Below are 72,089 nucleotides of genomic sequence, written 5' to 3' on the forward strand. Positions count from 1 at the left end.
ATTTTGGAGAGAAGAAGTGAGAAGAGCTCCAATGTATTTCCTTTATTGGTTTATCAAATCATATCATATCCCGTTGATTCTTTCCTCTATTGTTCATGTCTGCTTGTATCATCAATTAATGTGTGCTTTTTAGATTAATGATTCTTCTCTTTGTATTAGAGTATGATTTGAAATCTTTTTTATTTATTTATTTGAGTTATCGGATGAGTTGAATGAGAATATGGCTAAGGTTTCTACATAATTATCTCATTAGAAAACTCAAACTCCAATGAGTAAAACTACTAACATACGGACAAAAACCAATAAAATAATTGAAAAGAAGAGATTTTATAATTGCAATATTATATCAAAGATCTAGAATTTTTTTTACAAATAATGAAATATCAAAAGTAACACCTTAAGAAACTAAGAAAATCACACACAATTGTTTATGTGGCTTGCGAAGTCGAAAACTTATGTTTATACTACAAAAGAGAAACACTAATATAAATGGAAAACTCTAAACAAAATCCAAGCGCCTCCCGATCGGTTATACGTTATGTACCGACCAGCTATCTTTGTCTTCAGCATTTATCGGTTATGAAATATTTACTCCATTCCCACTCCAAAACTCATCTTTTACAACAAGAAGTATATATAAAAATGGAAAAAATGTCATAAAAGTCCCGAACTTTTAAATTTGGGACGATTTAATCCCAAACTTTCAAGAAATCATTTTAATCACCAAATTAATGTTGACTTTCCGTAAAATAGTTAAGTTTTGTTGACTTTGCCGATTTAAGCACGATGTTTTATCTGGCGGAAAATTGTGAAATGGGGTAATTACTATATGTTTGTTGCTTCCTTTTAGCCTAAACGACCATGTATTTCAAACCACGAAACAACGTCCTTTAAAAATTCAAAGAAACACAATCCCAAATCGTTTCACAATTTACAAATGTAAATCCCTAACCTTAGAAAATCTACAAATTCTCTCTACCTTTTGCCGAATTGTTGCCATAGCGAGGACCCATGGAGGAAAAAAGTAACTTCCAACGTCATTTTGTTGTTTAAAAAGCGTGGTTGTTTAGGCTAAACAGAACCACCACACAAATAGTTAACCCCGTCTTCGAGATTTTAACATAGATTAAACGTTGTGTTTAAATCAGCAAAGTCAACAAAACTTAGCTATTTTTTTGACATTTTTCCCATATAAAAATCTACAAAGACTTTTAAGCACTGAAAGCTACATTGTACTTAATTTAAAGAATCGAGATATACTGTGTTAAATCGGCTGTAAAATTAAAATAAAGGAGGTTATATCAGGCTGAATGATAGAAACTCTATGCTGATTTCATTAAAAAGTTTATAGCCACAAGTACTTATCTTGATAAACACGTAGGACAACATAAATGGGTGCGATGTTTTATTCCAAGAGCTAGATACATCATTAATATATACAGGATCAGTGAGCATTGGGATATTCAAGGACAATATATCCAGTTCCTATCATGTCTATGTTGATCGTTCCGAACGATGTGCGTGATTTGGTTGTCTTTCCTAAGTTTTATGTCATAAAACAGGAAGAAAATCAACAAAGAGGATTAAATCAACATGAGAACATGGACAAAGGAAGAAGAAATCTACCATCGCGAGCTGGTTTGAGAGTCAGGGTTCCCAAAGTTGATTGATTGTATTTTTATGTAATATCCTATTTGAACTAGCCCTGGGAGAAAGCTCGTACCCGAAGCCCGTACCCGAACCCGGCCCGTACTGAACCCGAACCCGATTAAAGAGGATACCCGATCGGGTTTTGGTTTTGAAAATTCCGGGTTTGGGTTCGGGTAAACCCGAATACCCGACCATACCCGAAAACACAATTGTAAATCCGATTTCATTAATTTCTTTGTAATTTTTTTGATCGATTAAGATTTCATTGCCCAGAAACTGATATATCGATTTTCAATATTTTCATTTCCAAAAAAAAATCATCATTCCAAACTGATATACTCGAATCGATTTAGCTTCTATACAACAAACAAACTGGATTCACAACATCCCCTAGAAGCTCCTTCTCCTTCTGAGTTTTCAACGAATTATTCCCAGGTGAGTTTTCCATCTATGTCTCTCTCTCTCTCTCGTACGTCTATGTTACTTTTTTTGTAGCTAATAACGATGGGGATTGTTCTCTGTGTAATTGAGAGTAACGATAAATGCTTCTTTTGTTCATCATTAAGCAAGATTACTTTATATACAAAATAAAAATTGAAATGTTTTATATATATGTTTTTTCTTTTTCTCGGAGGTAAGGTGCAAGTCACACGTTTGTATTGCAGACCACAACAACTCTTTTTTACAAAAAGTCAAAAACAATAAAAAATTCTCTTCTTCCGGCGTTTCTTTTTTTTTTTTTGGTTTTAGAGACAGATGATTACAACATCTACTACTACAAGGAGCTTCGATGATGCCTTTTTGAAGCTCATCGAGTTCCAAATTAGTCTTAGTTTGTTTCTTTTGTGTTTGAAGTTAGTCTTAGTTTATTTATTTTGAGCGTGAACTGAAATCAGTCTTCGTTGTTTATTTAATGGAATCATGTGTTTAGATTCTTAGTTTTATAGCTTTTGGTAACTAGTTTGAAGTGTGTGTTTTATAGCGTTTAGATTCTTTGAATTCAGTGTAAATATTGAAGTGTGTGTTTTTATATAATGGAATCATGTTTTCTTATATAATAGAATTGTGTGTTCTTAGTATTAAAGCGTGTGTTCTTAGTTGGATTTATAAAGTTCATGTTAAAGCTTTGCGATCCACAAAGCTACAAAGAAGCGTGTGTTCTTATATAATAATTTGAACCTACAAAAAAGTATGTGTTCTTTAGAAGCGTCTGTTCTTATATAACTGAAGCGTGTGTTCTTTACAAGCGTGTGTATTTAACAATGGGTCCTTTCTCTGTTTCAGATGGATTCATCATCATTTCCAAATGGTGAGGGTCTCAACAACGAAGCAACAAATGACTCAAGTGGAGCTACTTCTCAACCAAAAACAAAAAAGGAGCAAGGCGAGAGGGCTGAAGTATGGGAGCATTTCTCAAAACATAAAGACAATCGTGATATGTGTGACTGTCTCTATTGCCAACATAGTTTATCATGCCCTACAAAATCAGGGACTTCACATCTGAAAAGGCATTTGAGAACGTGTAAGGCTTACTTGGCATGGCTGGATGGTAATCAAGACAATACACAACAACAAAAACAAATTAATCAAGAAGGAGGTCTGAAGGATGCAAGAGTTTCTAAATCTGTTTTTGATGAAGCTCGTGATATGATGCTTGTGATTGGAGAGTGACAATTGTTTTTCATTGAAAGTGAGGCTTTTAAGAACTTATGTAGTATGGTTAGCTCTTTATCTCTTCTTTGCTTTTTCATAAGAAAAATATAGTTCTTTCTTTATGTTTATGGCATTTTTTATCTTTCATACCAGTGTAACTTGTACCAGCCTCATTCAAGAAGGACAGCAATGATAACCCTATATTTTTATACTCTTAAGCATATGTTTTGTGCATTATTTGCATGTCTAAGATCTCTACTTCTTAGGATTTCTAGTCTCTTTTCATTATATTTCACATCTAGGATCTTTAGCATAGGGATTTGCATATCATCTGCATTTAAGAGTAAAAACAAGCACACTCGGACACTACAAAGCATGTACCCGATAGAGTGTATCCAACCCGACCAAGGCGAGCACGATCAAGCACCCGGACTCAGAGGAGGAAGCTGGACTCGGACGAGCCGAGAGAGGACCCGAACGAGCCCGACATGAACCCGACCGAGCTCTCTTCAAACCGACTTTGTAATTTGTCTTTTTGTGTTTTAGGGCTTTCTGCCTTTAGTATAAATAGACCCCTTGGATCATTAAGCAAAAATCGAGTTCTAATTAGGGTTTTTCTCTGTAGCCACCACACATTTCCAGAAACTTGTAATCTTTATATCTTTTGATCTATTGAGTATTTGAAGTTGCTTCTATATAATATTTTGCTCCTTAGATCATTATCTATCTAGTTATGCAAGATTCAAGGATTTGTGGGTTTATGTACTTCATGATGAACTCCAGATCTGAGTAGTTTTTCTGGGTTTAGAGGATGGGTTAGGTGATGAGGAATCTTAGTTTCTTGGGTTGCTTAAGTATAGATTTAGGTAGATACCTTATGGATTAGGAGATCTTAATGCTAATCTTAGCATTAACCATGTGGGATTAGATCTTAGACATTCCAGCACTCAAAAAGTGTTCAAATGGAATGTCTGATCAACTAATGCCAGAGATCTGTTTGCTTGCCCAAGAGATTGCCTGTAAAGAGTAGATTGACATTAATGAGCTTGTTCTTTATGCCTATTTATAGTATGTTTCATCAATGAAAGTTGAGATTAGGAAGTGCTATAGATCTGATAATCTTTGCCAAGAGATTGGACTGATTAGGTTAAGTGGTTCATTGTCTAGGATTAGATCTATCTGAGCATGTTAAGCATCCCAAAGAGATTAAGAGGATTCATCAGCCCATCCTTAAGACCCTTGTTTATCTGATTGTTTACTTGCTTTTATTTCTGCTTTCAATATTGCTTCTGTAGTTTACTTTTATGCATTAGAGTTTTTTAAACCAAACTTTCAACTGCTTGGCTTGACTTGATTAGTTCTGCTATATCTTGATTGTTTACAATACATCCATTTGGATCGATAACCTCTTATGCTACATCGCATTGGGGAATTGAACTCCAAGATACACAAAATACTTGTTTCAAGCAACAAGAAACATAGTTGAGATGTATGTGCAGAAAAAAGCAGATTTAAAGAAATTGTTCTTGAGTAACAAGCAAAGAGTCTCACTCACAACAGACATTTGGGTGGCTTCCCCAACAGGTAAGAATGAGAAACTGCTAGTTTAACATTGCTAAAAATGGTTGTGTAATGATGTTATTTGCAGGTGCTAGTTATATGGTAATCACAGCACATTACATTGATACACACTGGCGGTTGAAGAAGCTTATCATTGGGTTTAAATCCGTAACAGATCACAAAAGGGTAAATTTCAACCTGAACAATTTCAAAAGTGTATTTTTATACCTCAACTTTGATAACGTGTGAATTTCAACCTGAACTAAATATTTTTTTCGAATAAATAACATTAATTATCAAATTTGTGCAAAAATCAACATTGACCGGGATTATGTTGGTCAACTACGATGAGTCAGCAGCCATGTATGCAGATTTCTCAGATATCTCAGTGCAATCAAGAGCAGTCAACTGAAAGATGGGATGACGATCTCGACCTGGTTTCTAGTCGTAAAACAAGAAAGGTGGAATCTAGATTTACAGAGATGCAGAATGAGAAAGGACTTAAAGTATCGAAGGATAAGCTCAATGTGTATCTAAAGGAAAGTTGTGAGACTCCAGATGTGATGCATGGAATGGAGTATGATGTACTGTCTTGGTAGAAGGTCAAATCCCACAAATATCCAGTTTTAGCAGAGATAGCTCGTGACGTACTTGCAGTCCAAGTGTCATCGGTTGCATCTGAGAGTGCATTCATCACGAGTGGAAGACTTATATCGCCAACAAGGAGTTTTCTAACTCATTATATGGTGGAGGTTTTGATGTGTTTAGAGCAGTGGATGAAACAAGATATTTCATTGTCATAAAAAATGCTTACAATTTCACAAATTATTGATTTAAATTATGATGATGCGTTTTGAAGGTACATTTGATTTAAGTTATGATGATGCGTTTGAAGTTTCTTTTATACATGTTTATTCACATTTTTCTTGTTTCACCACTTTACAGAGTTTGAAATTCCTTTCATAATAGGCGATTAAACTCCAATGCAACAATGTATGAAGGTAATATAAGTTCAATTATTGCTCATGGACTGTTAGTTGTTACATTTCTAACTTTTGGTTATGATTTATTAAACATCTCGAAAAACAGGAACTTGAACTTGAGGATGGAGGCATGGAGAAAAGAGCCAAAGAGGATTGAATTTGGACATGTGCTTGTTCTGATTTGAAGTCTTTTTAAATAAAAAAAACGTTCATGGACATATTGTCATTTGTTGCTTTTTCTTTTCTCTTTTGTTTTTTCTCTTTAACGTTCCTAAACTTCAATGCTACTTATCTACTATTTTCTTTCTATTTGGATGATGATTTTGGTGAGATTACAAAAAATTTCTGTTTTTGTTTAAGGTTTTATTGGTTACTACGGTTATTAAGAACCCGAAACAAATACAGAACCCGAACCCGAAAAACCCGGCCCGACTCCGAACCCGCCCGAAAATATATATATACCCGAATGGGCTTTAGAAGTCCAAATCCGAAAACCTGAAAAACCCGGCCCGAACCCGAACAATTATGCACAATTTATTTTCATTATGGTACAACTTGAATAATTTGAATTTGATTTTCGGACTTTCTTAAGTCAACTTGTTTTTTATAAACATGAACTGGAAAAAAATAGAGAAAACTAAATAAATATAAACATGAATTGAAATAAAATTTCATCATGGTATCCACTATATACATAATAAGGAATAATGATTTTTATTATTATAATTCACTATAGATATCATCATGTTCTAGGTTTATCATGAAATACCTTACACATTAAGGGTCACTTTCTCATTCCAAACAACATATAATTAGAAAAGCTAAGAAACGAATTTTTTCAAAAATATTTAGGCATGTACATGTGGTATATGTACCTCAATTAATTAAAATCATGTGTACAGCTAAAAATATAACTAATTACAAAAAAAAAAAAATGAAAATGTGTAACTTGCCAAATTAGTATAACTTGTAAACTTGGTACAAGTAGTGCATTTTGGCGGCTACACGTGTCTAATGTGGATCACGTGTTTGTTTTTTGGTCCTTTTTATTTTTTTATTTTTATTTTTCCTATACTTCAGAATTTTCAAAAATTGAAAGACGGAATCGGGTGAATCTTGTGCATAGCTAGGGCTTAGGGTTTACTGTCCTGTTTTACTCTCTTCACTTCCTCACTTCTTCTCCTTCTTTCTGGGTTTGTTTGCGATTCTTACTTTCCTTTTTTTTTTTGGGTTTGCGATTTCTGAGAATGACCTGCGAATTTGGAGCATTGGGAATCTTAGGTGGGAATTCTTCCAACCGAGAAAGGTTCCCTGGAATTCCGAAAAAGTGTCAACAATCTTCCTAGGATTCAACACTCTTAAGTTGAGCAAGGATAGATTTGGCTGGAAAGCCGTGGAGCGGAATAGAAGTTGAATGGTCGATGGATATCACAAGAAGCTTGCGGAATAGCTTCACGATACCGATCTTAGATCCTTTGGATATACGCACCAAAGAGGCTAAGGGTTTTGCTGGATATACACACCAACAAGAAGATCTCCTTAGAGAAACAAAAGGTTTTTGATAAAAAGAAAGGTTGAGTTTCAAAGAGATTATAAGGGAGTTTATAAAGAAGAGAAAGAATAGGCCTTGGAACAAGTTACAAGGCTGTTCTCGAAAATACAAAGCAATAATTTAAAAACTTGAAATTTAAAAGATAGATAGACCCTCTTCCTCTTCTTGGTCGTGGCTCCTTAGGTGCATTAAAGGCCTTGGGCTTTTGATTCAACAAATGGGCAATGGTGAAGTGAAACAACTGCCTCATTAAAAACGTTGTCAAAAAAACCCAGTGGGACAAAACTTGACAAGGGAAAAAGAGTACAACTTTGACACTTTTCCCATTGTTGAATCACTTAGCTTGGATCAAAACCAAAGTGGTTTGACAAGCTTTTCCTTCATACTTGATGTCTTGATCGTATTGGCTCCAAATCTAATTAAGTAATCCTCCAACAGCTTCGTTAATCATTTTAGCTCTTGAACGAGTCATTGGACCAGTTGGTGTGACAAGAGCATCATCGGCTACAAGCTTATCCTCCTCTCCTAGTTGCTTATCCTCCTCTCCAAGCTGCTTCTCCTCAGCTACGAGCTTAGCTTCTTCAAGTTCCAGCTCTGGTTCATGCTCCAATTCCTTAGTGCTATCCATGATCATATCATCCCCTCCCTCTTGAAAAGGATTTGACCTCAAATCCGTTTCATCTGCAATAAATGGTACTAAGTCAGCAATATTGAAACTAGAACTCACATTGTACTTACCTTGCAAGTCGAGTTGGTAGGCATTGTCACTAATCCGTTTGACTATCTTGAATGGACCATCGATTCTGGGCATGAGTTTGGATTTCCTTTCATTGGAAACCGCTCCTTTCTTAAGTGAACCCAAACTCGGTCTCCGGCTTGAAAAATCAGTTCACGTCTCCCTTTGTTAGCTTGCTTAGCATATAGTTTCGTCTTTTCTTCTATGTTCTTCTTAGCACTTTCATGAATCTGTTGCACAAGCTCGGCCTTCTTTTTCCCATCAATATTAACTCTTTCACTCAAAGGCAAAGGGATTAGATTAAAAGGTGAGATGGGATTGAACCCATAAACAATTTGAAAAGGACAATACTTAGAAGCAGAATGCACAGCATGATTATATGCAAATTCAACATGAGGCAAGCATTCTTCCCAAGTTCTCAAATTCTTCTTAATTAATGCACGTAAGAGAGTCCCCAAAGTTCTATTAACTACTTCAGTTTGACCATCAGTTTGCGGATGACATGTAGTAGAAAACATGAGCTTAGTCCCCAATTTAGACCACAAAGTTTTCCAAAAATAACTAAGTTTAGTGTCTCTATCCCAAACTATGGACTTAGGCATCCCATGCAAACGAACAATCTCCTTAAAGAACAAATCAGCAACATGCAATGCATCATCAGTTTTATGACAAGCGATGAAATGAGCCATTTTCGAAAACCTATCAACCACAACAAATATTGAATCCTTTCCAGTTCTAGTCCTAGGCAATCCCATCACAAAATCCATTGAAATATCAGTCCAAGGGTGAGTAGGAATTGGCAAAGGAGTATACAAACCGTTGGGTTGAACCGTAGATTTGGCTTTCTTACAAGTAGGACATCTTCCACAGATTCTTTCAACATCACGTTTCGTGTGTGGCCAGTGGAAGTGGTCTTTCATGACTTCCAAAGTCTGAGCGATACCAAACTGTCCCATTAGTCCTCCTCCATGAGCTTCCCTGACAAACAAGTCTCGAAGAGAGCAGTTAGGAACACACAAACGGTTCTCATAAAAGAGAAACCCGTCTTGTCTAAAATAATGACCTGAGGAAAACTTCTCACAAGCTTTATAAATTTTTTGATAATCAAGGTCAGTCGCATAAAGTTTTTTTATTTGTTCAAATCCAAGAAGCTTAACATCAAGAGTAGAGAGTAGGGTGTACCTTCGAGATAATGCATAAGCAACTACATTATCTTTACCTTTTTTGTACTTGATGACATATGGAAATGTCTCAATGAACTTGACCCACCTAGCATGTCTTTTGTTAAGTTTCTGTTGGCCTTTCAAGTGCTTAAGCGACTCATGATCAATATGAATGACGAATTCTTTAGGCCACAAATAGTGTTGCCATGTTTGGAGAGCTCGGACCAAGGCGTACAGCTCGTCATACGTTGGATAGTTCAGCGTCGCTCCTCCAAGTTTCTCGCTGAAATAGGCAATAGGCTTTTTATCTTGCATAAGGACAGCTCCAATACCTATACCTGAGGCATCACACTCAATTTTAAATGTTTTAAGAAAATCAGGTAATATCAAAACATGTGCGTTAGTGAGCTTTTCTTTAAGGGACTGAAAAGCGTTTTCTTGAGCTTGCTCCCATTTGAATCCCACATCCTTCTTGACAAACTCCGTGAGTGGTGCAGCAATAGTACTGAAGTCCTTAACAAATCTTCTATAAAACCCAGCAAGGCCATGAAAGCTTCTCACTTCTCCCACATTCTTAGGACTTGGCCAATCTTTAATCGCCTTAACTTTATCCTCGTCAAGCTTAACTCCATCTGCACTCACAACAAAGCCTAGAAACACAAGATTATCCGTGCAAAAGGTGCACTTCTTTAGGTTGGCATAGAGATTTTCCTTTCTAAGGACATTCAAAAACAGATTTTAGATGTTCTATATGCTCAATTAAGTTTTTGCTATAGACTAAGATGTCATCAAAGTAAACTACAACAAATATTCCAATATAAGCTCTTAGAACATGATTTATTAACCTCATGAATGTAATAGGTGCATTTGTCAACCCAAATGGCATAACTAACCACTCATATAACCCATGCTTAGTTTTAAATGCAGTTTTCCATTCACCCCCTTCTTTCATCCTAATTTGATGATATCCACTTTTAAGATCAATTTTAGAAAATATGCTAGAACCATGCAATTCATCAAGCATATCATCTAATCTAGGGATAGGGTGTCGCTACTTCACCGTTATGTTGTTGATGGCTCGACAATCAACACACATGCGCCAACTACCATCTTTCTTAGGCACAAGCAAGACCGGAACAGCACAGGGACTCATGCTCTCTCTAATGTGTCCTTTCTCCATGAGCACGTCCACTTGTCTTTGTAGCTCTTTTGTCTCCATCGGATTGGTTCTATAGGTTGGTCGGTTTGGAAGTGAAGCTCCGGGTACAAAATCGATTTGGTGCTCAATTCCACGGATTGGTGGTAAACCTTTCGGATTATCCTCCGGAAATACATCTTCAAATTCCTGCAAAAGGTTAGTCATCTCACTCGGCAACACCGGTGCAAGGTTAGCTAAATTCGTAAGAGCTTCTTTAAAAATAAATAAAAGCATTGGTTGATCAGAACTCAAAGCTTGCTTAACCTCACTAGCCTTTGCAAAGAAACTTTGTTGCTTGGTAGTTCGTTCTTCTTTTTGTTTTAGATGCATCTGGTCGAGATAAACCTCATGTGGAGTCATCGGGACCAAAACAGTTTTTCTGCCTTTGTGCTCAAAGGAATAGGGATTGGAGTAACCATTATGCATCACCCTCCGATCAGATTGCCATGGTCTCCGGAGAAGAATATGCCCAGCTTCCATTGGTAACACATCACAAAAAATCTCATCCTCATATTTACTAATGACAATGGAGACAACCACTTGATTTTTAACCTTCATTTCTCCACTATCGTTAAGCCATTGAATATCATACGGCCTTGGATGCTTCTTTACACTCAATCCCAGCTTCTTGACCATAGTATCACTCGCTACATTGGTACAGCTTCTGCCATCAATGATGAGGCTGCAAATTTTTCCTTGAACATGACAACGCGTGTGAAACAAATTATCTCTTTGGTCTTGCTCCTCGGTCTTAGATTGGATGCTCAAAGATCTCCTAGAAACCAATGAATCTCCTTTAGGCGGCATCTCTACATTTTCTTCCAAAGGTGAATCTGGATTCTCTTCCTCGGATTCTATATCTCCATTCTCTAGAAGAATCATGATTCTTTTGTTGGTGCATTCATTCGCATAATGTCCATTTCCTTGACATTTGTAACACCTCACATCATGAGTTCTAGACGTGGAAGCTCACTGCTTTACCTTTGTAATCTTGAGTTGTTGCATAAGGTTTGGCTTCTACTTTTGGGCTGGTTGATGACATGATTTCTTTTGGGTAGCTCAGTCTGTCTACTTCGGGGTAGCTCGGTCTGTCTACTTCGGGGTAACTTGGCTTAGTGGTACACAATCCTTGACCGTAGCTAGAACGTGAAGAATTTTTTCTCTTAACTTGCTGCTCAAATAGAATAGCTTTATGCAACATCTCCTCTAGCTCCACATAATGTTGCGTCTCCAATCTGTCTTGAATTTCTCTATTCAAACCCCCAAGATACCTTGACATTGTCGCTTTTCTATCTTCTGAAATATCAGCCTGCAACATTAAGGTCTCCATCTTTTTGTAATATTCCTCAACAGATTGGGTTCCTTGTGTGAGTCTCCTTAGCTTGAGGTGAAGCTCACGGTGGTAATGAGTAAGAACAAAACGTTTCCTCATGATAGCTTTCATTTCTGACCAAGACTCCATAGGATATTCTCCATTGCGCCTTCTTGAAGTCACTAGTTGATCCCACCAGCTAAGAGCGTAGTCATAAAATTTAGTAGCAACAACTCTCACTCTATTGATCTCCGTGTAGTGTTGAACATTGAAAACCAACTCTATTTTCTTCTCCCATTCCAAATATGCATCTAGATCATTTTTCCCATGGAATGGTGGAATTTTAAGCTTTAGACCTCCAAAATTTTCTTGTTGAAGATTTCTGCCTTCTCTCCCACGCCTTTGCATCCTTTGGCTACTTTGAGAAGAACTACTATGATGTCCATAGTATTCATTGGCTGCTTCATCTCTAGCATGTTCTCGTGGTTCTTCATTCCTTCTTGGGGATCTTCTTTGTTCCCTTCTTCTCGTCGAATTTCGACCGTGATCTGAACTTGGTTGTAACTCTTGACGAAAACCATTCAATTCGTTTTCTAACATTTTCTTCAGATGAGAGGTTATTGCTTCATCAACATCTTATTGTTGCGATTGCAAATAGCTTCTTCTTCATCACTTTCAACCATTTTTCCTGAAAGAATAAGCATAAAAATCACCAGTAACAAGTTCTTTTTGAATTGAAAATGATTGAATACAACAATAACAAAATGACCCTTCAAACGACACCAAACTTTCCTGAAACCCTATTTGCCACAGTATCAATTGATCGGGACAATTAAATTATCAAACGATGCTGAAAAATTCCGGAAATAATTTTTAAAAAACCTAGACTCGTTCTACATTCATATGCAATTGATTTCGTAATTTTCTAACGAGCCAAACAATTATTAAAATTAAAACAATATGACAGGGCGACAGAGAATGTGAACAGACAAAGATGAACAAAAATGAAAGGATAGAGTACTCAACTTCAGAGCGTGGTCTGATACCACATGATGAGAATCTCCCTACGATTCGACACTATTAAGTTGAGCAAGGATAGATTTGGCTGGAAAGCCGTGGAGCGGAATAGAAGTTGAATGGTCGATGGATATCACAAGAAGCTTGCGGAATAGCTTCACGATACCGAACTTAGATCCTTTGGATATACGCACTAAAGAGGCTAAGGGTTTTGCTGGATATACACATCAACAAGAAGATCTACTTAGAGAAACAAAAGGTTTTTGATAAAAAGAAAGGTTGAGTTTCAAAGAGATTAGAAGGGAGTTGATAAAGAAGAGAAAGAACAGGCCTTGGAACAAGTTAGAAGGTTGTTCTCGAAAATACAAAGCAATAAATTAAAAACTTGAAATTTAAAAGATAGATTGACCCTCTTCCTCTTCTTGGTCGTGGCTCCTAAAGTGCTGAAAGGCTTTGGGCTTTTCATTCAACAAATGGGAAGTAGTGAAGTGAAACAACTGCCTCATTAAAAACCTTGTCAAGAAAACCCAGTGGGACAAAACTTGACAAGGGAAAAAGTACAACCATGACACTTTTCCCATTGTTGAATCACTTAGCTTGGATCTAAACCAAAGTGTTTTGACAAGCTTTTCCTTCATACTTGATGTCTTGATCGTATTGGCTCCGAATCTGATTAAGTAATCCTCCAACAGCTTCGTTAATCATTTTAGCTCTTGAACGAGTCATTGGACCAGTTGGTGTGACGAGAGCATCCTCGGCTACAAGCTTATCCTTCTCTCCTAGTTGCTTATCTTCCTCTCCAAGCTGCTTCTCCTCAGCTACGAGCTTAGCTTCTTCAAGTTCCAGCTCCGGTTCATGCTCCAATTCCTTAGTGCTATCCATGATCATATCATCCCCTCCCTCTTGAAAAGGATTTGACCTCAAGCTGCTTCTCCTCAGCTACGAGCACTGTAGCTACAGTGTTTTTCTGGTTCAAATTTGGGTTGACCCGGTTTTCTTATACTCTTTCTATAAAAACCTTATAAACCTCATTTTTGAGGATCTATGCTATGTTTTGTGCTTGTTTTCAATTTCTTTTACATATTTGGAATTCTTGTATGAACTTGAGTACTTTTATACAATTTAATCTTATTCTCTTTTAGTTTTATCTTCTACTTTTCTCTAATTATGTTTCTTCAAAGATCAATTTCATTGCTTTGTGGTTACATGATCATGAGTGAGTAGTCTTTTAGAGTTCTTGGGTTTTGGTAGATTAGGATGATTTAGTAGTTGGGTTATGGAGTTTAGGACTAGATTGTTTAGGATCCTTGCTTATTGGTTGTTAATAAGGCTAAATCAACCCAAATTATGTTGATTTAGAACTTAGGAATTTCACGCCCGGAAGGTGTTCGATAAAATTCCCGAACCAAAACTGTTGAGTGCTTTTCATTCCTAGCCTTTGGAAATTGTTGATTAGGGTGATAGTGGTTAGATAAAATTATTTATAATGCTTATTGATCATTTGATTACCGTTGAAAGAAGTTGATGACTGATTTATTAGTAAAGAGATTAATCTCATGGAAATGTGTTAGTCTTGCTTAGTGTTCTATGGCCTAAGGATCATTTTTTGTTAGAAGTTGTTTGAGCCTCCATAACCCATCTCTTTTTCATTTTAGTTAATTGTCTTAACCCGAGAATTCGTCTTTTAATTATTGCTTAGTAATTGTCTTTTTCTGCTTTGTTTCAATTCGAATCTTGTTAGTCTTTTGATTATTGCTTTCTTTCATCTTGTTTTGCATTGCTTGATTTAAATTGCATTGTTAGTTACATTTAGAAATCAAAACACATCTCTTATTAAGCTTAGATTAAGCAAATTTGTGTATTTATGGTTTGTTAATTAATTTCTCCTTGAGGTTCGATAATTTAATTGATTGGGTAAAATTCACTACATCAATTTGGCGCCGCTGCCGGGGAGCAATATCAATTAGCCATTAGGATTTCATTTTTGCTTGAGACTAAGCCATTTACTTTTCGCTCATATGATTAGATTCACACATCTAGTTGAGATGATGAGCTCTCTTTTTTTTATTACTAACTTGTCTTCTTTGATTCTCTTGTGCTTTCGAAGGTACTCAAATCAAAATAAGAAGAATGAAAAGACAAAGTCATTTAAGGTGTTGGATGTGGACATTCACACTAACACTATTCAAGATCCACAACCTCAAGATTTGAGAGTAAATCCAACTTATGCTAGAGAGGAAACAACCACAATAGGAAGCTTTGATGTTCCTCATTGTCATGAGTCAAGATATGGAATCCGACCTCCTCCAATAGAAGCCAATGCTTATGAAATTAAGCCAAGTTTGATTCGATTGATCCAAGTCTCTAAATTCTTGGGACTGGCTATGGAGAATCTATATGATCATTTGGACTCCTTTGAGAGGTTGTGTAACACATTTAGGATTGGAGGTGTGCCCGATGATAGTATCAAGCTCATTTTGTTTCCATTTTCTCTTGGAGAAAAAGCAAGGCGATGGGAGAGAGCTATACTATCACATTGGTCAACTCTTGGGATGATTATAAGAGGATATTCCCTGTCAAGTTCTACTCAAAAAAACAAACGGCCAAAGTGAGGAAGGACATAATGGGCTTTGAGCAAAGAATCAATGAAAGTTTGTATGAAACATGGGGAAGACTTAAGGAATATACTCGAGATTGCCCTCATCATGGATTCAACAAGGAAGCTATCCTTAGTATTTTATATAGAGGAGTTAGTAAGGAGCTAAAATGGAGATTGGACGTGGCTAGCAAAGGAAGTTTTGTAAATCTCACTATCGAACAAGGAGAGTTACTTGTTGAGAATTTGGCCGAAAGTGATCAAAGGTGTAATGAGATATGTGATAAATCGTCTCTAGAGTTGGGGATGAGTTGTACCTAGTTTATCATATAATATGGGGAACTTAGAAACTTAACAAACAACATTAAACTTAACAAGAATAGTTCAAAACACATCCAAAAACATACCAATCCAAAAACACAACAATCCATAAACCAATCCAAAGAGTTAATATATAAAATGACTCAAAAACACAACGTTAAACAAACCAATCTGAAGGGTTTACAACTTTACCCAAATAGATCATCAATTACCCTTCTTCTCATTCTGTCTTGTTTGAATAGGACTCCTTATTACCACACTAGATCCCTTCTCTTGCTTATGATCTTCACCCTTTTACCTTGGTGAGCATCAACAACTTCTTCTCTTTCCCTCTTTTCTCCTTTCTCTTTCCCTCTTTTCTCCTTTCTCCTTAGCTTGTTCTTTCTCGCCATGTTCCATCTCAACATCTTCCTTTTGACCTTCTTCAGTTGTCCCTAGTTGTTTTTTCTATTCTTCAATTGTACCAAATTGTTATGTCTATACATCAGTTGTACCAACTTGTTATTTCACTTGACATCTCGTGGCTAAAATCACAATAGCCATACAAAAATAAACGTGAATATATCGTGGCTTAATCTAGCTACGGATTTTCTAAGTGGATGTTTCGTGGCTTAAATCTAGTCACGAATGTCCAATGTGGTTTTTTTTTTTTGAACAAACTAATAATTTTTCATTAAGCTTAAGTCTCAAAAGAACTCCAAAGGGGAGAAAGTACAGCCATCCCAAAAGGGAGGTACAAGATCAAAGCAAGTAGTGCCTGAAAAATACCAACGAAAGGTAAAATAAGGATAGATTTAAGATACACTTCAACAAATGAAACTAAATAAGATCGAAAAGCAACGATCCCAAGAGCTTCATGTGAAACCGCATCCCTTGCAACCCGAAGGGCTCCAAATTCTGCATAAAGGGCAGAGGAAACAATCGATCGGGAGGAAGCTCCTTGCAATACCGACGATGTTTGATCATCCAAACCGCTCAAATAAAGAGGGAATTTTGGGAAGAAAAGCTGGCAATGGGGGCCAACATGAGGAAGCTCAGCCCTAAACAGAGACTGTACTTCCCATTTTGCATCTACAAGAACATAGACACTACTGCTAATGATCGGGACAAAGCCCGTAGCAACAAACCATATTAGAACATGTCTAACAAGGACCTCAATACAAGGTAAATCGGACTCACTATTCAAGTGACCCGAGAGATTTAATTTTCCATCGAAGATAAAGCCAAAATCAATGACTAAATTCCAAGTGAAAGAATTACATGCCTCAACCTTCCATCGAGCATAGGTAGTTAAGCCTTTTACTAGATCCGTTCTAAAAGTCCAACTAGGCTTAGTGAATGGAGGGCATGGGAGCAACAAGGAGTCAGGATCGAACCTTAAAGAGATGCACTCAAATCGGATCTGACAACAAAACCTGCACACAGCAGTAATCAACCGCAACACCACACGAACAGAATCCCTAGCCAAGGACTCAGAGGATGGATGGAGGGCACACCACAAAGGGGCTGGAGATCTTAGATCGACCATCTGAGGAAGAGCCGTGGTGGTGAAATCAGAGAGAGAATCGAGAAAGAGAGGCCTAAAATTACCAATGATATTCAACAAAGGTCTAACAAGCGTTGAATCCCAATTCTTTGCCATCGAAGAGTCAGGTGGATCTGGAGGTTGGGGTGGATCTGGTGGTGGAGGAGGCTCCGGAGGAAGCATAAGGCCACGGGAGACGAGCATCGTCATCAGAGGAGAAGGAAAGGAAGAGCTCCGAGCAACCACCGATTTCGAACTAAACCCTTCAATAACGGGAGGAGAAGACATAGATGCTGAAACGAGAAAGCCGAAGTAAAAGTCGCCGGAAGTGACCCGGTAAATGACGAAGGTAGTCGCTGCTTAGGAGGAGAACACGCTGAAAAGAAGCCGCCGGAGGAAAAACACCAGCTTGAAGAAGCAGGGAAGATGCCTCGTTAAACGTGCCTGGGAGAGTTAGGGCGAACTCACTGTGTTGTCCAATGTGGTTAATACGTGTAAATCTAGCTACGAATTTACAATGTAGATAAAGAGTAGTTGTATTTAGCACTGAACAACATTCGTGGCTATATAATAGCCACAATAATCAAACATGGTTGTATCGTAGCTGTTCCACTGATTTAAACATCTTGTTATGGAGTGTCAGACACCAAAAATCTTAACCTCCTTTTAGTCACCTCAGCCAAGTTGTCCACCGAGCACTGTCGGCAATGATTTAAAATATTAGCCACAATTTTGGCTGTCGCAATAACGTGGCTAAATTTTCTATAAAAGCAGCAAATGCGATTCATTCTCCATCACTGAAACCACATAAGAGAAGTAAAAAAAAAGAAAAAATCTCATCTTTCTCGTTTTTTCCGAATGTCAGCTCTTAGATGTCTTATTATTTTCAATCTCGAGAATGGATGGATCATCGTGTTTCAGAGATCTTTTCTGAGGGGGTTAACATTTTTATTCAATTTGCTTGTAATCAAATTTCTTTCGAAGAGACCAACACTATTTTGTGTCCTTGTGCACGTTGTAAAAATGGAAAGCAGCGTGATGCAAAAACAGTCATCAAACATTTTTTGCGATTGGGGTTTATGGAACTGGTGTATTTCCTAAACTGGTGGATTTGTTTAATTAAATCAAAGAAGGTTTAATTAATGTTGGTTTTAGTGAGTTATATGCAGTTTGGTGAGACACTTTTTCTCAGTTGCGAACTACGATCAGCGAAGTTTGTAAGTGCGATCGTGATTTTATCGTTTCTCTGATCGGCACCAAATTGTGTGGGAATCTTGGTGACATCTATGCCTTGCTTTCCACCGAAGGGATTAAGAAGTTAACGGTTGGTTTATGTTTTAGGATTTTGTTACTGCGGCTGTAGTTTTTCTGCTATTTCTGTCCTTTTGGTTCTTAGAGATTTTTGTTTGTGTGGTTTGTTGTAGGGCGTTGTTTGGCTGTTGCAGTTGCGAGGAGAGTCTTTCTTGGTTGTTTTTGTTATTCAAATCACCTTGTTAAGGTGAGTGCGTGACCATGAGCTTATCTAAGCGATTGGGATTGAGTGACTTGTTTGTGATGATTTGTAGGTGAATTGGACGTGTTATTGGATGTTTAGCTTGCTGGATGGTTTGTTTATGTTATATATGTGGGTGTTATCTCATTTCTTGTGTGTATAGCTTGTAGATGGAAGGACCGCTCTCACTAAGTATTTATGAAATACTTATGCATCTCTTTTTGTGATGCAGGTAAAGGAAAAGTGTGAACCGTGGAATCATGGCGAGGAGAGGGGGATGATCTAGGGGTTTGTTGGTGTTTTTGAATTATTGTTGGAATTGTTAGGTTGGATTGGAATTTAGAAGCATGATAGGGTGATTATGTTTCTGAAATAATTGTTGATTGGTTTGGTTTAATAGAATTGTTTGGTTTAATACATTTTAATTAATTAGGGCCGGTTTAGCTGGTTTGAATTAATTGGGTAAATCCGGTTTGCATGTTAAAAGAAAAAAAACGGGATGGGTTCTTTACCGATCGGTTGAAGCGTTTATAGTCAGAGACTACTGCAAAGGCTATCCGATGGCATGCTGAACATACGTCTCCCAAATGAGAAATGCACCACCCGTCCGATGAAGCAGCATGTAAACTTTTCAATGAGGTATATCCTTATTTTGCTGCTGAAAGTCGCAATAAATATCTAGACTAATCAACATATGGATTTAATCCTGTTGGTATGAATGGTGAGAATTTACCCTCTAGTATGTGCATGAAAAGAAAATATTTATTTTTATCGATACTTTTCTTGGCCAAAACATCCCAAAAAAACTTAGATATTTATCTTCAACCTTTAATAGAAAAATTACAGAGTCTATGGATTGATGGTGCGGAAGCGTACGACATATCACAGAAACAAAGATTCACGATGAGAGCAGCATTGATGTGGACAATCAGCGATATTCCGGCGTATGGCATGCTGTCTGGTTGGATGACTCATGGCCGTCTGGTGTGTCCATATTGTCAAGATGACATAATCGTTTTGGTTAGCAAATGGAAGGAAGCATAGTTGGTTTGATTACCACAAAATGTTTTTTGCTTAAGATCATGTTTACAGGTGATATGTTCAAGCATTTCTCCGAAGACAAGAGAAGACCGATGATCCTCCGCCGTGGTTGACTGGAGAAGAGATTCTTCACGAAAGAATAAACAACCTTCCTAGGTTGTTTAAAACGGTGGATTGTGGAGGGAACATACATGAGAAGCCTGCCCGAACTATCAATGGTTATGGGGTTGAACATAACTGGGTGAAAAGAGTATATTTTGGGAGTTGCCATACTGGTAACATCTACTTCTTCGCCATAACCTTGACTTCATGCATATTGAGAAGAATTTCTTCGATAATCTCATCAACACAGTTTTGAATATTCTGGGGAAAACCAAAGATAACATTAAATCAAGGATGGATCTTGCCGCATTATGTAGAAGAAATGAATTACATCTTACCCGGGATGGAAAAATCCCGGTGCTAATCTTTAGGTTGTCAAATGAAAAAAAAAAAGAATATTTCTGTTGTAGATGAAAAATGAGATACGCTTTACAGATGAATATGCATCAAAGTTTAGTCGTTGTGTGGATGAAAACCATTGGAAATTATATGGGCTGAAAAGCCATGACTGCCACATAATCATGGAACGACTACTTCCGTTTGCATTTGCGAAACTTTTTCCAAAAAGTGTTCACACAGCCATTTCAGGTAATTTATTTTTTCTGTACACTGCACATTTTTAAAACTTATATCAATAATTTAATTTTATCTTGTATATCTATAGATATTTCACTATTCTTTCAGGATATATCAGTGAAGATTTTACAGAAAGATAATGTTGCTTTGTTGAAAGCAAATATTGCAGTTAAACTTTGCAATTTAGAGAAGATATTTCCGCCATCATTCTTTGATGTTATGGAACGTTGTCCCGTTTATTTACCAGATGAATCTGCTTTAGGAGGTCCAGTGCAATATCGGTGGATGTATCCGTTCGAGTGATACATGTACCATTTAAAGAAGGAAGTTCAGAACAAGGCACATATCGCAGGTTCGATTGTTGCACAATGCGTGATCTACTAGTTATTTTGGACATCCAGAAGTTAAAGATGATGTTGGTCCTGCTCAAGGAGAAATACAATTTACATACTTTTATCCCGATGTGCCAAGCTTGTTCTACCATGAGAATCGTGTTAGTGGAAAAAGCACAAATGCCTAATTAAATGATCATGACTATACAGTGCTCCAAACTTTTTTAATGCTTAACTGTGACAAGTTTGAACCTTATGGACGGTAAGTAGGATGAATTTTCCAGTATTTTCATAAGTATAAATTTAAATATAAATATACATATATATATATTTATCATTTTTATACCCATTCTATAATTACAGGATGTTCGAAGAGTATATGACGGAGGGTAACCCACGAATGACAAGGAAATAAATGGAAAAAGCGAAAGACGAACACTTTGTAGAATGGTGTAAAGACTCTGTAAGTATAATTAGGAAATGATTATTTTTAGTTAATTAATATAAATAAACGAGATAGAAGATCGAGTAAAGAACTTTCTGTCTATTGCTCTTGACCTAAAGGTCGACTATATATACATATTACAATACTTGGAGAACAAGATCGTATCTTCACAAAGATACGATATACACAAAGCTAATATATACGACTAATGCAAATATGGATAGTTGACGTATCTAATACCCCCCTCAAGCTGGAGCGTGTAGATCAAGAACGCCCAGCTTGTCACGAAATGCATCAAACTCTGGTTGTCCCAATGCCTTTGTAAAAATGTCTGCAAGCTGTGCCTTCATATTAATATGAGCTGTAGCAATAGTGCCCTTCTTTTCATCTCGAACAAAGTGATAGTCCTTATCTATATCTTTTGTTCGTTCATGAAAAACAGGATTTGCACTAACGTGTAGAGCTGCCGTGTTGTCACAATGAAGCCGCATAAGTTGAGTCAAGGTAACGCCCATATCAAGAAGAAGAGCTTTAAACCATTTAAGCTCTTTAGCTGTCCATGCCATCGCTCTATACTCCGCCTCAGCTGATGACAAGCTAACAACATCTTGCCTCTTCTTCTTCAAAGAAATGGGAGATTGTCCTAGTTGAATAAACCAACCAGTTGTAGATCGTCGAGTAAGAGGACATCCAGCATAGTCAAAATCACACCAACCGTAAATATGGAGATCACAGTTTGCTCGAAGTAGAATAACCTGCCCCGGACTGCTTTTAAGATAGTGAAGAACCCGAATAGCAGCACCACAATGCTCTTCGCGAGGAGCATTCATGAATTGTGACAAAATGTTAACCGAATAGGCAAGATCCGGTCGTATAACTCCAAGATAAACCATCGTGCCAACCAATCTTTGATAAGACTCTGGATTGGGTAGTAGAGGACCTGTCGCTAAACCGAGTCGATGGTGTTGTTTAAGAGGAAACGAAACTCGTTTCGAGTCGAGCAAACCAGTCTCAGCCAAAATATCAAGTACATACTTTCGTTGACTCAAATAGATGCCTGTTCGATTTCGGGAGACTTCAATACCCAAAAAATACTTCAATAAACAAAGAGTTTTCATTTGAAACAATGAACTGAGATAGTCTTTAAACTCGGTGATCGCTTGTATTTGTTTTCCTGTTATGACCAAATCATCAACATAAATGGGAACTCGCACTTTGATTTCATCTTTTCCGTAAACAAAGAGAGAGTAATCAGCATATGATTGTGCAAACCCATACTCGCACTTTAAAGAGGCTTGCTTTAAACCTTATAAAGATTTACGCAAACGACAAACCTTGCCGTCGTGCCGCGAAGGAAATCCCGTTGGTAACTTCATGTACAACTCTTCTTCGAAGTCACCGTGAAGAAATGCATTATGGACATCCATTTGATGGACTTCCCAATTCCGAACTGCAACAACGGTAAGAAAAGACCGAACGGTAGTCATCTTGACAACAGGATCAAACGTCTCACCATAATCAACCCCTTCTACTTGTCTATTTCCAAGTACAACCAAACGAGCCTTGGACCTTTCAATGGAACCATCCGAGCGATGCTTTATGAGAAACACCCATTGGCATACAATTTCGTTCTTTCTAGGAGGTAATTCCTCAAGAGTCCAAGTCTTGTTCGATTCCAGCGAACCAATTTCATTTCCCACTGCATTTTTCCAGCGATCATCCTTCAATGCTCCGACAAATTTTTTTGATTCGTGAGCACTTGTAATAGCAGCAAGGAACACTTTGTGAGCTGCAGAGAAACGATTACAAGACACCACATCCTCAATAGGATATCTAGAAGACGAGTTAGCACACACAAAACTTGTGTCGTAATCAATTAAATACCCTGGTGGTCGTCATTCTCGTTCACTAACACGCAAAGGAACCGTAGAAACATTGATCTCGGGATCAACAACGTTGGCTTCCACGTTGGGATAAGTTGTAGCTATAACGTTTTTCGGAGTAATTTCATCGTCCTCTAAACTCGTTTCTACCCCAGTCGGGTTACTCTCATTGACTTGAACGGGTGTAGAGACTATCGTGATCGGAGACAATGTAGCATTGGGTGATAAATCGTTCGGTGCCAAAGACTCATTATTGGCAAATGGATCTTCGAAGGTAGTGTGCTGAGGAGACTCGAAATGAAAGGTATCTACACGAAAAACCACATCACGTGACACCAAGAAGACCTCTTTCTCAAGATCGAATACACGCCATCCTTTCTTTCCATGAGGATAGCCTACTAACACACACATTTTACTTCGAGAAGCAAACTTATCACCCTTACGGTCTTGGTTATGAACATAACAAACACACCTCACAACGCGAAGATGTGCATACGAAGGTCGTTTTCCAAAGAGCACCTCATAAGGTGTTTTTCCGTGTAACAGCGATGACAGAGTACGATTGATGAGATATGCTGCTGTTAATGAACATTCTCCCCAAAATTCAACTGGCAAATGTCCCTCAAATATCACCGCTCGAGCAACATTAACCAAGTGACGGTGTTTTCGCTCTACCCGTCCGTTTTACTATGGTGTACCAACACAAGACATCTCGTGGTGTATACCGTTTTTGAGAAAATATGTCGATAGTGATAAACATTCACTCCCATTGTCACTTTGAATAATCTTGAGTTGCTTCCCAAACTGACGAGTAACTAATGCAAGAAAATAACAAAGTTTCGTTGCCGTTTCACCTTTCGTATTCATAAGATATATTCAAATTCCTCTAGAATAATCATCGACGATAGTAAGAAAATATCTTGCTCCATAATAAGATGGTGTTTTATAAGGACCTCAAATGTCACAATGAATCATTTCAAAATGTCACACGCTTTATTCGAAAGACCATTACTAAAGTTAAAACCATATAACAACTCCACTACTTTCAAAGATGGATGTCCCATAGATTAATTTGTAACAGTTCCATAGATTGATTTGTAACTCCTTTTGCCGCTGCGACTATCTCCATATTCTTAAAGTACACCAAACCCCCAGCTGGTCTACCCAATCCAATCACCGTCCTCGTAGTGCGGTCCGGAAGAATAGAAAACAGGATAGACAACTGCTTTACACAATCATTCTCTTCCATCAATTGTAAAACCGATATCGAATCAAAGCCTATGTTCTCAATATAGTAAACTTCAACCAATCGCAAATGAGAATTCAACACAATAGTCCCAACCATACTTCCCACAATAATTCGTCCGCCAGCTAGCATAATACTCGTTGGTGTTGATGCTCTCAAATTCTCAAGAATTTCTTTCTTACAAGTTAAATGATGAGTCGCCCCTGTATCTAATATCCAAGAGGGAGAAACATACTTACCCGAAGTTTGTTCGTCAACTCCAATAGAAGCAGCGTTTATCACCCGCTTCACACTCAGTCACTGCTCGTCCGTAAGATTACACACGGCTTGTCTATTCGCATTCGTGACACCCACGTTTGCGATCCCAACAGTTGGTTATCCCACCACTTAAGCTACTTTCGCACGAGCAGCACCACGTCCGCGAGAGAGTCCAGCTGGTGATCAACTTCCTCTTCCATTTCCACGACCGGTTCGATTTCGTGGTCTATCTGCCCACCATTCCGGAAATCCCAAAATCTGAAAACGAATTTCAGCATGATGTCCCGTGCACCTACAGTTGGAACATACAATACCCGTGTCATCTCCTTTGTATCGGTTACGTTGGGTTTGAGCTAAAAAGGCCATGTTCTCCGGTATCTCTTTGGGAATCTTCTTGGTTAGGCGAGCATCTTCATCTTGAGTTACTTTCAAGTCAGCATGTTCAAGTGTAGGCAATGGTTCCTGAGAAAGAAGATTAGACTTCACCATTCCATGAATTTCTTCATCAAGTCCCATTACAAAATCGTGAAACCTATCTTGCTGTCTTCGATTTTCATCCTCTTCATCCAACTGGCAACTGCAAACACCACACGTGCATTGCAACGGTGGACGATAACAGCTAAGGCTGTCCCAAATCTTGGTCATCTTCCCGTAGTAAGATTCCACGTTCATTCGAGCTTGCTGAAAATTTGCTAACGCCTTTCAAAGTTGTTGGACCCGGGGGACCATTAGTCACACGATATCGCTTCTGGATATGCTCCCAAAGATCTCGCGCATTTGGTTTGTGAGAGATGTTGGACAGCAATTCCGGTTCAATCGTCATCTTGATCCATGAAACAATCAAGGCATTGATCGGTTTCAAGTCATCGTATTCTGGTGAGTCTTCGGTCGGGGGTTTGATGGAGCCATCGAGGAAACCAAACTTTTTGCGAGAATACAAAGCAGTCTCGCGATTGGTCGCCCATTCGTCATAGTTGTTCCTCTCAGTAGAGGTGGCGAGATGATGCTTCCAGGATTGTCGTTCACGGTGAGGTCGTATGGAGAGATCGTTTAACGTTGAGTCTCCATCGTTTTCGGTTTCGATTCTTCTTCAGACTTCGACATAGAAAGAACAGAGAGTAATCAAAACGAGAATACCAGAATCAAATTAAAATATTGATTCTTGCTCTGATACCATGATAAACGAGATAGAAGATCGAGTAAAGAACTTTCTGTCTATTGCTCTTGACGTAAAATTCGACTATATATACATGTTACAAGACTTGGAGACTTCACAAAGATACGATATATACAAAGCTAATATATACGACTAATGCAAATATGGATAGTTGACATATCTAATAAATATTATATCGATTGTACTTTATTATTTATATATATAATGTGGTTTTCAGATAAATGACGCCACAAAATCTTATCAATTTCCATTATGGATGTTGGATTTCGTCCAAGGTCCTAACTGTAATTAAACATCTTGGCTTATATACCACTCACAGGAATATTGTTTCCCCGAGGTGTTCTTGAGACAGCGGAAGATGCATTAATTGCTCTTTAAGACGATACAACCAATCATTTTGTCGCACCAAGTACGATTTTTCGAATTGAATCACATATTGTGGAAGATGATGCTGATTATGATATTTTACCCGTTTGTCCTCCTAATGACGATTCTGATTCTTCTCTTGATCAACACTCGCTTCCGATTCTTCTCTTGTTCAACACCGGTTCCGAGTCTTCTCTTCGTCAACTCGTATCTTCTCTTGCTCAATGCTATCTCTCCGTGCTCAAATCGTCATGGCTCTCTCTAGTCAACCTCAAGACCGGCGTCGTCCACGAGAATTCGATTCTAATTCAGCAGGTTTGTCTCTTCTACTCTATACTTTTGTTTTGTGTTTATTTTATTGCTGCTAAAGATTATGGGTGACAATGAGAGAAGGCAAAAAAATGATGAGAGAATAAGCGGTCAAGCTTGAATCAGAACTTTGTGTCACTGGATCCTCTGGGTAGTTGTGTACGGGGAGGTTCATGGACCCAACAATTATATTCCATCAACTTATCTCACTATTCTACCTTTTCAGATTAATTTTTGTTACAAAATGTATCTATAATGATTAACTAGTGTTAATGTCTAAACTAATACTAGTACTACTATCCGATCAAAATGTTATTCTTTTGGGTCATATAATCACCTATTTCAAGGTTTTTTTTTGTCTTTTCTTCTCTAGGGTTGTCTCTTCTTCTCTATATTGTCTCTTCCCAATTATGTTTTCTTCGCTGGTTTAACATTAATTGACATTACAGTTGCTTGTATAAAGTTGTTTGAGTTTGATTCCCTGTTAATGTTGTTTGAGTTTGCTTCCCTGCTAAGAGCAGAGTTAATCTTAGCTTTACATGTTTTACATTGATTTTGTCTGATTTTTAAACTGCAGAAGTGATTACATGTTTGGTTAGAGATTCATGTCTTGTGTCATATGGGTTCACATGATTGGTTTTGTGTCGTATGGGTTCACCTTTTTGGTTTTGTGTCGTACGGGTTCACATGTTTGGTTTTGTGTTGCAGATTGGATAGGTCGTTTTCTAAGTTATGTGTCTTAACTTTTATTTGAGATGAGGATTTAAACTGATTCTAACTTTCTTTTGCTTTCTGTCTTAAGAGTTGCTTCTAAGAAGGATAAGGACACCTCCTGGAGCCATCCCAAATCAAGCTGCAACACCCACAATTTCTCCTACAAGCGCTGCTTCTTCACATGCAAACAGTTACAGTCAAAGAACGCTTGATGCACTACTTTCAGTTCCTGTAAGAGAGTCTCAGCCACACCTCCACCCAAGAAAGATCAATGGAGCTTTATGGTAAGTTCATAATAACTTAAAATATGCTTTTTTGGTTGTATAATCTGTGAAGGTTCTCTTCACTATCTGTTTCATTTTATTTTCTCAGGTTTGCTGTTAATCCTTCTATATACAAATCAGTTCGCACAATATGGCAAAGCAATTTCATGGGACCATAGGAGAACTAGTCAGATGTTCCTGAGGATAGGCAAAAAATATGGTTGCATACTTTTGTTGTAATAATTTTTTATTTTCTCTAAGTTAAGCGTTTTCTTTACTTTCCTTCAACTACTAATCTCTGTTTCTACGATGAAGTCTACTTACACTGGAAGAAAGATACAATGAAATCAATTGGTGACCGCATCAGCAAGACGAAGAGGATGAACAAGAAATCCAAATACTTTACTGAAGCTCATTGGGACCTCCTAATGGAGTATTGGGATTTAGAACCAGCTCAAAAGAAGAGCAAGTCCGGAGCTGGGAGCTGCATGTCTGATCCTCTTAATCGAGGTATGCACAAGCATTGTGCTAGCCCGAGCATTTGCAAGTATTGAGTATAAGCTCGTAAGCTTTTCTCTTCTGGTTTTGTTTGTTATTATTATTACTTCTCTCAGGTTTAGACTAACATTCATCATTCTTTTTGTAGATGGTTGAGTCTGGTTTTGACCAACCACCTTCCTTCACAGATCTTGTGAGAGCGACTCACACACGTAAAGATGGTACTTTCATTGATCCCAAAGCTGAATCACTTGTACTTGGAACAGAAGAAGCAGCGAAACATGCTACGAAAGAAGATGGTTCTAACGATGCTTTCATCCCCTCTCGATTTGTGCTGAATAAAGAGTATCTTAAGGTACTCATTTATCTGACTTTGAATTGGTGCAGTTTTGTTTTCTCATTTTGATTTTGAATTGGTGAGTTTGGTTTATCTTATTTTTCTTGATTTGTTTGTTACTTGTCTTGATTTGGAATAGGTGCAGTTTGGTAGAGTTCTCATTTCTCTGTTTTGGAATTGGTGCAGTACGCTTTATTTTCATTTTGATTGTGAATTGGTTCAGTTTAGTTATTCTTATTTGTTTGATTTGGAATTGGTGTAGTATTGTTTAGTATTAACTTTGATAGATTTGGAATTGGTTCACCTATTTGATTGGTTCAGTTTTGATATCCATTAAGTTGTGTTTGATTTTGAATGTTTCTTGAGTCTTATTTATTCTTTTTATTTCACAGATAAGCAAGTCTAAAAATGGGTACATCTACGGATTAGGCAGCGTACAATACCGGGATATCATTCCAGCTGAATCGCAACCTTGACAATGAGATGCACATCATTGGTATGGAGAAGATCAACGAGGCGCTCAAGGAACATAATGAGGAGCTCAAGGGTGACATTAACGTGTTGAAGACTGGCATGGACAAGGTAGTGGACGAGTTGCCTGCACAACGACAAATTTTCTCTCCCGTTCTGAAGTCTTTGGTATTCCCTCTACCTTCTACTGCTCCTCCTAACTCGGCTGGTTCGTCTACCGTTGTTGGTTCTCCTACCATGGATGTCTCCCCACCTCCAGTTGTCTCTCAACCCACTGTTGTTTCCAGTTCTGTCGCTGCCGCCGCTGCTTGTGGTTCTTATCAATTATGGTGTACTTCATTAGGGTTATAAGCAGTTGTATGTTTTAGGCCTGTTGAAACTTTTTTGGTAATATTGTAAACTACTTAACTTAATTTGCTAATCTAATATTAGGATTTAATTTGAAAATTGTTTTATTTTTGTTTTCAAATTCAGGTTTTAATTCTAATATTCATTTAGATTTTATAAAAAAGAAATTTTTAAAGATATTTTTAGCCACTTTTAGTTGACAAATTCGGAAATAGAGACAACCAATATAGCCACGATTGCTTAAAAGCATTTGTGGCTACAACATGCCACGATAATGCTACTATTTAAATTTGTAGCTTACTAATAATGCCACGGTGATGCCACTAGTTTTATTCGTGGCTTAAATGTATCACGAATATAGTGTAGCTAATTCGTGGCAAAACCAGTCACTAATATTACATGGTTAATACGTGACTAATCTTTGTCACGGAACACCTGTGAAACATTTGTGGCTACACAGCCAGGAAAAGCCACGAATTCAAATAAGGTACGAGGCTATAGCCACGGTTTATTTTCGTGAATATTCGTGGTTATATTGGCTAATAGCTACGAATTTTAAAGCCCAGCCACGAATATCCAAGTGGCTATATGGTTCTACCTTAATTTTGTTGAGAAGTTGATGCACGATAGATGTTCAGACGCAAAGCTCTTACCAGTGACTGAATACAGTGTGTCTGGAGTTGATGGTAGTAGTTATGTGGTTGATTTGGAAAAAAAACTTGGTATTGCAAGCAATTTGATATTGATAGATATCCGTGTGTGCACGCTATTGCTGCGGCCATGGAAGCAGCCAAAAAAGCTGGTAATGAAATCAAATTGCATGAGATGTGCAGTAAGTATTATTGGATGGAGCAGTGAGCATTGGGATATTCAAGGACGATATATCCAGTTCCTATCATGTCTATGTGGATCGTTCCGGACGATATGCGTGATTTGGTTGTCTTTCCTAAGTTTTATGTTATAAAAGAGGAAGAAAACTAACAAAGATGATTAAATCAACATGAGAACATGGAAAAAGGAAGACGAAACCTACCATCATGAGCTGGTTTGAGAGTCAGGGTTCCCCAAGTTGATTGATTGTATTTTTATGTAATATCCTATTTGAACAATTAGGTACTACTTATTTTTGTTATGGTATAACTTGAATAATTTGAATTTGATTTCAGACTTTCTTAAGTCAGCTTGTTTTTTATAAACATGAATTGAAAAAAAATTGAGAAAACTAAATAAATATAAACATGAATTGAATTAAATTCTCATCATGGTATCCGATATATATAATAAGGAATAATCTTTTTTATTATTATACTTCACTATAAATATCATCATGTTCTAGAATTATCATGAAATAGCTTACACATTAAGGGTCACTTTCTCATTGCAAACAACATATTATTAGAAAACGTAAGAAACGAATGTTTTCAAAATTATTTAGGCATGTACATGTGGTATATGTTCCTCAATTAATTAAAATCATGTGTACAAAAAATGAAAATGTACAACTTGCCAAACTAGTACAACTTGTAAACTTGGTACAACTAGTGCATTTTGGTGGCTACACGTGTCTAATGTGGATCACGTGTTTGTGGTTTGGTCATTTTTTTTTTATTTTTTTTTTCCTATACTTTAGAATTTTCAAAAAATTGATCATCTACTTGGATCAACAAGAGTGGTGAAAAGGGGAAGAAGATCCAAATATGTATATGGTGAGAATGAGTATTCAAGCAAAACACAACCAGATAATTGCAAGTCAAGATTAAGTTCTTATAAGGTAAGGAATGAGATCAGATCACAACATGTTTCAACCCAGTTCAAGAATGCTCTTCATGAATTCAAAGTTTGTTTCAGGCTTACTTAAAGTTCAATCATCATGCATCAAAAACTAATAACCAGGACATTGATCTTAACTAGTGAATCATGGCAAGTCAACAATCTGTAAATCATCATCGCCCCCTATGCTAATGCAACAGTCATACATGAAAAAAATCTAGACTCAATCCTAATATGCAAATGCAAGCTACATGATCGCTCTGTTTTTAAAGTTTTTTCTGAAACTTTTTCAAATTTCTAGGGGTTTTCTATGCACATATATGAATGAAGATTATATGCTAAAAATTCGAAATAAGAAAAGAGAACACAACATCAAATGTTATCCTAAACCCTCTCCCAAACTTAAATTACACAGTCCCTTGTGTAATAAAAATTTGAGAGGTGGTTTGAGAATCAAACAAACAAAAATATGACAATGCAATGGTATATACAGATGAAGGTTTGGAGTGGTACCTTACTGAAATTAGCAGTCAATGTATGCAGTCATGGACTCGCTTGTATAAGCGCCTGGTGCAGGCTGTGCAAGAGGAGCCTCTTCTTTTTCCCTTTCTCTTTCTTCTTGCTGTCCCTAAGCTTATGGGAAGACTGTCTCGGAGGAGAGGGAGAAACATTGTCCCCTATAGTCATAAGCGGAATGTTTTCATGGAGAAGGAGTTCTGTTGTGTGCTAATACATCACTCATGGAGGAACATCTCTGAACATATCTGACGTCCTGACAAACATAAAACCAAAACAAAAAATCAAAATAACAAGAAATCCTAAGCAGTATTTACATAAATACCTTTGGGACTTCCTCCCAGGTGAGCTTGTTTAAAGTCACTAAGCTTGACTGTTTATGCATTTTACGCTTTAGGAGGCTCATAGAGTGGTGTTGAAGCACCCTCTATTTTAAGAGATCACTATGCTTCTCTTTTTCCTTGGTCAATGTCACAGGATCTGCTGCTCATCTTTTCACTCACACTCTGTCTCCTAGGAAAGGGACCATTGATTTTTCTTTTGAGTTTCTTGATTTGCCCACCCACTTCCTTGACCATAGTTGTTAACCCTCTCACTGAATCTTTCAGAACATTGATAATTCAAAGTTCTAATTCGATTCTTTGACACCTTGCTGGAGTGTGTGCTTAGTTGACTCATCTTCAGTGGAGAAGGTGTGCCCATCAACTGTTGGCTTACTCAAGACGTCCTTGATATCAAACTTCATCTTGAAGTTCTTACTCGGATTGAGATCAATCATCCATTTCTAGACATCAATAATTGCTCCTGCTGTAGCTAAGAATGGTCTTCCCAGGAGTAGTGGATCTTGAGGCTCATCATCTATCTCCAAAACAATGAACTCAGTTGGTACTTCTGCTTCAACAATCTTTACCGAGAGATCTTCCAATAAGCCATGTGGAACCCTAACCGTTCTGTCTGCCAAGATGAGGGATAGGTTGCAAGATTTGTATTGTGTAAAACCTAACCTTCTTGCCACAGAGAGAGGCATGAGACTTACTGAACAATTTGTCATAAGAGAGGGAGACCCACACTTCTCTACCATCGTCTGTCACCACATTTTTTTTTGAATTTCAGGGGTTTAGTGACATCGATAGCCACCAACACCCTTCCATCTGTGACATCCACCTCCGAGACATTCCCAAGAGCGGATCCAATGCCATACAATGCTGCTTCAACCCAACACCAGAGGGGAAGATCCCTAATTTTCACCCTGAAAGTTACAAAGCTCATGAGTTCCTCCTAGAAATTCAGCTCACACCTCTCAAGTGAAAAGGTCCATTTATTGAAGTGACAAGGTCTTTTCTGAGGACTTTGTTGAGGTCATCTTCGGATTAAAAGTTGAAATGGAATCTTCCATTTCCAAGATCAAATCCTCGGACTCTGCCTTCAACATCCCAGATTCCCGCGCTTGGCATAACAGCCAGAAATGCTTCCATGGTTTGCCTGCCAGTATGGAAAACACGACCTATCAAGGCTAGCCACGGGCGGGAATCTGGGATGTTGAAGGCAGAGTCCAATGATTTGAAAAACAGCTCAACTTTTATAAAGATTCAAAGTTCAAAATGTTAACAAAATAATAAATCAATCATAAATCTTTGTTTCAGTCCTATGCTCTAGATATCTATTCTTGTCTTCTTCACTAGAAAATGCTAAAAACCCCCGTCGGTTTGCTTCATTCGCTAATAGATGATCAACTGCTGTCACATGAAATGGGTACCACATAGTCACTCCATGTAGACCATTTAGAACCTCAACTACATTTTCCACGTTGTATTTTCTTTCTAACTGAACCTGCTCCAACATCTGTTTCGCCAATGTATTTTTCTCTGCAAGAATCGCATTTCGTGTAGATTGAGTCTCTATAACCGGATCTACCTCCTTAGGCCTTTTTCTTTTGGATCTTGAACTTCCATCTCCAAATTCTGTACTACTAGATCTAATTTATGTTTCCTCTGCCTGAATCACCTTCATCCTCTTCTACACCCACTCTAGAATCTAAACTTGCTTCTGCAGTTTGTGCGCTCCATCCTTCTGCTCCACTGATAGAAATAGCACCAAACTCAGCGTGATACATGTCCATGTTTGGGAGCATCTTGTTTTTATAATTTCTCGCACCTGACCATTCCTATAACAAAAATGTAGAAGAAACTTATAACTTGAATTGAAACCGAAGCTAAAGCAAACTGAAACTAAAGCAAACTGAAGTTGAAACTGAAGCTAAGTGAAGTTAAAAGAAAACTGACTGAAGTTAAAAGCAAATTGAAACTTACTGCTATGCGATCTTTCCAAAATCATCATAGATAATTCCAGTGAAGCTAGTTAATTTCTTATACCAGAGATCTTTTCTTCTACAAGTATCATACTTGTTTTTGAATGTTTGCCATGTGTGTCTTTCACCATATTGCTATTCAAACTTTTTTACTATAAATTCTTTTCCAGTTTGATTCATTCCAGCTTTTTGTTTTGTTTCCTTTATTTTTCTCTTCCGCATATAGATGAAAAAAGTATCTACATTGCTCAGCGGTCCAATTCTAAAGTGTAACTACACATCAGCCACTAAACTAGCTAGCAAAAAACAGTTACAAAATCAATAAAAAATCAGAGATAAAAGAGAACTTACCTGTGATCCTTGATATAACCTGACAAATCAAAAGAAGAATATGAACTTATTGCACAGTTTACACTAATCAATGAGCTAACGTTTCTTAGATAGTGTGATAGATACTTGAATAGTATCGACAAGAGCAAACCAGTTTTCATCTAATTATATTTGTTTTGGGTAATTTACAAACCAGTTCTAGCCGAGTTCCAAAACCAGTCCAAAACCAATTGCAAACGTAGACTTCTATTGTTAGACTAACAACAATAACAATACATAACACCATAAAACTTAGTCTAGCACAAATAAAACAACAACAACAACACAAACTACTAATTAAATACAAATACAAACTTAGACCTATTGTTAGCCTAGCAAAAATAAAACTTTACACTCCCCCTACACTATACACACATCTGAACGCTTCTCTTCTCTATTCTCTCTCTCTCCCACCATTACTTATTGAGATTCACACACAGTCACACCCACGTTTTCTAGATAGTGTAATAGCTAGTTTTCATCTAACCTAGTTCTAAATGCAGTCAAAAACCAATTGCAAATATAGTTACAAATACAGTTCCAAACCAGTGCTAAATGCAGTTCCAAACCAGTCCAAAACCAATTGCAAATATAATTCTAAATACAGTCCAAATACATTTTCAAACCAGTGCTAAATACAAACGTAGATTCTATTGGTAGACTAGTACAAAGAAAACTTAGTCTTTTATTTAAGTTGCCATCTACACTATACACATCTCAACGCTTCTCTTCTCTCTTCTCTCTCTCTCTCCCACCATTACTTATTGAGATTCACACACAAATATCATTTTCTTTTATCATGCCTTCTCTCTCTCCCTATTCGTTTGCTCTTTCCCTCTACATAGTCACTGACTTCACACATCACCTCAAAAGGTAGCTCCCAATATTGTGGTTGCACAATGGGAGCACTCACCAGATTCTTTAATCGTTTAGAATGCCTGCAAACAGCTCTCATTGAACTCAAACTTCTGTTTCTTGCACAACAACTGCATGAGAGGTCTAGCAATCTTGGAAAAGTCTTTGATGAACCTCCTGTAGAACCCAGTATTTCCCAGAAAGCTCATGAACTCATCATGACTTCAATCTTAGCTATGTCAACCTCAATACCTTTTCGGAAATCTTTTCTCCAAGTAAAATGCCATCCTCCACCATGAAATGACACTTCTCCCAATTTAAGACCAAGTGTTTGTCCTCGCAACGCTGAAGCACCTTGCAAAGATTACACAAACAAGCAGCAAAAGACGTACCATGCACAGAAAAATTATCCATAAAAACCTCCATAAAATCCTCAATCATATCACTAAAGATAGATATCACTAAGGATTTCAACAACACCAATCCTTATTGGTAAGTCTTCCAAGAGTCCATGCGGGAGCCTTACTGATCTGTCAGCTAGTATGAGAGATATGTTGCATGCGTTGTATCTTGCGAATCCTAAACGATTAGCCACAGACAATGGCATTAGACTCACTGAAGCTCCAAGATCACATAGGCATCTGCTAAATGATTGGGGGCCTAGTGAGCATGCTAGAGTGAAGGATCCAGGATCCTTAAGCTTCAAGGGAGTGATCTTCTTCTGGATAATGGCACTGCATTCATGACTCAATATCACCATGCCTTGGACTTCTTTTGCTCTCTCCATAACCAAATATTTGAGGAACTTCTGATAAGGAGGGACAAGTGCGAATGCAACCAGCAATGGCATTCTCAACTCAATCTCTTTCACTAGCTTTTCAAAAAAGTCTTATACTTCTCAGCTTGCTGCTTTTTGAACCGTCCTGGAAATGGTAGAGGTGGTTTGTATGGTGGGGGAACGTATCTCGCAAGCTTATCCTTGGAGGCTGTAGGTGTTTCAGCATGTTTCTCAGCAGATTGAGGAACTTCTTCAGGTACGGCTTCTTATTCTTTCAGATGAACAATCAGATCTTCATTATCACATACATCCTCCCCTTCCAAGTCTCCACTGTCCTCAGTGACATCAACAGATCCTTGTCTGGGAGGCAAGTTGTTACCGCTCCTCAGTGTGATGGCATGAGCAAACTTCTTAGCATTATGAACAGCTTTTCCTATGAGTTGGCCAGGCTTTGGGGCAGAAGTAAAAGCAGTTTTGCCCTCCATATTCATGATCTTGGAATTAAGAGTCTCAATCTTCATATTCAGATCATTGTATGAGCAGTCCAATCTCTGAGTCAGCTCAGCAAACTTCTTAGCATTGTCCATGGAGCCACTTGCTTGTCCTTGAAGGAGTTGTTGAAGCATGTTTTTCATGTCATGGTCTGTGCTTGAGGAGGCGGAGCGTGTTGAGGTTGGAATCCTGGTGGTGGTCCTGCTAGAGGTTGGTAACCTTGCTGAAATTATTGTTTGGACACATAATCTTGGTAGTAGGGCACAGATGGTTTGTTATGCCCCTACTGCTGCTGTTGTGGAGGTGGATAAATTTGATCCTGGGGATTTGCAACATTGGTTCTCCTATAAGACAGATTGGGATTCTACTTACAAAGATTGTATCCCTTATTGTATCCACCTTGGTTCTGGACATAGCTTATCTCCTCAGATTGTTCGCCCTCCCCATCCAGAATCTGGAAAGGGTCTTCTTTAGAGACAAAATGGATGTTCCTCTGCTGGCTCATCAAGAGTTTATCCAACTTATCATTCACAGCTTTCATCTACTTCTTGTACTTCTCATCAAGATATGTGCTTGCCCTGATGGTTCTATCATAGTCTTCATTGTAGTTGCCATTAGATTTGGATAGGTTCTCAACAAGCTCCCAACCATCGTCGACGTCCTTGTTCAGAAAGTTGTCATTGTTGGCAGTGTCAAGTTACATCCGGATCTTTGAGAGAACTCCCTGGTAAAGAGTACTGAGGAGAGACTCCTTGGTGAAGCCGTAGTGGGGGCACTGAGACTGATAACTTTTGAAGCGCTCCCAGAGTTCACAAAGCGTTTCTCCATTCTTCTGAGTGAACCCAGAGATCTCGTTCCGCATACGTGCAGTTCTGAAGTTGGAGAAAAACTTCGCAAGAAACGACTGCTTGCATTGATCCAGGAAGTGATAGATCCTTGAGGAAGAATTTTCTCCCATTGATGAGCTTTGTCACCCAGAGAGAATGGAAAGAGACGTAGTTTGAAACCGTCCTCACTGACCCCATTGATCTTGGTGAGACTGTAGAGACGATCAAACTCATCGAGGTGATCCAGGGGTCTTCCATAGGCAGCCCATGAAATTTATTCTGCTGGACCATGGAGATCAGACCACTTTTGATCTTGAAGTTGTTGCTCTGCACGGCTGGGGGCACTATACCCTGACGATGGGTATGGTTGTGTGGAGCATCACCAGCTCCGATCCGTGTAGATGCCCGTGGTGGAAGTGGTTGTTGAATGTTTTTCATCTCCACTTGTGGTGGTGTAACTCTGTTGCGTTGCTGTCTTGATGCAGGTACCAAGCGATCAATATGGTCGGAGGGCTGGAACAAGTTATCTGTGCCCTACGACCGTGTGTGAATACAACTCAAATAACCTTAGCTCGCGAGACGGTTGAGTGTGTCAGTTGAGTAGGAGCAGTTGAGCAAGAGTTGTACCTGAATCAATAGACAAGCATAAAGAACAGAGTGAGTAACTATAGTGAATGTTGAGTAAAAACTTGATCTTAGCAAGTCTGGAATCTCAAATGTAACAAACAAACACCCAAATGGCAGCGGCACCAAATTGATACTAGGATTTTACTACCAATTACCCTAGAGTACTATCATGTCATTGCAGTACAATTGGTATCAGTCCAATCAGGTGTGATGCTAGCAATCAAGATATATCAGAAATGATTAAGTCAAGCAAAGTATAAATGATTTTGGTTTTCAATGATCCTAAGCGAACATGTTAAACATGCAGTAAATGTAAGGCTGCAAAAGATAGATTACCATGCATAAGCTAAAACGTAATGATTATCAATACTAGCAAGAAGACAGGACAGAACAAGTAAATAGCAAGTGAATAAAACAGAAAGTTCAAAAGGATAGAAGATCCTGAGGATGAGGTTATTGATGTAGGTGGAGTATGCTAATCTACTTTGAGTGTTTAACAAACGACAAACATGCTAATCCCTAGACAACGAACATCAAATATTAGTTAGTCCAATCTCTTGCCAGAAACTATCATGTTTACAACACTTCCTAATCTCAAATCTCTTTGATTAAACATGAAGTAAACATGCATGAAGAAACAGTCCATTAATGTCAATAAACTTCTTAGACATCTAATCTCTTAGGCTAAGCAAGTATATCTCTGGTATTACTTGTTCAGACATTTCATCAAACACTTGGCAGGTGCTGAAATGTCTGAGATCTAATTCCACTTGATCAGAGAACAATTAGCTATGAATACACTAATCCAGAAGGGAACAAACGAATCTAACTTAAACACTTTAGCAAACTAACATTCTCCACCTAATCTATCCCATCCTCAAGAATCCTAACACTACTCAGATACAGAAATCATGTTAAACATCATAAACCTAGAATCGTTCAAAACATGCATAATAATAACGATGACAGGAAGATAAACAATAATGATTCAAGAACTAAGTGCAAAATCTTAATAACTTGAAAAAAATCTGAATTACAATTCTCTGGATTGTTTGGTGGCTAACAATAAAAACCTAAGAATAAAAACTCGATCCCCTAGGCAATACCAAAAGAGACCTACTTATACCAATGTTTGGGCAAAACTTAAAACATAAAATGACAACGTAAAAGCGATTTAAAAGTTGTGTAGCGTGTCGAGTAACACATAATTACTCGAGTGAGCGTATCGAGTAACACATAATTTCTTCTCTGCATCATTACATACTCGATCGTATACCTCGAGTGAGCGTGTCGAGTGATCTGTGAAATCATCTACTACTCCTTTGCTTTGCTATCATGTCACTCGAGTGTGTGCATCGAGTGACAGGCCGTTCTACTTCGCGTCCCTTCTGCTCACTCGATCTGCTACTCGATCGTATACGTCTGCTGCTCACTCGATCGTCGATGTATTTGCAATGTATCTTTGCTGCCTACTCGATCGTGTGCCTGTCGAGTGATACTTGTTCCTCTACTTTGCGCTGCATGTCTGCTTAGTACTTGAAACACTCCAATATGCAAATGTATGCAAACCATGCATGATATGCACAAAACCTACCTAAGTATGCAAAACATGCAAAAAGAGAACAATATGATGCGAATCAACAAGTGAATGATGCGGAAAAGGTGATGAATACATGCTCAAAAAGTGATTAAATACACACTTATCAACGACCTATTTCCAGATTTGGTGCGCCAGGTTCTAGCTACCGCACAAGTTTACTATGTAAACGAGAGGCTCCCACGCGCTAACGAAGGCACTCTCACATTCTTCATCCGCGGAGTTAGGTATCACATTTCACTACTTGCTCTTTGTGATATCATTGGGTTTGATAGGGATCACATTAGAGTAGCATTGCCTGCGCAATATGATAATGCCTCGACTCTCTGGTCTTTCATCGGGAATGGTAGATACAACTCCAAGACTTCTACGCAATTCGATGTCTGACATCCTGTTATCAGGTATGTTATTCGAGCTCTAGGGAACACACTCTTATGCAAGACTGAGTCAGGAAATATGAGAGTATCAGAATTAGCTTTGTTGTCTTATGCATTGAGTCCTATGATAGATGATGATTGCGAGTATGCTGAGTTGCCTAGGGTGAATTTTGGTGCGATGTTTGCTCATCATTTGGTTTCTCTTAAGACTTCTAGGCCATTTGTGGGGACAGGGAAGAAGTTTTATTGTGTTGGGAGTCTTCTTACTCCTATTTTTTAGCATTTGAACATTAGCACAGGTGATAACCCTATATTTTTATACTTTTAAGCATATGTTTTGTGCATTATTTGCATGACTAGATCTCTACTTCTTAGGATTTCTAGTCTCTTTTGATTATATTTCACATCTAGGATCTTTAGCATAGGCATTGGCATATCATCTGCATTTTAGAGAAAAAACAGGCACACTCGGACACTACGAAGCATGGACCCGATGGAGTGTATCCGACCCGACCAAGGCGAGCACGATCAAGCACCCGGACTCAAAGGAGGAAGCTGGACTCAGACGAGCCGAGAGAGGACCCGAACGAGCCCAACATGAACCCGACCGAGCTCTCTTTAAACCGACTTTGTAATTTGTCTTTCTGTGTTTTAGGACCCTTTAGGTCATTAAGCAAAAATGGAATTCTAGTTAGTGTTTTTTTCTGTAGCCACCAAACATTTTCACAAACTTGTAATCTTTATAACTTTTGATCTATTGAATATTTGGAGTTGTTTTTTTATAATATCTTGCTCCTTAGATCATTATCTATCTAGTTATGCAAGATTCAAATATTTCTGGGTTTATGTTCTTCATGATGAACTCCAGATCTGAGTAGTTTTCTAGGTTTAGAGGATGGGTTAGGTGATGAGAAATCTTAGTTTCTAGGGTTGCTTAAGTATAGATTTAGATAGATACCTTCTGGATTAGGAGATCTTAATGCTAATCTTAGCATTAACCATGTGGGATTAGATCTTAGACATCCCAGCACTCAAAAAATGTTCAAATGGAATGTCTGATCAACTAATGCCAGAGATCTATTTACTTACCCAAGAAATTGGCTGTTAAGAAGTAGATTGACATTAATGAGCTTGTTCTTTATGCCTATCTATAATATGTTTTATCAATGAAAGTTGAGATTAGGAAGTGCTATAGGTCTGATAATCTTTGCCAAGAGATTGGACTGATTAGGTTAAGTGGTTCATTGTCTAGGATTAGATCTATCTGAGCATGTTTAGCATCCCAAAGAGATTAAGAGGATTCATCACCCCATTAGCCCATCCTTAAGACCCTTGTTTATCTGATTGTTTACCTGCTTTCATTTCTGCTTTTAATATTGCTTCTGTAGTTTACTTTTATGCACTAGAGTTCTTAAAACCAAACTTTCAACTGCTTGGCTTGACTTGATTAGTTATGCTATATCTTGATTGTTTACAATACATCCATTCGGATCAATAACCTCTTATGCTACATCGCATTGGGGAATTGAACTCCAAGAGATACAAAAACCTTGTTTCTGCACGTTCAATTGTCACTGCACGTTCATTGATGGATGAGGACTACCTGAAGAGTACTAAGAGGATAAAGGATGGTTGAGGAAAGCAAGTTACGGCTTGCTATGTTGATTGTCATTTTTGTCATCTTCAAGATGCCATATGGCATTACAAAGTACAAGATTCCAGAAAAGTATTTGGCCATTACGAAAAAGAATATCTATGCGTATCACTGGGAAAAGACTCATTTGACATGCTGGTGTTGTCGGTAAAATCCATTATCAATCTTAAGAAAATTGAACTTAAAGGGTTTCCCATGGCATTGCAGCTATGGATGTAGGCATCAATGTCAGAATTAGAAGTGGCTTATGCTCGGTCCGATAATGAATCAGGTCATTTTCCTGTTTGTGCGAGGTATTTATCTACTGTTCAGCCTACTAATGATCAAATCAAGAGTAAGGAAAAAGATCTTAATGTAATCAGTGTTTTTGGTGATTCAAGTGAAGAAGAAGATGATGATGTTCTTATGCACTTGTTGAAGAGTGATTACGTATTCTCTGAGTTAGATTGGAAGAGAGGTTATCTATTTCAGCCCTCTGTTCCCTTATCTCGTCTTTCAGCTCCCTTCTCTCTTCCTTCAGTCCCTCCAGCTTGTACTTCAACTCTCCAAACTTCTCCTCGACGGATTCTTTCAAGCTTTGTAGTGATAGCTTGGCCCCGCGTTGGTTCCTTACAGGGTTAAAGGCAACTCCTCTCCCTCTTCCTCTTCCCCATGATCATCATTTATTGCCTCAGCAAAGGTGATCCCACCACTCCATGAGTTCTTTCCAAATTTGTGATGTTCTACTATTGCATCAACCATAGTTTCAACTGCAGAATCAGAACTATCTTCGAAACCTAGTGAATCCTCCCATCTGTTTTCAACCAGCAACGACTTCACCTCCGCCTAAACACACAAAACGTATCACAATTGTTATACCTAAACAACTTAAAAAGTCACAACAACCAAAATTACTAATGAGAACATGAAGTCCCAGTAGATTTTGAGTGTAACTGGCCTTCATTGTTGCCTGGCAAACGCTACATGGTGAATGATTTGATAGCACAATTGAAGTGCTTGGGTGAGGATGATGAGGAAAGCAAGCTATGGCTTGCTATGTTGATTGTCATTTTTGCCATCTTCATGATGCCATATGGCATTACAAAGTACAAGATTCCGGAAAAGTATTTGGCCATTGCGAAAAAGAATATCTATGTGTATCCCTGGGGAAAAGACACATTTGACATGCTGGTGTTGGCGGTAAAATCCATTATCAATCTTAAGAAAATTGAAATTAAAGGGTTTCCCATGGCATTGCAGCTATGGATGTTGGCATCTGTGTCAGAATTAGAAGAGGCTTATGCTCGGTCCGATAATGAATCAGATCATTTTCCTGTTTGAGCGAGGTATATATCTACTGTTCAGCCTATTAATGATCAAATCAAGAGTAAGGAAAAAGATCTTAACGTAATCAGTGTTCTTGGTGATTCGAGTGAAGAAGAAGATGATGATGTTCTTATGCACTTGTTGAAGAGTGATCACATATTCTCTGAGTTGGATTGGAAGAGACGTTATGCACTTGTTCAGCACCAAGAAGATCAAGAAGTTGAGATTGGTGATCGGTCAATCGCAGACCATGCAGATGTGGATGAGACGTAGACGCATAGCATTTTGGGTTAGAGGCAGACGATGAACGAAGATTAGGGATTGGTTAAAACGCAGATGCAGATGCAGAGGATAGCAATTTGGATGAGATGCAGACGCTGAAAAAAATAACAAAGATTGGTTGAAGGATTTCAACAACTGACCCAAAACGTTCGTAACTGAGGTAGTTGTCGCATGTAGAAGAGTTTCCTGCACAGTAGATGTCTCATGTGATGTGGTGTCAGTCGTTGCTGTTGTCCTATTTGGAGATGACAATGAAGGAGAGCCCTGAGGAACAATGTTGTTAGTTGTCGCATGTAGAGGATTTTCCTACGCAGTAGATGTCTCATGTGGTGTGGTGTCAGCAATTGTCGCTGTCCTATTTGGAGATGGTAATGAAGGAGAGCCCTGATGTCTCTCGTTTTGCATGACCTTTATATGCTCCTTCAGGATATCTATCTCGGCCCTTTGTTCCCTTATCTCGTCTTTCAGCTCCCTTCTCTCTTCCTTCAGTCCCTCTAGCTCGTACCTCAACTCTCCAAACTTCTCTTCGAAGGATTCTTTCAAACTTTGTAGTGATAGCTTGGCCCAGCTTTGGTTCCTTATAGGGTTCAGGGCAACTTCCTCTCCCTCTTCTTCTTCCTCATGATCATTATTTATTGCCTCAGCAAAGGTGATCCCACCACTCCATGAGTTCTTTCCAAATTTGGGACGTTCTGCTATTGCATCAACCATAGCTTCAACTACAGAATCAGAACTATCTTCGAAACCTAGTGAATCCTCCCATCCGTTTTCAACCAGCAACGACTTCACCTCCGCCTACACACACAAAAGGTATCCCAATTGTTATGCCTAAACAACTCAAAAAGTCACAACAACAAAAACACAATGCTTAACAACTCATAAATTAAATAATTTAATCACAACTAACACACTATCTCAAGATAACCAACTAATAAACAATCTCATGATGATTATTGAATCAGAAAAATGAGTAAAAATCGAAAGCCAAAAAAAGGAAAAGAACAACTCACCGTTCCATCCTGATCACGGGTAACTGCAGACGCAACATTAAAGCTCAAATTCGTAGACAAAACAGCCCCTAACATTTCTTCTGGCCCTTTTTCAATATGACTAATGAGAATAAAACAGCTACAGAGGCTCACAAGCAACATGGCATGTGGAAACTCTTACACTGCAACAGATTTTTGAGTAGCATAATTGGAAGGACTTTTTGCCTGCACGCTTTGAACAGTAAGGAGAAAAGATTCTCGTCCCCATGCGTGGTTCAGAAACTCTTCTTCATCTTCCAACATACTCACTACTTCGCGCCTGACACGAGTCTTACACGGATTACTAGTTGGACAAATAATCCCTTCAACTAGTATGCGAAGAGCTAGTCTAAAAGCTTTCACAGGGTCTGTGACTTGGCTTTTTAGCTTGGAAACAATGGAGGCAATTGTCCCATCCTCCTCAATAAAGAACAAGGACTTCTAGATGTCGTCATCCTGCTCTCTTCTTTTTCTTTTTTCCTTTCTGTTCCCAGGCCCAGCTACTAGAGAGGTCTGCCTTCCTGGCTTGCAATTCAAACTAGTAACCAAAGAGAAATCCTCGATAGCATACCTCATAGGTTTTCCAAAATATACCCACCACAACTCAAACTTCTTTTTTGTCTTCAGCTGTAGTGTCAATATGTAATATAGAAGCTTGCCTGAGAATGTATGATTCTCCATTTGCAAAATGGTTTTGAACTGAGACTCTTCTAGTCTATGTAACTACTCATCAGATAGTGCTCTCTTTAATTTTGTTATCCAGCTGAGATTGAAGTATGCATTCACGTTCTTCTTCTTGTGCTTTGCAGATTCAAAATCATGTAATCGATCTAGGAGTACATATTCATCCATCCTGAAAAAATGAGATCACTTTAAGTCCCAATGAATATCTAAATCAACCTTATTGAGATTCCTAACCTGCAAATCATATAAAAACTCAGAAAAATTCCACTAACTTCTAATGTTACGGATGACCTAACCACTTATGGCATAGCTCTGGTTTATTCTTTAGAGTGCCGAATATGAGAGGATGAGTAGATGGAGATAAAGAATTGAGAATCAACCCTAAATCAAGTCACCCTTGCCAATAGAATATACATGGTTGTGAAGAGATAGAATAGACGACCTTAACCAAAGGGTTCATCTTATATTTTTTTGTGGAGATTTCATTTAACGCAGGTTGAGGAAAGCAAATACTTCAAAGATAGAATGAATCATCATAGTTGCAGTTTTAAAGAAGACCTTACCAAGCGGTATCTATTCTATATTTTTGTATATCATAAATTGACAAGACATGTTATATAATATATATTAAGGATGTCTATTCTATCTATTTCTTCTAGTAAAAGTTCTCTGAGAATTGAAGATAGAAGATAAACCTCACCTTCTTGCAGATTGTAAAGGACATGCAAGACAGCCTCAACACACAAACCATTTCCAGCCAAACAATTACCCAAATAACAAGGTCAATCAACAAAATACGCAATGCATGACGATTAAGATGACAATGTTAAACATAAGGTAATGTGGCAATGTATACGAGCCCATGGACATGGAGGCTAAAAGGTACAGACCAAACCAAAAAGAAACTAAGTTCTAATCTCTCAGCCACTCCAAAACAAACAGAAGAAGTCAAAAAAAATTTGTCAGAAAGTCTCAGACCCTCCCGATTTCCAGAGAAGAAATTTCAATGGGGAAGAGGCCTGCCGAGGAAGATGTTGATGAACCAATGGTGGATGTGGAGCCTAGGAGGGTACTGGCACCAAGGAAGACGAAGAACCTACCCCCTCCTGAAGAGCTATACGCCATGTTTAGGCGCCAAAAGTTCGTTGGAACTCGCTATCCTCACCGGCAAACGATGAAGGAGCTGGGCATTGCACGAGATGTGGAGTTTCTGTTCGAGAGAAGCGGGCTTGGTTCATTCATGACCAGGATTTTAGAAGCCTACGACGAGGAGACATGCTACGTATTAGCCTCGCTCCAGCTCCATTTCAACGAGGATGAATCCGAGTTTCACTCGATGACTGTCTTGGATACATCACCTTCAGCGTGAGAGGTGCTACCTATTCTCTCACATTTAAGGAAGTTGAGAAGCTCTATGGGTTTTCACAAGCAAGTGGAATGAGCCAAGATGTGCTAAAGGAGGAGATAAAATCTGTTTGGAAGACCATTGGAGATGGGAAAGAGTACACTTCTTCGAAATCCAAGAGTGCTCAAATTCGAAGTCCAATTGTGAGGTATTTCCACAAGTCCTTGGCTAGTACGATTTTTGCTAGAAAAGAAACCTTAAATGTGAATGAGAGTGAGATTCAGCTCATAGACATAACATTGAGTGGTGTATTGCCAAGTACTAGGGATGGTAGAGAACTGGTAAGAGATAGAACCGATGGTAGCATGTTCTTAGTTCTGTCAGATCAGTTGATGTATTGCAAGGACTGGGTGATTAAAGCTAGTAGGAGAGGTGTGCAAGGGGAGCTTAGTATTGGTGGACTCGTCACTCCCTTATTAGTAGCATGAGATGTGGAATTGCGGGGGAGAATCTATAACGCCCGCTGGATCGATATTGAGACTTTGACAAGATTTAGTTACTTGAAGACTGTTAAAGAAATCTTCTCTGACTTGTTATTCAGTAGGCTGAAAAAAAACTTTTCTTGGCCCGATCATCAAAGCGGGTTTAAGAAAAGCAGGTGGTAATCAAAATGGTGATGGATTGGGTTTGGCGAATTAAGTTCATGGGACCGTTTAACCCTCCATCAAATGGCAATGTCTACATTCTGGTTGCAGTTGATTATGTCTCAAAATGGGTTGAGGCCATTGCAAGTCCCACCAATGATCACAAGTCTGTTCTGAAACTGTTTAAAAGCATCATCTTTCCCAGATATGGAGTACCGAGAGCAGTGATCAGTGATGGTGGTACACATTTCATCAACAAGGTTTTTGAAAGCATGTTGAAGAAATATGGTGTAAAGCATAAGGTGTCTACAACCTACCATCCCCAGACATGTGGACAAGTTGAGGTCTCTAACAAGCAGATAAAAGGAATTTTGTCAAGAGTTGTTGAGCTTTCGAAGAAAGATTGGTCTACCAAGTTGGATGATACTCTATGGGCATACATGACAGCTTTCAAGACACCAATAGGAAGGACACCTTTTCAGTTGGTGTATGGTAAAACATGTCATCTCCCTGTGGAGATTGAGTATAAGGCGCTTTGGGCTATCAAGCTTCTGAACTTGGACATTGATGCAGCCCAGGCAAAGGGAATTCTTGACATCCATGAACTTGAGGAAATCAGATTTGATGCTTTTGAAAGTTCCAAAATCTACAAAGAGAGAACCAAAGCTTTCCATGACAAGAGGATTGTTGTCAAGGAGCTTAAGGCTGGAGATCACGTCTTGCTGTTTAATTCCAGACTTCAACTGTTTCCTGGAAAGCTCAAGTCTAGATGGTCTGGACCGTTTGAAATCAAGGGTGTTTTGCCATTTGGTGCAATCACTCTCTCCTGAACAAGGATGGCAGCGAGTTCACTGTGAACGGTCAACGTGTCAAGCGTTACCTAGCTGATCAAGAAACACCAGAGGGGTCCTCCATACCTCTCTATGAGCCCCCCAAAGCCTAAAGGGCAGAAACAGTCAAGCTTAGTGACTTTAAACAAGCTCACTTGGGAAGAAATCCCAAAGGTATCTCTGTACATATTGCTTAGGATTTTTGTGTTTTTGATTTTTGTTTTTCGTTTTTGTGTTGTTCAGGACTTCAAAGATATGAGTGAGCAGGAGATTCAAAGATATTATCGAACAAGGTTGAGGGAGATGGTGGGATAACTTATGTTTTAAAAAAAAAAAAAAAAAAATTCAAAACCCTCTTATCCTCACCCACTCAATTTTTCCTATCCCTTTCTCCCTAACCACAAAAAAAAATCTTATCCTCTCTCTATCTCTCTCACTCGATCTCCTTCACCACTTCTCACATTTTTCTCTCATCTCTCTCTTACTCGACCCTATCCTCTCACCATCCACTCGACCTCGCAGCTGTCACTCGACCGACCTTACTTCACTCGATCGACGGCGCAACTTTCACTCGACCTACCGTCTAATTTCTCCCCTCACTCGACCGAGAATGTCCACTCGACCAGTTGTTGCTCGATCCATCCTACTTCAGCACTTTCTCTCCATCACTCGACTTGTCTTCACCGGATTCCCGTAGCAGTCACTCGACGGGAGCCACTCGACAGTCGTCAACTCTTTTGATCGACGGAATCACCTCTCTCGACCCTCACTCGACATGAGCCACTCGACCGACTCGTACTCCGCTCTCACTCGACGCTCTCACTCGACCAGTTTGTACTCGTGGTTCATTCGATTTGACTATCGTTTCAACTCTTCGTCACCATCACCACCACTCGACCACGCCATCGGAGCATCACTCGAGCAGAGAAGCCTCACTCGACGAGAACACTAGGCTAAATCGACCGTAGCGACGGATTAGAGCAGCTGACCAAGGCTCACTCGATCCAACTAGTTTCGCTATCTCGAGTCTATCGACACTCTCGCTCGCCCTTCCACTCGAACAGCAAAAGCTCACTCTCACTCGACGGTCGCCTGTAACTCGCTTCATAGGGGCTGCCCGTACAAACACTCCACTCGATCCGCAACCACGACTCATGTCACTCAACCGTCAAGTAAAAAAGTGATTGCTAAGCGTTTGTATCACAACTCATCTCTTTCACACTTGCTCATTTTCTTGGTATTTGGCACACTAACAAGCTAACATTTAGCTTTGAGTTTCATTTGTTTCAGAATCAACATGTCAAGAGATTTGTTGCACGAAATGCGTGAGAAGTATGGTTGTAAACCAATAGAGCGTGCATCCCCTCAGTCTATGTCCAAGGTTTACATGGAGAAGAAGAAAGCTGCATATCAAAGAGCGTCTGGTGTTGGTCCTTCTTAGGCAAGAAGCAGAGCAAATAAGTCTTTGGGTAAGAAACCAATGGAGCTGCAAGATGATGACAGTGATATGAGCTTGAAGAGCATCCAATTGTCCCAGCTCGCAAGTCAGCGCAGAAGAAGAAGGCAGAGAAGTGGTTAGCCCCGGGAGAGTATTACAAGCTGTTTCAGCAGCATGAGTTTCAGGGCACGAGGTATCCTTGCCAGCAGACGATGGATGAGCTGGCTAACTCGAGTGATGTCAAGTATATGTTCGAGCATTGTCATCTCAGCACCCTCATGACTAGTTCGCGAAATGCATACCGAGAGGAGACAATTCAGTTCCTCTGTACGCTTCTCATACATCTTTATGAGGATGATCCGGACATAGAGTCTGATGGAGGATTGAGATACATCACCTTCACTATCCATGATCACGAGTATGTCCTGACCATCAAAGAGCTGGAAGGTTTGTTTGGGTTCCCTAATGGAACATGGACTGGGCAAAGGATTGATAGAGATGAATTGTTGGCTCTTTGGGAAACGATTGGGAATGAAAAGAAGTTTGCTTCATCTAGGACCAAGAGCAACCACAGCAGAAGTCCAGTTATCCGCTACTTCCATCGGTCAATTGCAAACGTGTTCTTCGCGAGGGAGACAACAGGGACACTAATCAACGGGGAGCTGGAGATGATTGATCTTGCACTCAAAGATCTCTTGTTAACAGCTGCAGATGGCACACTACTGCGAGGTGATACGACTGATACATCCCCCTCGTTCACTCTGTTGCACCAGCTACTCAGTTACAGAACTTGGGTTGGTGACAGTCATCTTGGAAGCTTGTAGCGTCCCACTGAGTTCAGAGCCTATTGCAGCGAGATTCATCGACATTCAGAATTTGAGGCAAGCTCAATGGTTGCATTGGGAGAAACGCAACGGGTTATATATGTACTACTTCACTCACCCTGTACATGGTGACCTGCGATTTTTGCTTCCTTGTATTGCTTTCACTAGGATACTCGAAGGAATTAACATTGAGTTTACTCCCCCTTCAGAGACTCTCTACACGACAGATGGTGAGGAAGCGATGGAGGTATCTGAGAAAGAGGATGATGAGATGGAAGAAGATTCAGATGAGTATAGACCAGAGAGGTACCACTTCAAGGATTACATAGCGCCTAGACAAGGCAAGAGTTTGGTGGAGGCTCACAAGCGTATCAGTACACTTCAGAAGTGGAACATGCTGCAAGACAAGGCAATAAAATATATGAAGTCAAAGATAAAGAGCTTCATGATTAAGTTTAGCTGCGCCTCCACCACCATAGCATTTGCAGACACTACTCCGCAGGATGCTAGACCAGTTCAGCGCCGTTTGTCCACGAGTGATGTCCCAGCACGCTACAGAACTCCTTCTCCATCACGTCATTCCGCCTATGAGTATAGAGCGCAAAATGTTTCTTCTTCTCCTCTGAGACAGTCCTCCCTTGAGCTTAGGGCTAGCAAGAAGAAGGAGAAAAGGAAAAAGAAGAAGGCAGCGAGACGGAAGGCAAAAGCTAGTTCATCACACTTGTCAGACGAGCATCATGTTGAGGATCTGACAATGGATCAAGACGAGGATTACATTGAGGACCTGACTGTTGATCCAGGTGCGTATCATTTCCAAGACCTCACTGCGGATCCTGTCGAGCAGAACGTTGAGCATCCTACAGAGGCTCCTCCTATGCAGCCTGCACCAGGTGCTTATACAAGCGAGTCCATGACTCAATACTTGGACAGCTATTTTCAGTAAGGTACCACTCCAAACCTTCATCTGTATATACCATTGCATTTTCATACTTTTGTTTGTTTGATTCTCAAACCAACTCTCAAATTTTTATTACACAAGAGACTATGTAATTTAAGTTTGGGGGAGGGTTTGGGATGACATTTGATGTTGTGTTCTCTTTTTTTATTTTGAATTTTTAGCATATAATTTGCATTCATATATGTGCATTGAAAACCCCTAAAAATTTGAAAAATTTTCAGAAAAAATCTTTAAAAACTGAGTGATCATGTAGCTTGCATTTGCATATTAGGATTGAGTCTAGATTGTTTCATGTAGGACTGTTGCATTAGCATAGGGGGCGATGATGAGTTACACCTTGTTGATTTGCTATGATTCACTAGTTGAGATCAATGCCCTGGTTGTTAGCTTTTTGATGCATGATGATTGAACTTGAAGTAAATCTGAAACAAACTTGGAATTCATGAAGAGCATTCTTTAACTTGGTTGAAACATGTTGTGATATGATCTCATTCCTTACCCTATAAGAACTTAATCTTGACTTGCAAATATCTGGTTGTGTTTTGCTTGCATGCTCATGGTCACCATATACATATTTGGATCATCTTCCTCCTTTCACCACTCTTGTTGATCCAAGTAGCTGATCTTTCTTTTGATCAGTTTGCCACACCCACAGCCTATCCTTTTCTTTCAAGCCAATTGATAATTTTTGAGTGGTAGGTCTTTTACCGGATTATGCTTGGGGAGAACGTGTTAGGTATGAGTCGACAAGATTAAAATCTTGAGTAGTTCTGATTTTCACTTTCAAATCAGATAGGACTAGGTCTAGATTCTTACTTGGGTTTGGGATTGGAATGATTGTGGAAAGAAAGAAGAGAAACAGAAAAAGTTGTGTCCTTAGGAGGAGAATGTTTTCTAGAAGTTTATACTCTAGTGATTGATTTTTGTGGGGTTAGCATGATATACAGAGAATGGTTCTGGGATGTTAAGAAAGAGAAAAAAGTTTTGATGTCTTATAACATAAGAAGAAAACAGAACCATAGTAAAGAAGAAACCCCCCTATCTACTAGTATTGCTAAGAAACTTCTCCTAAGGCAAAAAGAAAAAAAATGGGATTGATGTTGAAGGGTAGACATAGGGATCATTCGGGTTTAGATGATTAGGAGTAAGCACTTGGTAACCAGTGGGTAGTCAAGGTTTTATTCATGTATGCATTTGTTGGTCCTTACCTTTAGCATTCTCCCTAAAGCTCAATCCATTCATTGAGAGATATTGAGAGATCCTTGTCCTAAAATTGTTTAAACCCTCTTGATTCTCAAAACCTTTTTCTGCCTAGCCAAGTGAGTTTGTTAAGCCTTGCACAACCAGATTCATATACTTGAGTAATGAATGTTAAAAGGAATGAATGATTTGAATGCATGTGTAGATCAAGGGATAGAATCAGTTTCGGATTTGATGAGTTTGTCTAAAGTCTTTAAGTAAAGTTCTCTCAGCATGCATCAAAGACTTAGCATCCAGGACATTGATTTTAACTGCTCTATCTTGCAACTTACAGGTTCTGAGACCCCATTTTCAAACCTCTCTTCCACTTTGTTTCTTTTTGCTTTGCTTTAGGGCAAGCAAAGACTAAGTTTGGGGGAGTTGATAAGTATGTATTTCATCACTTTTTGAGCATGTATTCATCATCTTTTCAGCATCATTCACTTGTTGATTCGAATCATATTGATCACTTCCTGCATGTTTTACATACTTAGGTAGGTTTTATGCATATCATGCATGTCTTGCATACATTCTGCATATTTGGAGTGTTTCAGGTACTTAGGAGACATGCAGAGCGAAGCAGGGGAAAAGCGTTACTCGACAAGCATATGATCGAGTGGGACGATCGAGTGAGAAGCAAGGATGCATCGCAGGAACATACTTCACTCGATGGACGTGATCGAGTAGCGGATCGAGTAGGGAGATCGAGTAGGGCGAGCGAGTAGCGGATCGAGCATATGATCGAGTGATCGAGTGAACCGAAGGAATGTGAAACAACTGTCACTCGACGTGTACACTCGAGTGACCCGATCGAGCAAAGCAGAGAAGAGGCTCACTCGAGATGCTCACTCAACCAACTTATTCACAACAACTTCTCTCTCTTGGTTTTGATTAATGGTGCGGATTATGGATACATTAAACCAGAAAGGGGAATACGCCAAGGTGATCCGTTGTCACCATTTCTATTTATTCTATGTGCTGAAGATTTAGTACATATTATGAATAAAGCTGAGCAAGAAGGGAGGCTTACAGGTATGCGTCTCACGCCGGAATGCCCATCCATACAACACTTGCTTTTTGCTGAGGACAGCTTATTTTTTTTTCATGCGAATTTGAAGGAGTGTGCTGCGTTTTTGCGTTGTTTGATAGTGTATGATAAAGCCTCAGGCCAAGTTATTAATTTCAGAGTGTCCGCCCTTTCTTTCAAGTGGGCCACTTTTTTTCCCGAACGCTGAAGTCGTCTATAACATTTGGGAAGAAGATGGACCCATATATGAGACGTGTTATAGGCTCATTCACTGGAATAGAACAAGTTTGCTGAATCAGAGTGTCTTGTGAGTCACATTTATGTAGCTGTTGAGGTTTTGGTTTTGTTTTCAGATGGGTAATGAAGATACCCTAAACATGAAGATGATTATGTCAATGGGGATGAGATGCTAGATCAAGATACTAATTTGGATGAAAAGGATCATGTAGTAGTAGATCCAGTAGCACCACATAACAAGAGAAGAGGTAAACATAAAAGGTCAAAGTGTTGGAAAATTTTTGAAATTGTTGGAGTTATCTAATGGTAGTAACAATGTTGAATGCACCAAATGAGGTCTTGTTTATTGCATAAACCTGCGTAGAAGTGGCACTACTACTATGTTCCTGCACATGCAGCTATTCTCCAATACAATGGGAAGCACTCCATCATGTGGCAACACAAAACTAGATATGATGGTGTTCCAGGAAATGATAGGATTACCAACAATTGAGCATGCTTTACCTTTCTCTTTTGTTGAGTATATAAGACTAAGAGAGGCTTTTCTCTATGCTAGTTCTAATATAGAGTTTTGGAGTAAAAACACCAGCAGTAACAGGTTGTCTTAAGATTTATTAGAAAAAGAAACTGAAGCTAAAGAAGACCTTATATGAGATTCCGAGGAGAGTTTGTTTAACTACAGATCTATGGAGAGTTGTGACAATAGAGGGGTATATGTGCTTGACGACACATTAAATTGACAGTGATTGGAAACTGCCGACGAAGATTCTCTCTTTTTGAGTGGGGATTAGAAAAAAAAGTCTTCACAATCATAGTGGATAATGCCTCATCTAATGACATTATGCAGGAATTTTGAAGAGACAACTTAGAAAAAAATTTGTGTGCAACGGAGAGTTTTTTCGCATTCGTTGTGTTTCTCATATCCTGAACTTAATTAAGCAAAAAGGCTTAGAAGTGATTGATGGTGATTTGAAGAAAATCAGAGAGACAGTGTTAAGTTTGTCAAGGTGAGTGAGACTAGGGAACATTCCTTCCAAATATTTGTAGATACTGTGGGAATTGAATCAAAGGCTGGACTGCTTTTAGATGTATCTATTAGGTGGAATTCAACTCATCTTATGGTCTCAAGGGCCATTATGTATACGGAATCATTTCGTCATATTTCATAGATAGATACAAGCTATAAAGCTCTTCCACCAAATGTAGAGTGGACAAGAGCTGAGTTGATCTTTGAGTTCTTGAGACCATTTGTAGAGATACAATTTGATCTTCGGTTCATCATATCCTACTGGAAATTTGTATTTTAATCAAGTATGGTAGATTGAACTGTGGTTAAAAACTCATGAAGACTATGGTGATGATGTAATATATGAGATGGTGAAAGTTTACTTTTCTAGAGTATTGTTTCAAGGCCTTAGATGCATCAACTAGTAAATCAAGGGTCGACAATGTGCGTAAGAAGTTGAAGAAGCTCTTTGATGTGTATAAGAAGAACCCAAATAAACGATATCAGGAACTTCAAAAATCAAACACAGTAGAGCAAGACATTCTTCCAGGAAATGGAATAAGTTTAATGTTTTTCACGTGTATTTAAAACTGTACTTTGGTCTGTTTTAAAACTATTTTAGACTTGATCTTGGTCTATTTTAGAAGTTATCTTTCTTAGGTATGTTTTAACACTGCTATTAGCAGAGCCTTCCATGAGGCCAAGCAAGCAAAGCAAAGGCTTGCGGCCGACCATAATAAATTTTAAATTCGGCCTTTTTGGCAGAGAGGTTACATTGGTCTAGTAGCTTTAAGTTTAGTAATTATGTAACTTGTACTTGAGTTCGAATCTAGCCAACAGCATGAGCACATATTTTTTTCTTTTTTAAAACAAACAAATCTTAAACAACAAAATTACACAGCCCATTTACTTCCTTTGGCTTCTAGCCTTGTCGAACTCATGGACGGCTCTGGCTATTAGGTCTGTTTTAAAACTGCTATTTGGTCAGTTTTAAAACTGCTCTTTGGTCTGTTTTAGAACTATTTTAGACTTGATCTTTGGTCAGTTTTAGAACTGCTCTTAGGATCTGTTTTAGAACTGCTCTTATGCATTGTTTGTTATATGTTGGCTTATCATACATGGATACTTTGCTTACTTCTCCCAAATAGCTGGTAGTAGTGAAATATCAACATTAGATAAGTACTTGGATGAGCCGGCTTTGAACATGATGGCATTTAAGAGCATGAATGTTTTGGAATATTGGAGGGACAATGCAAACCGATTTAAGAAGTTATCTTCTATGGCTAGTGACATTCTTAGCATTCCTATTACTACTGGGGCTTCAAAATCATCTTTCAGCATAGGAAGCCAAGTCCTAAGCAAGTATCGGAGTTCACTCCTTCCATCTAATGTGCAAGCTTTGATATGTGCAAGAAATTGGTTTGAAGGATTTGAAGAGATTGTTCTGTTTGAGTTCATCGAAGAAGACAATGAAGAAGGAGGTTGAGAGACACTTTTAAACTGGTATCTCATTAGAATATTCTCTTATTAGGTGCGATATTTGTTTAGTTAAAATGCCAAGAAATCAGAAGTGTATCTGGTTTGTTAACATTTTAGGGTTTGTTAACATTTTTTGGTTTATTCAGCTTTCAACTTTGTGCATATAATGGCGATGAAATAAATGGGATTAATGTAAGGTAAGATTTTGTGGTTATTGTTTTGATTTTTGTCCTATCTCGATTGTATGGTAAAAAAATCAAAGTAGTTGTATATCTTTTACAAATTTAAGCCTTATAATTTCAAAAATTAAAGAAAAAACAAGGAGTTATGATTGCAAATTAAACAAAATAAAAGGATATAACACAATAGGTACTTCAACAATGATAAATTAGATTTGATTAAGCACCTCATTGGAGGTGGTGCTCTTATAGTTTACATTTCCAACCTAAAAATATACTTTTCTACCCTTTATTTTTGGGCCAAAATATAATGTTCTACTTAAAACAATACTTTAATTCTAAAAACTGTGGTCATTCAAAAGCTTCGATCAATAAAAACTCTAATTTATGCTTTTGTAAACAACATGTGATGTGAGATAGCCAAAGTTTCTAGATTTCTAATAATTTCAGCGACGAGGGACAGTGATACTTGTGTTTGTTCTCACAAAACTTAAACATATATGCTCAAAAATAAAAAAGAATCTTCTAAGATTGAACAAGATCGGTTAGCTAAACACATTCAAAATTTTAGGACCCAGTCTAAATTAGACAACCAATGACTTATACATTCATATATTAATATCTCGTTTCTAACGTAACATATATTAATAATGTATCTAGATATCAATTTGATTCGATCCACTATTTTAGAAAAAAAAAACAATCTATTAAATATAAGCATGCATAAAATGCATTACAAAATTGAGACTACTAATTTATATATAGTACCATAAATTGTAAAATTAGTATATAGGGTTGAACCATCCACTAAGTAAGCAACAATATTATAATATATAGAGTATATATAAAATAGTTGGCAATAATTGAACTAAGCTTGTATATAACATGTAATATAATAGAAACTTGTTTCTCAAACCATAAAGACATTACTTTTTTCTTATCATTCAAAGATCTGATCCATGGCGATACCTCACGCCCAACTTGTTCTTTTACTCCTCACATCATCACTCTTTTTCTTACCTGCTTTGCATGCCAGTGCTATCGATTTTGGAAACTGCAAAGGTAAGTATCGGTTTGTTAAGTCATATAGTATTATGTATATACTTGTATGAAATTCGTAGATTGTAGTTTGCTCCTATCTCTGTTTCTTTTGTTGTATTACCAAGTAAACCCTAAACCGAAACTCACATTAGTCATCAGTTATATAAATCAAACGTTTATATAGAAATAAGAGAACAGTAAAGAACTTCAATTCCATCTATAAAATATCTCAATAATATTGAAGTTTCAGTGAAGACTATACATTAGTTTTTCTCTTCAATGTGATTTTCAAGATCTGTGGTGTATATGAGTCAAGAATCGAGAATTATAACTACTAGATTGCAGATCCAGAGACCATCTAAAATTTCAAAGATAGATCAAACTAATTTGAAATTTGAACAAAAATTAGTATAGAATTATCTTTTGTTAAGTCTATAAATATATATTTTTTTAAACACCTAACCTTATCAGTTGATTTACCAATGTCTCCACAAAACAAAAACGGATAGTGGGTTAGAAGTTCTCACCTCTGTTGTCTTCTCACCAGATCCGGGTTCAAGTTCGGTCTCTCTCAAAGAAAAACTTATAATTTGTCATGATGTAAAATAAAAATAAAAAAAAAATAAGACATTTCAAACTTAAGTCGATATGTTCTAAATTATAAAATGTTTAGCTAAAACCACAAAGATTATAAAAATTGTTTAAAATAAATAAATATTATTTAATAATTAACTAAAATTAAATTTAATCATAAAAAGGACTGCAGAAGTTATAAAGAGTTACAATACCAAAAAAAACATTAAAAAATCTTATCTATAAATTTCTGAAAAATCTTATAAAAGAGAAATCCTAAATGCCACTCAAACTGACAATTTTCCCAAAAACGTATTTACGTGCACATGACTCACTCATTTATTTTATTTTATTTTAAAACAAAACATTTACCTGCACATGACTAACTCATTTTTACTCATTTTTGAAAAAAGAATAAAATTTATCTGCAACTCACTCATTTTTTTTTCCTGGTCAAACACCAAATTTTCTTTTTGTCCATGACTCACAATTTTCTTTTTGTCCATGATCTAAATATCTGCGATTAAAGATGCAAACATTGACTACGTCTTTGGCATCACAAACGTCACACAAGTGGAGATTTCTCCATACCCTGTTGGGCCTAACGACGAGCCAACCATTACGATATCCGGCTTTACAAGTGACGATAGTACGTAACATTTTCTATTTTTCAATTTTGATTATTTTTAGTTTTCCACTATGTTCTCCTATAAGAAAGTATATTTTTGTATACAGGCTTCATCATATATAACGCAACTATACATGTGTTGTATAAATATGAAAATGTGACAAGCACTATAAGAAAATACAGCCTCAGTGATGTTATAGATGAAGATCCAGGCTCTATTGAACCTGGCGAAAATTTTGTGTTAACTCTTTCCAAAGTCCCTGGTTTGCAATCACTCCCACATGTAAGTACTTTTATATAATATCATTAATTTCATAACTAAGATTGTGATTGTTTCTTTACTATATATAGGAAAATTTACGGTAAAAACTTTATGAATTAATAACATCGACATTATGATAGATTATTAATTTATAAAATTACAATTTATCTATATATAAATTGAATCGACAAATAATTAGGATCGAAAAAATATAATGATTTATTTAAGTATTAGTTTGTAGAAGTCATATTGTTATATTTTCATCATGCCAATGCTAGTTTATGATTAGTTACTCTCTTTATCTAGTCTATGTTTCGATATCAAAACCGAAATTAGAAAGTTTATGTTTCGTTTAGTAATTGAAAATCCCAAATGGAAATCGAAGTGAGCTTAACTTTAATTCTTTTTTAAACCAATCAAAATGTACCAAAACAATATCGACTTGTTAATTTGGTTTTACTTTCATGATTAAACCGAACAATCTAAAACCCCTAAAACCCACAATAGTATATTTACTTGGTTAGCCTGACTGGATTTTTTGTTTTTAAACTAATTAGAAAGATAAGTCCAAGATCGTCGTATCCCTTGTTGATGAATATGGTGATGATGATGAAGCGCCACTGCTAAAAATGTGCGTTGAGTTCGATAACCCTGCTCCAGCTACAACTGCAACATTGTTCTCTGCTTAATTATTGGATGTTCTCTTTTCTTGTTGTCCAACAAATAAAAGAAATAGTGAATATTTATATGATTCTCGCATTAATTAGTCACTACAAGAAAGCAGGTCGAAATCCTACGAAAATTCCTTCAAATATATTGGTAGGAAAAACTACCTACGGTAAACTTCGCATTTATGACGAAGATGAAGTGTGGTAGGAAAAAGGAAGAGATATTTACTACGAGAATATGTGTCAGAAAGTAGAAGGAAAATTTCCTACCAAATTCTTTTAGTTAATAGTTTTGTAGGAAACCGTGAAGGAATAAAGAAGGGAAAAAGAAGGAAAACGCGCGGAGAGAAATTAGTAGGAAACTTTCCTTCTAAATACCTTTGCCATCAATATGGAAGGAAACGTCGTAGGAAACTTTATATAAAAAACTTTCTAACATATTTGGTAGAAATTAACTACAGCACAAATCGGCTATGTTTTTTAATCGCAAACACCTCCTTGTAATGTAGCAACTTGCTTCAACAATATTACGTTTTTTAACTAAATTTCATATATATGAACTTTTTTTTGGTGAGAATGTCATATATATGAACTTGACACCATATTTGGTCTTCTCGTCGGTGTTATAAGCATTTGAAGATAGAATACTAAATTTGGTGTCATGTTCGTATGACATAGTCTAGTAAAGAATAAAAATGGATAGCATTGTTAGTTTGTTTTTCATATAAAATGACTTGAAAGTTGAAACATGTTCCTGATACATGACAATAGAAAATGGACTTTGCTAATTTTAGAACATAAAATGATGAATATCGTTTATAAAATTCTTTGTTTTAAAATGCTGAATATAAAATCATATATATAAAAGTAAGGTTCCACTCTCTCCTTATTGGCGGAAAAACATTTAAGGCTTTCATTTTTTTTTAAATAAATAAATATTTATTAAAATCATTCAATACAAAATTTAATTACACTATAAGTTATAATCAAATGGCAAAGAAAATGAAAAGACTTAATCATATATCATTCAACAAAATAAATAAATAAATAAATGTTTATGACAATCATTCAATACAAAATTTAATTACACTATAAGTTATAATCAAATGGCAAAGAAAATGAAAGGACTTAATCATATATCATACAACAAATTTTATAAGCCTTATTGGTGGAAAATTATTTAAAATCATATATATAAAAGTAAGGTTCCACTCTCTTTATTGTTCCATTTTGTATTTATTTTTTAAAATATAATATTTATTTTTAACCAAAAAAACACATTTAATCATATACATTAATTCATACTTTAAATTCACACTTTACTACTAAAATGAAACTGAAAATTATATAAATTTCCAAAGACTATTGGTTTTCTTTATTGAATTCCAATTAAACACACTATAAGTTATAATTATAACTCCTCTAATTTAATTATTTTAAAAATGTAACTTACATCACTTCTTATCATATAAATAGTCATTCTCACATCCTTCTCTACCATATCTCATATCTTCATTATTCTCTTTGTTTTTTTTTTTTAAGTTCTTGCATGGGGTGAAAACTCATTTAAAATATCATTGTAAGAGTTTGATTAATTATTTAGTTTAAACTTTTGTTTTCAATTTTATTTATTTTTTGTTTTTATTTATTTTTTTATGTCTTCATTGTTTTTTATATTCTAAATGTAATACATATGTATAATAATATTTTATGGTTATAAGAAAATCAAGCTAAAGAAACCATCTTCATTCTTTTACATTGGATGTTTGTTTCTTTCTCACATATTCATGTATATTTAATTTATTTTCAAAAGTATGTAATTTTTTAACAAAATAAACTTTTTGTTATATAATTATCAACCCAATTTGTAAGACATTATTTTAAGAATAATGATCCTTATATTTAGTTTGTGATTCAACATGTAATAATACAAAGAACATTATAATTTGATTTATGGTTTGGGTAGTTATATATGTTTATTTCTTGGGAATTTTTAAGGTTTCACTCTCTCCTTATTGGTCCATTTAGCATTTATTTTTTAATTATAATATTTATTTTTAATTAAACCAAATATCTAACACATTTAGTCATATACTTTAATTCATACTTGAAATCCACACTTTACTATTAAATTGTAACTTAAATTATATAACCTTTCATTTTTTACATATACTGACCCAAGAAACTTTCTCTCTCGATGATGGCGGCGGCGACGAACCCTACGGTTTGATTTGTTCATGTGTGGGGAGGTTTCGATCGGATTAATTCATGGGTTTGATGCGGTTAGTTTCTCGGGCTATTATGGAAAACAGATCGGGAGAGAGTGTGGATGCAGATTTGAGATTAAAGGCTGGCGATTGGAAATTGATTCAATCTGGGTATCGGATTGGAGGGCGAACCAGGTTTCCTTATCTTCTACAAGGCAAAGATCTTCTTTCTATGGGGAGGGAGTAATCTGGGAGTTATTATGGAGTGGGTTATGCCGGATTCTCTTGATTTCAATTCTCGGATCCATGGGGATACTGCGGTGGCTAATTGATTCGATCTGGGCTGATTTGGGGTGGATTCGGATCGATTTTTGGAAGGTGTATTTGGTTAGTCGGATCAGATTGGTGGTGGATGCAAGGCAAATCCATGTGTATAAAGGGAGGGGAAAGCATCGTCTCCAGTACTCATCCGGTCTCATCTTCTCTGTTTTGCGATTTCATATTCTTTGCTTCTCTTTCTCTCGGTTTCTTCTGTTAACTATCTCGATGACTCAGTCCGATCTGATCAAGGGTAATGGGTCCAGTGGGAAGGCGTCCACGTCCGGTTTGAAGCGGAAGGTGAAAGTTCCGCTCTTTGATAACTCCTCGCTTATTGAGGGCTATGCTAAGACGGTTATTGGGAGATGTATGAACCCGAGGAAACAGGATATGAAATATCTTCTGTTCATGTTTCCCCGGATTTGGCAATTGGAGGGGAGAGTGGTTGGAGCTGACTTGGGCCTGGGGCGTTTCCAGTTTGACTTCGAGACGGAGGAAGATATCCTGGAGGTTCTGAAGATGGAGCCGGTGCACTTCGATCACTGGATGGTGTCTCTGGTCCGATGGGAGCCCTCTGTCGACCCAGCCTATCCGTCCGCTATCACCTTCTGGATTAGGGTGCTTGGTATCCCTCTTCAGTTCTGGGCTGACCCCACTTTCCGGTCCATAGGCGAGGAGCTGGGCCAAGTCCAAGAGGTGGACATTGATGGTGGCAGAGTTCGGGTGACGATAGATGGCTTTAAGCCATTGTGTTTTGAGACGGAGGTGGAGTTTGGGAATGGAGAGGAGATTTCGGTTACTCTGCGGTACGAGAGATTATTCGGGTACTGCCGGTTTTGTCACAGTCTGTGCCATGATATCGACCATTGTGCTTCTGTGGATTCAGAGCATCGTCTGCGGGATTTTGATGATGCGCCCGGTGATGGTGATAGGCGTCGGAGCCAAAGCTACAAGGGTGCTGTGGTTCACGATAACAAGAAAGGGTTGGATCCTGAGGGTAAACAACGGGGAAGAGGCAAGGGAAGAGAGGAGGAGGTGGATGCCAAGGCTGAGGGTGCGAGGCATCTTGAGCGATCTCGCTATGATAGCACTCGGGCCCGTTCTGGGTTCTATCATGGGGAACCGTCTGCTAGACCGAGAAGATACAACAACTATGCGTCACTTAATGCGCATAGGAAGTTTGTTACAGATGCGGTTACTAAGGAGGTGACTATGTTGGAGCCTGAGGAGTACGCTGCTAGTAGACCTAAAGCTAAGCAGACAAGGAAAGCCTTGTTTCAAGATGAAGGTGCTGTCCAAGCGGTACTTGAAGCGTCGGTATCAAGTGTGGAGGTGGGTCTGGAGTCCCTGTGTATTTCGGCGGAGGAACCAGTGGCAGTCGAGCCAGCGAATATGATCCTTGAGGAGCAGCCGCCGATGGCCCAAGTGTCATTTGAAGCTCGGCTGGAGTCGGAGATGCACGAGCTAAATGCTGAGGTGGTGAGTGAGGTTGTGGCTGAGAGCGCTGCTGATGGTGAAGTGGACTTCTCGATGGTGGAGGAGGAGAGTGAGCAGTTTCAACAGTCTGAGGTAGTGACAGCTAAAGAGGATATGCTCACAGATGATGTTGATCAAGGTGATGAGATGGTCGAGGGGAGTACAAACGTAGTAGCCCACATCAATGAGGCGGAGCCAAATGCAGAGGGGGCTGGAATGGAGAAGGGGCGCAAGGGCAAAGGGGTGGCTCTATTGGGTGCAAGCTCAAAGAAGAGGATAGCGACCATGCTTAATACTCCCCGCAAGCGTGCTGCACCAAAGTCGTCAGGATCACACGGGGAGGGAAACATGAAGAACCGTGATGGGGATAAAGGAGGCCCGGGTGGACCTAAACCACCTAAACCACCGGTTAATAAATGAAGATATTGAGTTGGAATTGCCAAGGTCTAGGGAATAAGGCTACTATCGGTTATCTTCGGGATTTATGGACTAAGCATAGGCCGGATTTTTTATTTTTGTCGGAAACAAAACAAGTATTTCTTTTTTTAGAACAATTTCAATCTCATTTTGGTTATAATAATTTAATTACGGTTGATCCAATTGGTTGTAGTGGTGGTTTGGCTCTCTTTTATAACAATAATATTTTTAATGTTTCAGTTTTATTCAAGTCCAATAGACTGATTGATGTTGAAACGGTTGTTAATGGGAAAATAGTGCATTTAACGTTTATTTATGGTGATCCGGTCCCTAAGAATCGGGATTTAGTTTGGGAGAGGTTAACAAGGTGGGGTTTAAGTAGAGTTACACCGTGGTTTATTATTGGGGATTTTAATGAGATTACAGGAAATCATGAAAAGAGGGGGGGTTAGCCACGACATGCTTCATCCTTTCTTGATTTTAATGGCATGATTAGGAATTGTGGCTTTCTTGAATTTTCACATATTGGAGACTGGCTATCTTGGCGGGGTTGGCGGGACAAAAAACCAATACGGTGTCGGTTGGATAGAGCTCTTGGTAATGCTGATTGGCATGGAGCCTTTTCGGATACTGTTATAGAATACTTGCCTATGATTGGGTCGGATCACAAACCGGTTTTAGCCCTTGTGTCAGAGAGAAAGTTTAGCCGGAATCGGCGCTTTATATTTGACAAGAGGTGGATTGGAAAGGAAGGTTTGATGGAAACAATTGCTTCAGGGTGGGGAGGACCTACAGATTTAGACTCGGGTTTTTTTGTGAATAAAATTGTTAACTGCAGAAGGGCTATTTCTAAGTGGCGGAAAACACAGGTTCCTTTTGGAAGGGATATTATTGAAGATCTAAAGAGAAAGTTGGAAGTGGCTCAGGCGGACGACACGAGTATACCGGCGGATATCTATGATTTGTCCAGTCGGTTAAGAAATGCTTACAAAGATGAGGAAATATATTGGTACCAAAAAAGTAGGAATCGATGGATGAAGGTTGGGGACCGCAATTCCAAATTCTTTCATGCACAAGCAAAAATGCGACGGGCGCGAAATCGAATCGTGGGTTTGTTTGACAAGGATAACGTTTGGAAGTCTGAAGATAAGGAAATTGGGGATATAGCGGGGGACTATTTTCGGGATTTATTTACAACGAGTGATCCCCAAGGCATTGCGGATGCGCTAACGGATGTTAAATCAGTTATCTCGCCTGAGGTAAATGATAGGTTAACAGTTTTGGCTTCGGAAAAGGAGGTTCATGATGCTCTGTTCATGATGCACCCGGATAAAGCTCCTGGTCCGGATGGTATGACGGCTTTATTTTTTCAACAAGCATGGGGTGTAATTAAGAAGGATTTGGTTGTATTCGTCAATGCTTTTCTGGCAGATGGGGTTTTTGATAAACGGTTAAATAAGACCAACGTTTGTCTGATTCCAAAGGTGGAGCGACCTACTAAGATGGCTGAGTTAAGGCCAATTAGTTTATGCAACGTTGGGTATAAGATTATTTCAAAAGTTCTTTGTGAGAGACTAAAACCGGTCCTTTCTAGTATCATTTCGGAAACTCAGTCTGCATTTGTTGCAGGGAGGCTGATCTCGGATAATATCCTGATTGCTCAGGAAATGTTTCATGGGTTGCGTACCAATGCGTCTTGTAAGAGTAAGTTTATGGCGATCAAAACGGATATGAGTAAGGCTTATGATAGAGTAGAGTGGGTGTTTATTGAAAATCTGTTACGTAAAATGGGTTTCTCGGAAAAATGGATTTCTTGGATTTTATGTTGTGTTTCTACAGTGGAATATAGTGTCTTAATTAATGGATGCCCTAGAGGGTCGATCAAGCCGGGAAGAGGATTACGGCAGGGGGACCCTTTATCCCCATACCTGTTTATCCTGTGTACTGAGGTCTTAATTGCCAAAATTCGAAAGGCGGAACATAATAAGTTACTCACTGGAATAAAGGTGGCGAATAAGGGTCCGCCTATCTCACACCTTTTGTTTGCGGATGATAGCTTATTTTTCTGTCAGGCGAATAAAGAGCAGTGTATGGTTATTCTGGAAATTCTAAAGGAATATGAGGCGATTTCCGGCCAGCAAATAAATTTTGCTAAATCTTCCCTCCAGTTCGGCCACAAAATTGAGGAAAACCTTAGGGTGGAATTACATAATATCCTTGGAATAGCAAATTTGGGTGGTATGGGATCTTATCTTGGTTTACCGGAGAGCTTGGGAGGAGCGAAATCAAAAGTTTTTGCGTTTGTTCGGGATAGATTAAATAATCATATCAATGGTTGGTCAGCTAAGCTGCTTTCAAAGGGAGGGAAAGAAGTGCTGATTAAGTCGGTGGCATCTGCTTTGCCTACGTATGTGATGTCGTGTTTTCGGCTACCGAAAACAATAACATCAAAACTAACCAGCGCGGTAGCAAATTACTGGTGGAGTACGAACGGGGTTTCAGGAGGTATGCATTGGCGAGCATGGGAGAAATTATGCACAAGCAAACAGACGGGTGGACTCGGTTTTAGGGATGTCTATGATTTTAACACGGCATTGTTAGCTAAACAATTATGGCGTCTGATGGATGCCCCGGATTCGTTGTTTGCAAGGGTTTTTAAGAGTCGGTATTATCGGAATTCAAATCCGATGGAACCACTCAAATCATACTCTCCATCATATGGGTGGAGGAGTATTACCTCAGCTAGATCTCTGGTTAATAGAGGACTTATTATACGGGTAGGATCAGGGGAGGCTGTTTCCGTTTGGACAGATCCCTGGGTCCCTGCTCAATTCCCGAGACCAGCATTAAGTAGTGGGTCGCCTATGGATCCATCTCTTCAGATTAGACATTTGATCGATCGTCAAACCAACTCATGGTGTTTAGATACGCTTGTTGTGCACTTTGACCCCGAGGACGTTGCGATGATAAGTGCACTACCTATTGGTAATCGGCCAGCGCCGGATGTTCCAGGATGGCATTTTACAAAACAAGGGAAATACACGGTTAGATCTGGTTATCATGTGGCTCGCATGCCAGAGCCGAAGATGTCTATTATTGCGGTAGAAGGACCGGATATTAATCCCCTTTTCCGAAGTGTTTGGCAACTACGATGCCCACCAAAAATCCAACATTTTATCTCGGTCTCAGCAAATTTAAGGAGTCGGGGGTTACACTGTGATGCGGAGTGTTCGAGGTGTGGAGGTTTAGAGGAGACGGTTAACCACACAATGTTTGAATGCCCCCCATCTAGACAAGCGTGGGCTTTAGCGAATATTCCAGTAGGTTCGATTAATTTCCCGACAGACTCGGTATTTGCGAATATGGCTTACTTATTCGGACTACCCGTTGGAAATGGATTGACGGACGTCTATCCTTGGCTACTATGGTATATATGGAAGGCGCGAAATGATAAAGTGTTCAATAATGGGATCCAGAGTCCGATGGAGGTGGTAGGGATTGCAAAGGAGGAGGCAAAGTCATGGCAGGAAGCTCAAGTCGACGGGATGGAGTCACAACATAGGCCGGACTCGGTCACTCCTCGGGTACGGCCACAGGGACAACGACTATCTTCATCTTTTGTAGGGTATAGATGCTTCATTGATGGTTCTTGGAAGGAGACAGATAGGTTTGCAGGTCTAGGTTGGTTCTGCCAACACGCACGGGATGGATCGATATCGATGGGAGCTAGGAATTGTAGACGGAGCCTTTCCCCTCTTCATTCTGAAGTAGAAGCCTTGGTGTGGGCGATGCAATGTATGATCGGGCACAATCACAGAGATGTTGTTTTTCTTACAGATTGTTCGGACTTGGTGGAGATGGTGTCTTCCCCGATTGAGTGGCCGGCGTTTTCTGTATATTTGGATGACATAGCTGTTGACAGGGAGGAATTTTCTTCTTTTTCTTTGTCTCTTATTTCACGAAGCGCTAATATCCAAGCGGATAAGCTGGCACGGCATGCCCGTACCACGCCGCTTTCTGTTCTGTATGTGAACAATTGTCCCTCGAATTGGCTGTGATAAGTCAATCTTTTTGTTATTGTTGACAAAAAAAAAAAAAAATTATATAACCTTTCAATTGACTATTTGTTTCCTCCATTTAACTTCAATTAACACACTATAAAATATAATTATAACTCCTCTGATTTAATTATTTTAGAATTGTAACTTACATCATATTTTATCCTATAAATACTCATTTTTACATCCTCCTCCACCATATTTGATATTCTCAATATTTTCTTTGTTTAATTTTTAATGTTCTTGCATGGGTTGAAAGCTCAATTAAGATATCATTGTAAGAGCTTATTATATATTTGGTTAAAACTTTTGTTTTCAATTATATTTCTTCTTTATTTTATGTACTTCTTCATTTTTTCATTGTTTTTTATACTATTAAATGTATAATAATATTTTATGGCTATAAGGAAATGACTTTATCGATGGGATTCAAAAATATTGATTTTTGACCATCGCACCACAAGAAAATCAAGCTAAATAAACCATTTTCATTGTTTTACTTTATATGTTTTTTTCTTTCTCACATATTCATGTATATTTATTTTATTTTCAAAGTATGTAATTATTTTAACAAAATATTTTTTTGTTATATTCAAACCAATTTGTAAGACACTGAAATAAATAAAATTTTATACACAAATAAAGGCAATTTTTGTGTATATTTATAAGTTTACACACATATTTGGATAAATTTCAACATTTTAGTGGTTGTTTTGATAAAGTTTGAAAATGGGGTAAATTTAAAAAGTGGTATTTTTAAAGGGGTATTTTTTAAATTCTCCCAATATCATTCCTATTTTTATCATTAACAATATTATTGTTTTATCAAAAAATACTTAAAAGTACTAAAGAAAATTACTATCAAAATTGATTAATTGAACAATTAATCAACGAATAAATTCAAAAGATATGGATGTATGCTTCTATTGTATGATTTAAATAAATAACATGTAAAAATGTCATAAGCATTAAAATTTATTTAATCTATTTTTAATAAGTAATAAATAAATTAAAATAATTAAATAAATATACAACAACCCGCGCATATGCGCGGGACATTACCTAGTAATAATTAAAGTTTACGATTATTTATAACATTAAATCAGCAAATAAAGCAAAGAGAAGATAATCAATAAAGAAAGACAAAAGAAGAAAAAGGAACTCTTAACACATGATATTCAAAAAAACATACAATAAAACATGAGACGATGGTATGAATCCATTAACCTTTACAATGACTCAGCGGAGAGCCACAGAGACAGTCGTTGCCGGCAAAAACACTTTCTGGAAACTTAGTCGCTGGAAGTTTTCCACAAAGATGGTTTTGACTCAAGTTTAGTGTCTTCAATCCGGCCACGCTCGCCGACACTTTACCGAACACTAAGTTCGTTGACAAATCAAGTGTCTCAAGCGTCTTCGAGAAACTCAGCTTCCTTAAATCGAATCGGAGTTTATTCCCTGACATCTGAAACTCTCGAAGTTGCACTTCTTCCTTCAAGAACCTCACTGGACTCCCTGAGATCTCGTTGTCCGAAAGATCGATGGAATCGTAGAGATCAGTTTGCCTTGTTTTCCATTCGTCTAAGCTCATCTTGATTCCGCATTTAGCTAGCTTTAAAGAGCTGAGTAACGACGCCGAGGTCACCCATTCTGGGATCTTTTCCATGTGGAAGTTGTTGTACGACAGGTCTAGACTCAAAATGTAATTCTTCACGTTCAAAACAGGGAATGGATCGGTTAGAAGATTGTGAGAGAGATTGATATTAGCTATTTTAGTCAGCTTGGCTAAACTCTTCGGCACGGTTCCGGAAAAATGGTTCTTGGAGAGATCAAGTGTGTCGAGCGATGTGAATCTTGATAAATAGCTTGGTATTGACCCCGAGAGATTGTTCTGACTTAGCTCGAGGAACGCAAGAGCCGGTGCAAGCGATGCGATCGAAGGAGGGAGCTTCCCGGAGAATCCATTGTGGGAAAGGGTAAGGATTCTGAGCTTAGTCATGGATTTGAAAATATCCGGTATTGTTCCAGAGAGACGGTTATCGTCAAGATTCAGATTTGAGAGGAGCTTGAGATTAGTAATCCCTAATGGTATGGTTCCGGATAAGAGATTACCGCCAAGATTGAGGTAGTTTAAACGAGTTAAATTGGATATAGAACTCGGGATTGAACCGCTGAACCGGTTTCCTTTAACGGTTAACGTATCTAAGCGGTTTAGCGCGCCGATGTTAGCTGGGAGAGGACCGGAGAGACGTGAATTCTCGAGATAAACATACTTTAGATGTGGTAATCGAAATAAGAATGAGGGAAATGGTCCAGTGATGTTTTTGAGATTGATAAAGACTACCCCTTCCAAATGTTGGAGTTTAGCCAGTGATGGGGAGATAGTTCCGGAGAGAAAGATATCGGCATCATGGGGCTCTATGCGGATAGTGAGTACGACGACGCGGTTGCCGTTAGAGCAACTAACACCGTCCCAAGAGCAGCAATCAGTTCCTTTCTTCCAGGTGTTTAGAATACCCGAAGGGTCTTCGGTTATAACGGATTTAAAAGCTAAAAGACCTGACTCATCATTGGGATGACAAGTGGCAGCTGTGGTGAGATTTAAACACCGGAGAAAGAACACGACGGTGAAGATGAAGAGATGGTGGAAAGAAGGAGAGTTCATTTTTGTAGTGAGGCTGAAAAAAAGGAATAAGATTGAATAGTTAATAACTGAAAGAGAGACTCGACTCGATCACCTATTAATACGTAAATAGTCAAAGTTGACCCATTTGGACCAATCCATTTGCGCGTGGCGATTATTGTAAAGTGTAAATTGATTAAATGAAAGAATAAAACGTGACAAAAATAAAATCTATATAGGCTATTTCATTATCTTTTTCTTTGTGAACAACTTTTATAAAATAGACTCAATTGTTCACTATCTTATAATTTTATATATGTCAAAAGGTCATTGACATAAAAAGTGCGCTTTTGACATTACATATTTTATTTAGCATTTTGAGGGAGAGATGTAGACGATTGAACGTTATAGGTTACAGTCTAAAACACGATTTGACTTTAGTAACTTTTCTTAAAATGAAAATAATATAATGGGACAACATTACTAAAACTTCGTAGCAAAAAGTATTCTTAGTAGTGACTTTTGTAAAAATGGAACTAATAGAATGGACAACATTTGGCATGTGGGAAATGAAGGACAAATGAATGCAAAAAGTTTTTTAGAACCTATGAGTTCAATATATATATAAATGATGGCAAGGTTCTCACCAATGTTAAAGCAAATTGTTTGCTTTATAAAGGAAAAACCGTGTGACCTTTTATGATAGTGTAAGAAAGACGAAGAGATCATCGAGAAAACTATTAGTCAGCTGATCCGAAACAAGTTGCTTCAGATTACTTCGCTAAGTTGTCGATGGTGACAATATATTACACAAAACGTGTTAACTTAAAAAACATATCCTATAATAGCATATTGACGTAGCTTATTTTTTATGATAGTTTAGGGTTTTCTGATAAGTTGTCACGTGGTTACGTTTGACTAACCACCATCACGGTAATGATTTTCTACACAAGTTTAGTTACTTTTAAACTTGTAAATTAATTGTTTCTTGCTATTCGTAATATCATTTGTCATTTGTGTGGCACTCGCAAGTCGCAACTAATATCGTGTAACATATTATAGATAGATGTATTACTTCTTATGTAAATTATTTATTTATTTATTTATAAATTTAACAAAAAAAATTTAAAATTTATTTATACTGGATTTTTAAAAATACTTTATAGCTTGAAGACATGACTACATGTAAACTCTTTTTTGAGACAAGTTAATGGTAAAATATTTTTGTCTCGTGTTCAGCAGGTAAATTTGGTGCGAATGTTACATTATTTAAGAAAATTTTAGAAATTTTAGTGTCTTGGTATCGTACTGTTACATTGTTTTCACTACAAATCTTACTAGACCTACGTGTTCTAGAAAGTCCAGACAGAAGAAATGTAGGTTCCTTGCCGCTAAGATTTACAAGGAGAAAGTGGAAAACCACAAAGACAGTCATTGTTGGCAAATGCGCTAGCCGGAAACTTTGTTAAGGGAAGCTTTCCACAAAGATGGTTTTGACTCAAGTTTAGCTTTTTCAGTCCAGCCAATGAAGCTGGCACCTTCCCGAACACCAAGTTCCTTGATATATCTAGGATTTTCAACGACTTTGTGAAATTTAGCTTCCCCAAGTCAAACCGGAGTTTGTTCCCCGACATCTGGAACTCGTCCAAAACTCCTGCCTGGTTTATAAACCTCGCTGGATTCCCTGAGATCTCGTTTTCCGAAAGATCGAGGTAATAAAAAGATTTGATGTTCACTGGCAACCAATCGTCTAAGCTCATGTTGATCCCGCATTTAACCAACTTCAAGTTGTAAATGGACGGTGAGGTAGTCACCCATTTCGGAATCGTGTTCAAATGAAAATAATTGTAGGAAAGATCCAGAGAGCCGATGCCGCTGGTAAGGTTTAAGGTAGGGAATGAACCAGTTAGAAGATTGTGAGAGAGTCTCAGATGGAAAATACTTGCTAACTTGGCGAAACCCATTGGCATGACCCCTGAGAATTGATTCCTAGAGAGATCCAACGTTGAAAGGGCCTTG

The 72,089-nt window shown here is 38.1% G+C and overlaps 4 protein-coding genes, 2 non-coding genes and 2 pseudogenes across 6 annotated transcripts in view; 5 read left to right on the forward strand and 3 right to left on the reverse strand.

Moving 5' to 3' along the window:
* LOC17891641 (36.4 kDa proline-rich protein) overlaps positions 1-219 on the forward strand; it is a 1,273-nt gene extending 1,054 nt beyond the window's left edge. The window contains exon 2 of the mRNA XM_006298263.2: positions 1-219. This exon is cut by the window's left edge and continues 2 nt beyond it. The gene's annotated coding sequence lies outside the window, so the exon portion shown is untranslated.
* Positions 220-15,429: 15,210 nt separating this feature from the next.
* Positions 15,430-15,536, reverse strand: LOC111831759. Its single transcript, XR_002834895.1, has one exon. It is a non-coding gene; the product is annotated as a small nucleolar RNA R71 (small nucleolar RNA).
* A 21,434-nt stretch (positions 15,537-36,970) lies between these two features.
* LOC111831756 lies at positions 36,971-37,074 on the forward strand. Its single transcript, XR_002834892.1, has one exon. It is a non-coding gene; the product is annotated as a small nucleolar RNA R71 (small nucleolar RNA).
* Positions 37,075-41,489: 4,415 nt separating this feature from the next.
* LOC17891891 lies at positions 41,490-41,977 on the forward strand (annotated as a pseudogene).
* Positions 41,978-42,521: 544 nt separating this feature from the next.
* On the forward strand, positions 42,522-42,872 carry LOC17891603 (annotated as a pseudogene).
* A 13,858-nt stretch (positions 42,873-56,730) lies between these two features.
* Positions 56,731-59,054, forward strand: LOC17893260 (MD-2-related lipid-recognition protein 3). The gene is made up of 4 exons (XM_006299407.2): positions 56,731-56,861; positions 57,943-58,062; positions 58,149-58,324; positions 58,861-59,054. The coding sequence occupies exons 1-4, from the start codon at positions 56,759-56,761 to the stop codon at positions 58,990-58,992; spliced, it is 531 nt and encodes a 176-aa protein (XP_006299469.1). The 5' UTR covers positions 56,731-56,758; the 3' UTR covers positions 58,993-59,054.
* Positions 59,055-68,669: 9,615 nt separating this feature from the next.
* Positions 68,670-70,118, reverse strand: LOC17892489 (probable inactive leucine-rich repeat receptor kinase XIAO). Its single transcript, XM_006300036.2, has one exon. The coding sequence runs from the start codon at positions 70,110-70,112 to the stop codon at positions 68,670-68,672; it is 1,443 nt and encodes a 480-aa protein (XP_006300098.1). The 5' UTR covers positions 70,113-70,118.
* A 1,343-nt stretch (positions 70,119-71,461) lies between these two features.
* LOC17893349 (probable inactive leucine-rich repeat receptor kinase XIAO) overlaps positions 71,462-72,089 on the reverse strand; it is a 1,380-nt gene continuing 752 nt past the window's right edge. The window contains exon 1 of the mRNA XM_006298957.2: positions 71,462-72,089. This exon is cut by the window's right edge and continues 752 nt beyond it. Within this exon, the coding sequence (XP_006299019.1) occupies positions 71,462-72,089 (628 nt within the window).

The sequence above is a fragment of the Capsella rubella genome, unplaced genomic scaffold (genome assembly GCF_000375325.1).
Source record: "Capsella rubella cultivar Monte Gargano unplaced genomic scaffold, Caprub1_0 scaffold_3, whole genome shotgun sequence".
NCBI classification, from domain to species: domain Eukaryota; kingdom Viridiplantae; phylum Streptophyta; class Magnoliopsida; order Brassicales; family Brassicaceae; genus Capsella; species Capsella rubella.

Bases quoted from the DNA above. Each gene is read 5' to 3' on its own strand.
- LOC17893260 (XM_006299407.2), top strand. From the start codon at position 56,759: ATGGCGATACCTCACGCCCAACTTGTTCTTTTACTCCTCACATCATCA. The intron at 58,063-58,148 runs GTACGTAACATT...TTTTGTATACAG, and splicing joins CGGCTTTACAAGTGACGATA to GCTTCATCATATATAACGCA. The intron at 58,325-58,860 runs GTAAGTACTTTT...TAAACTAATTAG, and splicing joins GTTTGCAATCACTCCCACAT to AAAGATAAGTCCAAGATCGT.
- LOC17892489 (XM_006300036.2), bottom strand. From the start codon at position 70,112: ATGAACTCTCCTTCTTTCCACCATCTCTTCATCTTCACCGTCGTGTTC.